This window comes from Eschscholzia californica, unplaced genomic scaffold, assembly GCF_041429995.1.
Source record: "Eschscholzia californica isolate CP2 unplaced genomic scaffold, dmEscCali1.0.p SCAF_1, whole genome shotgun sequence".
NCBI classification, from domain to species: Eukaryota; Viridiplantae; Streptophyta; class Magnoliopsida; order Ranunculales; family Papaveraceae; genus Eschscholzia; species Eschscholzia californica.
In genome coordinates, this window is record NW_028238198.1 from 13,644,386 (window position 1) to 13,714,796 (window position 70,411).

At 35.6% G+C, this 70,411-nt stretch overlaps 8 protein-coding genes and 3 non-coding genes across 16 annotated transcripts; 5 read left to right on the top strand and 6 right to left on the bottom strand.

The window, feature by feature from the left end:
* Window positions 1–4,347: 4,347 nt before the first annotated feature.
* On the top strand, window positions 4,348–5,921 carry IAA33 (indole-3-acetic acid inducible 33). The gene is made up of 2 exons (XM_086665707.1): window positions 4,348–5,116; window positions 5,678–5,921. Exons 1-2 carry the CDS (start codon window positions 4,560–4,562, stop codon window positions 5,778–5,780), a joined length of 660 nt encoding a protein of 219 aa, XP_086521833.1. The 5' UTR covers window positions 4,348–4,559; the 3' UTR covers window positions 5,781–5,921.
* A 7,335-nt stretch (window positions 5,922–13,256) lies between these two features.
* Window positions 13,257–13,329, top strand: TRNAE-CUC (transfer RNA glutamic acid (anticodon CUC)). Its single transcript has one exon. It is a non-coding gene; the product is annotated as a tRNA-Glu (tRNA).
* A 73-nt stretch (window positions 13,330–13,402) lies between these two features.
* LOC147564308 (CASP-like protein 1F1) lies at window positions 13,403–14,612 on the bottom strand. The gene is made up of 3 exons (XM_086665719.1): window positions 14,329–14,612; window positions 14,135–14,252; window positions 13,403–13,838 (listed from the first exon to the last, which is right to left on the bottom strand). Exons 1-3 carry the CDS (start codon window positions 14,529–14,531, stop codon window positions 13,596–13,598), a joined length of 564 nt encoding a protein of 187 aa, XP_086521845.1. The 5' UTR covers window positions 14,532–14,612; the 3' UTR covers window positions 13,403–13,595.
* Window positions 14,613–15,521: 909 nt separating this feature from the next.
* On the top strand, window positions 15,522–15,595 carry TRNAV-UAC (transfer RNA valine (anticodon UAC)). The gene has a single exon. It is a non-coding gene; the product is annotated as a tRNA-Val (tRNA).
* A 1,891-nt stretch (window positions 15,596–17,486) lies between these two features.
* Window positions 17,487–18,037, top strand: LOC147564310 (histone H4). The gene has a single exon (XM_086644998.1). It carries the CDS (start codon window positions 17,573–17,575, stop codon window positions 17,882–17,884), a length of 312 nt encoding a protein of 103 aa, XP_086501124.1. The 5' UTR covers window positions 17,487–17,572; the 3' UTR covers window positions 17,885–18,037.
* Window positions 18,038–19,357: 1,320 nt separating this feature from the next.
* On the bottom strand, window positions 19,358–21,846 carry LOC147564311 (F-box protein At4g22280-like). 3 transcript variants are annotated; one of them, XM_086644996.1, is made up of 5 exons: window positions 21,645–21,731; window positions 21,540–21,590; window positions 20,314–21,267; window positions 20,071–20,223; window positions 19,358–19,934 (listed from the first exon to the last, which is right to left on the bottom strand). In XM_086644996.1, the coding sequence occupies exons 3-5, from the start codon at window positions 21,244–21,246 to the stop codon at window positions 19,551–19,553; spliced, it is 1,470 nt and encodes a 489-aa protein (XP_086501122.1). In that variant the 5' UTR covers window positions 21,247–21,267; window positions 21,540–21,590; window positions 21,645–21,731; the 3' UTR covers window positions 19,358–19,550. The 3 variants fall into 3 exon arrangements, with proteins under 3 accessions (XP_086501122.1, XP_086501123.1, XP_086501121.1); XM_086644997.1 differs by having other exon boundaries at window positions 20,314–20,683; window positions 21,540–21,846; XM_086644995.1 differs by having other exon boundaries at window positions 21,540–21,833.
* A 5,242-nt stretch (window positions 21,847–27,088) lies between these two features.
* On the bottom strand, window positions 27,089–30,210 carry LOC147564312 (muniscin carboxy-terminal mu-like domain protein). Its single transcript, XM_086644999.1, has one exon. It carries the CDS (start codon window positions 29,151–29,153, stop codon window positions 27,246–27,248), a length of 1,908 nt encoding a protein of 635 aa, XP_086501125.1. The 5' UTR covers window positions 29,154–30,210; the 3' UTR covers window positions 27,089–27,245.
* A 197-nt stretch (window positions 30,211–30,407) lies between these two features.
* On the bottom strand, window positions 30,408–31,005 carry LOC147564313 (histone H4). The gene has a single exon (XM_086645000.1). The coding sequence runs from the start codon at window positions 30,921–30,923 to the stop codon at window positions 30,612–30,614; it is 312 nt and encodes a 103-aa protein (XP_086501126.1). The 5' UTR covers window positions 30,924–31,005; the 3' UTR covers window positions 30,408–30,611.
* A 2,950-nt stretch (window positions 31,006–33,955) lies between these two features.
* LOC147564314 (P-loop containing nucleoside triphosphate hydrolases superfamily protein) lies at window positions 33,956–41,697 on the top strand. 4 transcript variants are annotated; one of them, XM_086644989.1, is made up of 4 exons: window positions 33,956–34,237; window positions 35,659–36,798; window positions 39,384–39,548; window positions 40,050–41,697. In XM_086644989.1, exon 4 carries the CDS (start codon window positions 40,054–40,056, stop codon window positions 41,581–41,583), a length of 1,530 nt encoding a protein of 509 aa, XP_086501115.1. In that variant the 5' UTR covers window positions 33,956–34,237; window positions 35,659–36,798; window positions 39,384–39,548; window positions 40,050–40,053; the 3' UTR covers window positions 41,584–41,697. The 4 variants fall into 4 exon arrangements, with proteins under 4 accessions (XP_086501115.1, XP_086501117.1, XP_086501116.1 ...); XM_086644991.1 differs by lacking the exon at window positions 33,956–34,237 and having other exon boundaries at window positions 35,659–36,260; window positions 36,338–36,798; XM_086644990.1 differs by lacking the exons at window positions 33,956–34,237; window positions 35,659–36,798 and adding an exon at window positions 38,660–39,212.
* Window positions 34,033–34,106, bottom strand: TRNAT-AGU (transfer RNA threonine (anticodon AGU)). The gene has a single exon. It is a non-coding gene; the product is annotated as a tRNA-Thr (tRNA).
* Window positions 41,698–45,278: 3,581 nt separating the features above from the next.
* LOC147564316 (NADPH--cytochrome P450 reductase-like) lies at window positions 45,279–54,018 on the bottom strand. The gene is made up of 18 exons (XM_086645001.1): window positions 52,535–54,018; window positions 52,374–52,433; window positions 52,195–52,271; window positions 52,040–52,097; window positions 51,881–51,964; window positions 51,751–51,787; window positions 50,928–50,997; window positions 50,652–50,846; window positions 50,086–50,178; window positions 49,721–49,949; window positions 49,524–49,607; window positions 49,283–49,434; window positions 48,351–48,447; window positions 47,566–47,715; window positions 47,401–47,478; window positions 47,187–47,309; window positions 46,947–47,060; window positions 45,279–45,759 (listed from the first exon to the last, which is right to left on the bottom strand). Exons 1-18 carry the CDS (start codon window positions 52,865–52,867, stop codon window positions 45,679–45,681), a joined length of 2,115 nt encoding a protein of 704 aa, XP_086501127.1. The 5' UTR covers window positions 52,868–54,018; the 3' UTR covers window positions 45,279–45,678.
* Between the last annotated feature and the right edge of the window lie 16,393 nt (window positions 54,019–70,411).

The following is a 70,411-nucleotide window of genomic DNA, read 5'->3' on the forward strand; positions in this document are numbered from 1 at the left end:
AACACCATGAGAAAAAAATTATTAACACAAATATATTATATAATACTAGATATCTCTCGCGTGTTGCGGGCGCGGTCAATCCCGTCGGGCTTACGCCAGTCGTGATAAAAAACTTTCATAGTACAAGTACGGTTGGGTTAAAGCACTAGCCGAATGCACGTACTACATTGTCTACGTAAATCGTCGTCTGATGGCACACTGACCGAGCGAAAACTTAGACGCGCTAGCATTTTTTTTTGCCTATTTTAATATTATGTGGTGCTAGCACGTCTAGGTTTCCGCCCGGTCCGTATGACATCAGACGACGATTTACGTAGACAACATGGTACGTGCATCCGGCAAATGCTTGAAGTCACCGTACTTGTACTATGAAAGATTTTTACCACGATCGCGGAAGATACCTAGTTTAAAATAATAACCGAGATTGTATTGAGTTGTTTGAAGGGAGGAAAGAGAGAAAAAGTGTTAGAGAATTTTTAGGGAGTGGGTAGTTATTTTGAGCGTTAAATATCTATCTTTTCAAAGACTCTTTAAAATGAAGAGCCATGATTTACAAAAGAAAATTGGACGACCGAGATTTATAAACTAAAGTTATGACATGGCACCAAAACCTAAGTCATTTGTTATATAGATATAATTTTATGGATGTATATCAAACCCAAGGCGGAGTCAAAATTTTAAGTTAGTCATAGCTGACCATAGAATAAAATGGTGTAAAACAAATCGATTTGTATGACTAGTTTTGGATAAGACAATTTCTAGTGTGAATACAATCCTTTAACTATACATCTTGTTAGGCCAAGTGATATTAGAAAGACAAAATTCATACTAGAGAGAACAAAAGGTGCGAGTGAGGGTATTCAAAACTAAGACCTCATATGCCTCGATTAAACCAACAACTACTAAGCTACAACTCTTTTTACCACAAAGAACAGGTTTTTCTCTCTACAGTAACTGCCTCCTCTCTTCTCCTCTGTTTCTCTCTTTACCTTGATCAATTAGGAAGAGTTTTCCGGTGAAGGGTCTCCCTTCGCCGGAATTTCCTCTTTTATATGTACATATTATATTTTCAATCCTTCTTCTCTCTTCTTCCATTTCTTTAGAGAGAGAAAGTAAGAAGAAGAAGAACCTTTACTTCCTCTGTTTGTCGCTCATCTTTCATTGAAGAGCATGATCCTCTCTGCAATTTCCCCCAAAATCACTACTACCCATAACCATTATAACTACCATAATGATCTCTTTCACTCTCGCAACAAATTTATTCTTCGATCTAGTTACTTTTGTACACAGAGAACAACTATTCTACCTCTCTTGATTAAATGAAAATGAATGTAACTACTTCATTTTTCTATTATTCTTGGTTGTTGTAATTATTTTGTTGTGAGTTTCTCCTTTGTTCTAACAAAGATGTTGATTAAGAAGATGAAAACGAAGATTATGAACCATGTGAGTAGAAAAGACAAGATTATGAACCATGGTAGGCAGTGAAATCCAACTATTCGAGAGTTGATGATGGCGGTTTTTTCTATGGTGGTGACGGTTTTTCGGTGATGACGGCGGTTTTCCGGCGACAATGGCGGTTTGCCGGCGAATGTGACGGAGATTTAAATTAGTTTTTCTTTATTCTGTATTATTTTATGTTTTGTTGACCTTTAGGGTCCTTTTATTCGTGATCTTTAGGATCCTTTCATCTTTTTCTTTCTTTTTCGTCAGAGTCTAGTCCAATTTCTTTCTTACTCACGAGGTACTTTGCATTTAAAGGTATGCAACTCTCATGAAGTTGGAAGAGAGAAATAACAATTTCATCCATGTAAACAATGTGATTTTATCACTTATGAATGGAAATCGATTCCCGTGGCTTCAAAAAAAAAAAAAAAACTCTTTTTACCACAATGTAACACAAATAGGTAAAAATGTGCACATTTTTTTTCTTTTTTTAACTAATAAAAAGGAAAAATGGGGGGATTGGTCGCATCTCCTCACACCCCCTAGATCCCACCTGCCCCATAGTGTCGATGGTTAAAAACAAGGACCTCTTATGCCTCGACTAAACCCGCCTCGATGTCTGTTCCGATGAAGAGAACACTTTCCTTCGCCGGAACAATGTCTGTGTGTGTGAGAGAGAGAGATGGAGAGAGAGACAGTGAGAGATCGATCAAAAAACAATGAGATATTGAGAGAAAACAACGAGAGATCGAGAGACAGAAATAGTGAGAGCAATAGAGAAAGATAGTGAGAGAGATAGGGGGAGAGAACAAGAGAGAGATTAGGGGACAATGTTTGTGAAGGTGAGAAGAGATGAGTGAGAAATGAGAAGAGATGAGATAGAAGAGGTGGCGATAGTGGCCGGAATGGTGGTGGTGAGAAGTTGTGAAGGTGATAGAGAAGACGAAGATTAGGGGACAATGTTTGATCAAGTTAATTTTTAGGTTAAAAAATAATATGCTCTGCAGATGAAAAAAAAAAGACATAAATTTTATACAGAACTTATTCTCCGGAAATTATTTTTTATATCCCCCAAAATAGCAGCCTAATTATAATATGATTTCTAGACTTCTAGTAATTGAAATATCTTATTTTTATTGTTTAGTTCAACTAGTAATAAGAGTGGCAATTTTATCTATACTAGGGTATATCCCGTGCCCTAGGGCACGGACAATCAAATGTTACGAAATTTATTGTTATATTTTATTGAAGAGAGAGAGATTTTTATTAGTTATTTTTTTTCTTATCTCATAAATTAGTTATTATTTTATTGAAAGAGAGAGAGATTTTAATTTTTTTTTTTTAACTCTTGAAATTTATTTTGTTTCTTTTTTTCTTACATTAGTTATTTTATTTCTAAGAAGGAAACGATTATTGTTTTTTAAATAGGTAACTTTATTTCTACGAAGGATTATATCATAAATTTTGAGGACTTCTAGACAATATCCTTTATTAAAAAAAGATGTTTGTCCCAGTCATCGTTTTCCCTTCTATTTTATTATATAGATATTAGGCCATGTTTGGCGGACGGGAATGGAATGTGATTCCCGGGAATCACATTCCCATAACGCGATTCCTAGGAATTAGATCATTCAGTTTGATGTTTGGTTTGACTCGGAATAGGAATTCGATTCCCAATAGATTCCTAACTTGGTGTTTGGTTTGTGTAGGAATCGGAATATAATTTTTTGTAAAAGTCCTATTATATCCTTAAACTACATAAATAAAACGTCAATTTTATTAGTATATATACTTTAGTCAGTATTATTTATTCAAAATTGTAGATATGAAATTGTAAAAATTATGAAATCGATTGGAATGAAAAAAGAACAAGAGAAAAGGAAAAAAACTAGAGAGAGGGAGAGAGAGTTACATTTGAGCGAGAGAAAGAATTGCTATGGTGGTGGCTAACCATAAGTTTTTAATTTTTTAAGTTGTGATATTATGCGGAGAACGATTTTAATAATAGTCGTTCTAATGTTTTATTAAGGATAATTTGGTCTATAAATATTAAAACAAAGCATTCCCGGGAATTGGAATCGCAAACCCACCCCCCCTTTCTGGGTTTGCTATTACCCCATTTTGAGGGAATCCTATTCCCGACGAGCCAAACAATATCATGATTGTGATTGCCAAGAATCACATTCCATTCCCATGCGATTCTCGCGCGCCAAACATGACCTTAGTATTTAATTTAGGATTCAAAAAGAGAAAAGATTGCAAATCCAATCACCAACTCAATTTGAGTTACCGACTTACCGTATTAAGAGAGATTATGTTCCACCAAGAAATGGAACTTATGTCTTATGATATACATTGTGAGTTGTGATTTATCAACAAAAAAAAGGAAAAAATTGTGAGTTGTGACCATCAAACCCCATTATTGTAAGTGCCATATATGGCCAAAGAGAGATGAGATGGCCAAAGCCCGACCAACAAAGAGTCAACTTCCGAGCCGTTCGCCGGCTGCAGCGCGGTCGTCTCCACAGTCCACGCATATTCCAATTTTCAAGGTTTTAGGCCCCCTTCATTTTCTCCCTATCCTTGGATGAACCTCAATCCAACGGCTTAAGTAAACAACTAATGTAACATCATTTATTTCTTAAACCTAACTTTTTGTTCACGCATTTTTAATTACACATCTCAATAACAAATTACTACTATTAATTGAGTTTTTCCAGATTAAAATAACAAAATAAATAAACATATAAAAGACACCATCTTTTTGCAGTTACAAGCAAACATCCTCTTACACTCTACTCCTTGCTCATTTGTGTTTTTGGTGGTAAGTATTTCATCATTTTAGCACCTCTCCCTCTCTCTCTACTTTCTTCTATAAATTACTAGCTCCTACCACTCTTAGTACTCTAATATACTATCTCTTTGTTTCTTTCACTTACACAATTCTCTCTCTCTCTCTCTCTCCCCATAGTACTACATATTACTAGAAATCCATGGCTACCACTATTTTCCTCTAGTCTCTCTCCTTGTTCTTGTTTGTTTCACACATACCCATCTCTCTCTCTCTCTCTCTCTCTCTCCAAAAACTACCATCTAATTAGAAACTTTCAACCATGAGTAATTCCATGGAGTCTCATCATCATCAACAACAACAACATGAATCTTTGATGAACAAAAGAAACTCATTAATATTACAAATGAAACTCACAACAGCCCAAGATCATCAACTTCATAAACCCACCATTAACAATAACCAAACAGGATTTTACACAAGATTAGTAGGTTCTTCACCTCATCAACATCATCCTTCAATCTATTTAACTACACACCATCATAATCTTAATGGTAATGGTAATGGCAATGATAATGATCATAGTGTACTTATCCCACAAGTGACTGTAGTTCTCGAAGGCCGATCGATCTGCCAACGTATAAGTCTTGATAAACATTCTAGCTACCATAGCCTTGCCAAGGCCTTAAGACGAATGTTCGTTGATGCGGGTATAATCGAAGATCATCATCTGCCATTGTTAGACAGTAGTACTACTAGTAATAGTAGTATTAATGGTAAAGAACATCAACTTGATCTTTCCAATGCTATTCCTGGTCACCTTATTGCTTATGAAGATATGGAAGATGACCTTCTACTTGCTGGTGACCTTAATTGGAAGTAAGATTTCTTAGCCCTCATCTATTTTTTATGTTCATAGGGTCCAAAAATAGGCCTTTATAACAGAAACAAAATTTGTTAGAAGAAATTATAACAATTATTTTCTGTTAGGACAGATTATATTATGGACATGGTTTTTTTAAGTTTGATGAGAAATGTTATTTGGCCTGAAAATGTACCGACCACAGTCTGAAAATTGATGTACCCGGCTCGCATTAGTCATGTTGTTTCTCTCTACATGTTTGAGCAAATGAAAACTAGTCGCATCAACCTCGGACAATAGTTGACTCTCATTTACGGGTCAAATAGCATTTCTGATTAACTAAGAAGATGGTTGTCAGATCAGTTTTCACGTCAAATATGTAGCCTTTGAGGCATTTCCGTTTTCTCTAACGGTGCGTGTTCTTGTCCTTGAGACCCTAACACTTCCCAGAGTGTTCGTGCGCATAAAAGACATCTCTAATGCGTGTGTCGTTGAGTGTATACCACCTTGTGAAAGGGAAACTCTGATAATTCCAGATTGTGTTTAATTATAACATGAACTTTTGTTTGTAATTGTAGGGATTTCGTTAGAGTGACAAAGAGAATTCGAGTAATTCCAGTAAAGGCAAACTCAAGGAGAGGACAAGGTCGAGGTCGGGGTACCAAAGGAAACAGTTTTTGATGACCAGATCAAAATCCTAAAAAGATTATACTCTTGCACAATTTTTTTTGGTTTTTGGTTGGTTTCAAGCTAAATGTGGTTTAAAATGTGAACTACCTTCTTTTTTTTGTTACTATGAATAAAAATAGTTTAAAACACAAATTTTCTCTTCAGTGGACAATCATATTAATTCAAGATGGAAAAAGAGAAATGACAAAAAACAAAAAAAATCCAGACATACTCTAGACATACATCCTATGTGGCTTGCCGTGATTCGTTGTCTAGTGAATTAGATCATCAAAAACACGAATCACGGCAAGCCACATGTGATGTATCCAAATAAACAATTCTTGAAGCGTGGCGAGATTTCAAGCTCACGATGTATTACTTTTTTTTGCATTTTTGAAAACATAGCTAAACCAACCGTCCAAAAGGTCCTTGAATACCATGAAACTTAACCATTAGTTATATATACCAGTCAGTTCAAGCACAGTGCACCTCTTAGTGAGAGCAACTAGATCTAGTTATTTCTATCAAGAATAAACTCAACATCAAGAGAGAAAAACTCAATCTAGATTGATCTATATCAATTTTTTAGAGTTTCTTTGGGATTTCAGTTGTCGTCCTTTGGTGGATCTCGTCAAGACCAAGTCTGTTCTTGCATTACCTTTGTCTTCTAGCTTCGTTCAGTCGGAAGCAATGGCTAGTCATGCCTTTAAATGACTCACTTCTTTAGGGATTGTTGATTTCTTGACTTTATATAAATACTTTGATCTTATAGTCATGTTCACTTCATCTCCCTGTTCTTGGATCCCACTTTTACGATGTTCCGGCCAAGATTTCGCCGGCCAGTGTTTCTCCGGCCTAACTGAATGAACGGTGAACATTTTGGTAAACTCAAAACGTGTCAAGTCCCCTATTCCTCCTCTTGGCAGGTGTCCCCTCAAATGTAATCCTAATATTATAACATGTGTCAAGGAGTTACAAAAGGAGGGTTGGAAAAACAAATTGAAAATTTGGGACTCTGGAGCGGAGACAGTTATTTTTTTCTCCGGCACAACCAAATCTGGTGGTGCTTTCACTTTTCTTTAGTCGGTTTGGGTAGTTCAGACGGTTTCTTTACGGTTACCGACGAACAGACACAAATTTCTGCTACTAATTCTCTTAGTTCTTGTCTTACTTTGGTTGAGATTTAGTCTCTTTTCATTATTTTATCTTCTCTCTTCATCATTCTTCTTCAAATTCATCATGGATGCGACCAATTCTGACCTACTGCAACAACTTGAAGAATTAACAACGAATGAACCATCGGTACAAACAGTCGAAGGATTCGAATCATTAAGTCTGGAACAGACAATCATAAAGCATGGTGTTCTTAAATTTTGTAGCGATAAGAGAATTGACACTAACCAGGCCATGATCAGACTCTCTAGAGTCCTGTATGGGCCAAATAAGTTCACTCTTACAGAAATTAAAGAAAACCAGTTCTTAATTCGATTTGCAACAGGAACCGAATTGGAATTGGCCATTGCTCGTTCTCCTTGGGTGATTATGGATGAATTAATTGTTTTACAGGAATGCAATCCTCATGTGGCACCTATTAATCATACTTTCGATAAAGTGTGGTTTTGGGTTCAAATGCATGGAATTCCGATGAAACATCTCAATAGTACCAACGTCAACAGACTTGCTTCAACTATAGGACGATATCAACCAACAACTCCGGAAGATGTGTCCAAATGGACAGTTTTCGGGAGAGTCAGAGTGGAGATCACTATAGCCGAGCCTTTGCCTAACCGGATCAACCTTACTATATCTAATCACCAATTAATTTCTGTAGAATTACGTTTCGAGCGATTGCCTCGGTTTTGTCAATCATGTGGCCGAATAGGACACACATTTACTTTCTGCCCGATAATTCTTCTTATGGGAGACATTCTTAAGATGAATTTATCGGAGAGTCAAAGATCCAAAATTCAATCTAGTATGATTCCAAAATATTCTGACAAGTTCAAAGTGAACATGTCTAAAACTGGTACTATTAAAGAAATGGAATCTTTTGGTAGTACTAGTAACACTAATTCAAAAGGAATATTAGGATCGAGTCCTTTAGGTATCATAGAAGAAACAGAAAATGAGCGAAGGGTCTCTCTAAACGACTGTTTTGGAGACATTCTAGACAAAATCAATACTACAAAGAGATCCAGATCCATTAATCAGGCTTCCTCTTCTAACGAGTTTAATGATAACATTCTCTATGAAGTGCAGGTATTAAGTGAAAATCCATCCAATGAAAAAACGGAGGGAACCAGGCCATGTAAACGTTTGGCTAGACAGAATGCAAATAGAAACAATGGAGAACAGGTCACGGCTACCTTAAAGCCGATGGAGGAATGAGCATCTTCGCGTGGAATTGCCGGGGAATAGGGAACACCCCGACAAGGAATGCTCTTTATCAGTTCCTGAAGGCCACTAGGCCGGATATTATATTTCTTTCTGAAACTAAACTCTCTTATGCTTGTAATTTTCCTTTCTTACTTAACTTGGGTTACAATAATAATCGCCAAGTTCTATCTCAAGGCAGAAGTGGTGGTCTTTATTTAGCTTGGACCGATAATGTTAATATTAGTATTAATTCCTCTGATTTTAATCTAATACATGCCACTATACATGATAATAACTTAAATATGGATTGGGATCTATTTACTATTTATGGCCCTCCTCATATGCATAATAGGATCTCTTTTTGGACTAATTTCTTGTCAATTCTTTCATCAGTTACTAATCCTTACTGCTGCATCGGAGACATGAATGCCATCGGCCATTTATCGGAAAAAAGAGGGGGTACTCAAACTAATTATTTCATGAACCATTTTCAATCATTTATTCGACAGAGTGGACTAATTGATTTGGGATTCAACGGACCTGCATTCACGTGGTCTAATAATAGAGATCGTCATCATCTGACCCAAGAGAGACTCGACAGAGCCATGGTATCATCAGACTGGTTATTACATTTTCCGAATTCAGGAGTCTTTCACCTTCGAAGATATGCAAGTGATCATGCCCCAATCCTTCTTAAATTAAAAGTGCAAGGTAACACAATTCCCACAATCGAAAAGTTTGAAAAATATTGGACACATCACCGAGAATACAGGGATACCTTTTCATCGAATTGGGATTCGGCAACAGGAACATTTTACGACAAGGCAAAATCGGTAAAATCATCACTTTTCATCTGGAGTAAAAGATCGTTTGGGATAATGAAGGACAGACTAAAGGCACTCAGAAAACGCCTCTTAGATATTCAGGCACTACAACCATCTACTCTAACATTAGAGGTAGAAAGTCAAATACAAGAAGAAATTATTCATCTAGAGGAGATAGAAAGGACAAAATGTGAACAACGTTCAAGACTCAAATGGGCTGCCAACGGAGACAGAAACACAAGAGCCTTCCATACAGCCATGTCAATCAGAAAACAAAAAAATAAGATAAATCAATTAACAACTCGGTCCGGTAATATTATTTCAAATGAGAATGAAATAGCTAATGAATTAATTGATTTCTTTCAGAATTTGTTCACAGCCGAACAGGTCGTTCAACCGCCAATGAAAATTCTTAGTGCATATAAAGTCATACCAAATGAACAATTAAGCGCCATCTCAGGAATCCCAACTGCAGAGGAAATAAAAGATGTGGTCATGAAAATGGAGTCTAACAAGAGTCCTGGTCCGGACGGACTTCCTTGTGAATACTTTCAAGTAAACTGGGAAATCATAGGCAACGATCTTATCGGGTACATTCAAAACATTTTCCTTACGGGTAAGATAGATCCAACACTTAATCATACCACATTAGCACTAATTCCAAAGGTCAAGATTCCGAGTTGCGCATCAGAGTTCAGACCCATCTCACTTTGCACTTCCATTTACAAATTCATCATGAAGATAATAGCAAATAGATTGAAACCTTCTCTAGAAGATAACATCATGTGGACACAGAATGCATTCGTCCCAAATAGGCAGATCTTAGATAATATAGTAATCACACAAGAGGTCCTACATTCCATGAATGGTTCTCGAGCCAAAAATGGAGGGTTTTGCTTAAAAATGGACATGTCCAAAGCATATGACCGAGTTAGTTGGGAGTTCTTGGAATTGGTGCTTAAAGCTATGGGCCTCTCGGGCCCTTTTCTTAACTTAATCTTGCAATGTATCACTACACCAAAGTTTAGCATTCAGCTAAATGGTCGGTTATATGGTAATTTTAGGGGCACTAGGGGTCTTCGTCAAGGATGCCCCTTATCCCCTTACCTTTTTATCCTCACCTCTCAGGCCCTCTCTCTTCTTATTTATTACTATGAATCAAAATGTCTGTTTACAGGGTACAAAATTAATCCATCTAGTCCCTCTATCTCACATCTTCTGTTTGCAGATGATTTGATAATATTTGGTAAGGCTACTTCAGCAAATCTTAATTCAATCATAGACTTCATGAAATTATATTCCAGCTTTTCAGGACAGGCAGTGAATTATGAGAAATCATCCATCTATTTTAGCTCTGGAGTAACTCCTGATCTCAAACATCAATTTGTTAACACATTGAAAGCTCCAATCATGACAGACCAAGCAAAGTACCTTGGAGCACTAATTCTAAAGCCAGGTAATAGAATAAAGAGCTATGATTGGCTGCAGGACAAATTTAAGAAAACACTTGCAGGATGGAAACAAAAATTTGTGTCACAGGCAGGAAGGACAGTTTTAATCAAATCAGTATTAGGTCCTTTATGTGTGTATCCTTTTAGTTACCAACTATTACCACAGGGTATACTAAGCCAATTAGAAAGGGAAGAAAGGTCATTCTGGTGGGGTCATGGGTCACAAGACAGGAAAATTCATTTTATCAATTGGGACATAATAACAAGTTCAAAGAAACATGGAGGTCTAGGAACAAGATCATTAAAGGAGGTAAATGAATCCCTAATAGCAAAAATGGCCTGGAGATTCCTCACAAATAAACAAGCTATATGGGTCAAATTATTAAGTGCCAAGTACTTACAAAATGAGGACTTTTGGAAAGTAAACAGGAACTTACCTGCATCACCCTTCTGGAAATCATTGCTTCAAGTTAGAACAACATTACAAAATAACACCATTTGGATGATTGGAGATGGCACTGATACTAAAATTATGGAAGATAGATGGGTTCCTGAAATGATAGACCATATTCCAATTTTGATTCAGAGCCTACCACAAAATATAACATGGGTTGCAGATCTTATTGAATCAAATTCCAGGACTTGGAAAATAGACTTGTTACAACAATACTTCATTGCAGAATCAATTACGGCAATCACAAACATCACTATATCACCTACATGTGAAAGGGATAGACTCATGTGGAAGAACACAGAACATGGAAGATTCACAACAAAATCATTCTATTCTGCCATAAAAATCAGACCAGTTTTACCACCTGATATTGGGGATTTTCCTTGGTCAAAATTTTGGAAAAAGAAAGAGATGGATCCCAAAGTCCAGATATTCATATGGAGGCTGTTACATAATGGGATAGCAACGTTATCAAACATAAAGAATAGAATACCACAGACGAACCAAACTTGCAAGATGTGTCCGGACAATGAAATCGAATCAACCAATCATCTATTTGGGACATGCAAGACTTTTAAATCATTCATTAACTCATTGCAGGATACGGACTTCACAAGTCTAAAAGATAATCCTACTGAAAATCTCAAAGATATCCTAATTAAAGGAAAGAATTCGAATGATCAATGGTACAAATACACTTATCTGTTGTGGCAGTGGTGGAAAGCTCGGAATGCAAAACATTTCCAAAACCAAGATGTCAATTTGAATCTCATCTGACATAATATGGCTTTAGAACTCAAAAAATTTCCTTCATCATCTGTGACTTCTTCTTTTTCGAATATTTTACAGGATAGAACTTGGAAACCTCCTCCACATGGACGAATCAAGGTAAATGTTGATGGAGCTTACAGGAATGATAGAGCAGCAGCAGCAGCAGTGGCGAGAGATTGGAGAGGGGAGATAATAGATACAGAAGCACAAAGATTCCCACCGGTTTCATCACTTCACAGTGAACTACGAGGAATAGAACTAGGGTTTCGACTAGCTGAGAGATTGGGGCTGCAAAGTTTCGAAATGGAGACTGATTCTTTAGTCCTTGTAAACCTAATAATGGACGGACGTGATGCTTCCCCGTGGCGATTAATCAACGACTTGGATAGATTACGTGGGTATCTAGCAGAAAGAGACGTGGTAATAAACCATTGTATTAGAGAAGCAAACTTCGCCCCACATGAGTTGGCGAAATCCATTTTAAATCCTTAACTATGTCTATAGTTTTCGGTTTGATCCTCTAAAGGATTTGTAAGCTTGTACGATGTACATCTTTTGGATGTTATTAATGGAATTAGCTTATCTGTCAAAAAAAAAAACATGTGTCAACCCAAAGACTTCTTCAACCTGCTACTTTACATCCTTTGGGCTCAATTTTCTTTCCTACTCTTGGGCTTATATGTTCTACCTACTTGGGGCACCCTTTTAATCATGGACTTTACACGCGAGCGTGGGCTTTATTCCTGATGGGCCCAACCATTTGATCCTGGTAAATTAATTAGTTATATTACTCAAGTTATTACTAGAGCTGTGTATTCCTGTCATGGAGCGGCATACATCCTTTTAGTTACCGTTCGAAGTAGATTTGTCCTTTACTTGTTATGGAGTACAACTTTGTTAACACTCTCTCCACCCTTAGTAGCCTTGCTACATCTTTTTGCTGATTCAATCGAGTCTTTTGACTTGAAGTGGATTAGCGACCCTAACTACCAGGTATTCAATTTTTCTTCCTTTGGTATGAAGTTGGATATTATTTCTCTATCGAGAGAAGTCTGGAGGGTAATCCTGGAGTCAATCGATTCCATACTTCAGAACTTATATATCTTTTTTGAAGATGTTAAGTTCTTGTTTCATCCACCCTGGGAGTTATGCTTTGTTGTGTTTTTGGTTCAAGTATGGACGGATCTGTTTGAAAGGTACATGGAGTTGTATTGGTTTATAGGGATCCCATGCTCGAGTCTGGATTGGTTGCAGTGGACAATGCCTTTGCTACACTCTTGTTTGTTAGATTCCGTTGCCATTGTGCCACTTTTGAACGATGGTCTGACAACTGCTAGATATGAAACAGCTTGTCCGACGGCTTACGATAAAGCCATGAAGGTTACAATTAGGAGTATAAGCTTCAACTTGTATTTTTCGATTTTGAACTCCATTGTTGTAACTGTGTTTCTCTTCTGTAAACTCTGCTACTATAAATAATACAATGTTTACGGTTGTCTTAAAAAAAAAAAAAAAAAAAAAAAATACCATGATGGCTAACTAATTTACTTGCTCTACATCCAAGGGCTAGTTATACAGATTAATATCTTTAAAATAATTTTTACAACACCATTCCGTTGTAGTCTAGTTGGTCAGGATACTCGGCTCTCACCCGAGAGACCCGGGTTCAAGTCCCGGCAACGGAACTTTACTTTTTTTGTTTTCTCTTTTATGGAAAAAAAAAAGCTAATCACAGATGACCTTCATTTCCTGTTATTACTGAATAACTCCCTCCATTTATTTTATTCCTTAAAAACTCCTCCATTCTCCTTATTTATATATTGGAAACCAGAATTTGATTTAACCCTTTACACTTATTACCATTACATTTTTACATTACTGAAGAAATCAATTACTTTTACAATTTTATCACCATCACCCATTGTTCTTCTTCTTCTTCTTCTTATCCTCCTCAATACATTGGAGATGGTTGAGACTGTGCAAGTTTCATAGACTTCCATGAAGACGAAATTGTGAGAAACAGAAAAAGGAAAGAAGCCATGAAAGCTACCAGAATAGAAACCATAGTTCTATGACAGAATTTCCCAAATTGATCACATATTCCCATCCAACCTGTATGTATATCCCCATATAAACCTACATATCCGATTGAAGTTGCAGCAGCACATCCTGTTAATTCGAACGCCGTTGATATCTATAATATCATAAATAAGTTAGTTCATTAAGAGATCGATTAGTAAAATAAATGAGAAATGTTTTTTTTTTCTAGGAGTGTATGAGAACTACACCACATATGACAAAATAAATGTGATAATGTAGAATACAAGTATCTAGGGCATCTCGTGCCATATATATTGGACTTGAGTTCATTCAACCAGTGTTGTATCATCCATCTGACCACATATTTTTCAACTATTCATTCAAATTCTTCGTAAATTAGTGATTTGAAATAAGAAGTAAACCAAGTTTTAGAGAAGTAAAACCACTCACCAGATCAATTATGAAGATGATAAAATACTTCATCCGATCCTGAGATTGTTTTCTTTTCATAAGAAACAAAGAAACCAAAGAGAATACAAATGAAAACGCATTTGCAGCTACAAAATACCTGCAAAAAATTAAACATATAAGATCATTAATTTGTAAAATTTGATGGGTTGTTCTTGAATTTGCAAGAACCTTACTTGAATGCTGAAGAGTATGAATATTTAGCTTGGAATTCAATGTCAAGATATAGAATTGTTTCATTGCTTGTGACCATTATTCCAATGGAAATCAGTGTAGCTATTATTCCAATTATTCTCAAGAAAAGTTCCATCAAAACCAATTTCTTTTGGATTTTAGTGGGTGGGGTTTCTTCTATTGATTTGACCTGAAATGACTCCATTGATTGAAAATTGTTGCAGACAATAACAAGGGAGGACTCCAAAAACAAAAATGGAGGGCAAAGAAAATAGACAATGGAAGTAAGAAGGAAGGTGGAACGAATATTTATAGAAGAAAATGTACAAGTTTGCTTACTTAAAAGTTAAAAAAAAATCTTATTCATGAAAAGGTAAGTAATATAATCATCTACCACTAGTTGTGGTTTGTAAGATAATCCACATAGTGAATAAATAACATTACAACTTATCGATTTATTATCTTGTTTTTTTTTGTTGACAGATTTATTATCTTTACTGACCTACAATGTTACGACTCTTCAATTTTGAAGAAGCTTATCTGGATGAGGTCTTATCTCGGGCAAAAAAGATACCTTATATGCGTATGTTAAAGTAAATGAATAGAACTCTACAACTCTTATCGATTTTATCATATACAAAACGTTTAGAATTCAACTTACTAGGATTGAAATGGAATCCCTAAAACAACAAATAAGTTTGTTGAAGCAAAGTCTCCCTGAAATAAATGTCATCTTTTCTTATTCCTATCCTATCTTTTTGGAGGAAGAAATAATCAAAGAGGCCTCTTATTTGGAAAATATCTAATCATGAGAAATTATGTATTATGTAATTTCAAATGCATGAAATGATATTTTACAAAATCAGTTATGAATACATTGGTAGTTTCATCTTCGCGCTTATACATTGTATATAAAAGTAGAAAAATTAATTTTGAATTCGACAAAACGACCGTCTGAAATCTGGCTCGAGTCCATTCACACCAATATAATTAGAGAAAACACAAACACTAACCAAGTCTAAGCTTTGTGGAGGTTAACAGTGGAGGAACTAGAATCATCTATATATCAATATAATCTTCACAACCAAAAACCACTAAAACTTTGGGTCAAGGGAATAGGTTCTGTGCTTAAAACACCAAAACACAATCTAAACCATTGTTCAAATGTAATAAGTTCCGTGTACCAAATGCAAAAGGTGCTGTGGTGTAGTCGGTTATCACGTCAGTCTTACACACTGAAGGTCCCCAGTTCGAGCCTGGGCAGCACCAATTTTCGTATTAATTTTTTTTTCATTCTTGAGCTAATATTGATAATACTTGTGCTTAAGGAATGAATACATAATGCTCAATGAATTGTTGAGGAGTTTAGAGGCATAACTTCAACTATTTCAGTGATGAATGGTAGGTGATATCTTCATGGCTCGTGCACGCAACACTGGCAATGCTACATTGTTGAGGTATTTTCGTTTATCACCCAAACGTTGTGGTTTTATGAGGGGTGCCCGTGGTGTTATTCAGTTTGAGAGGATAACTCAGAGCATCTCCAATGCAAAACTCAAAAAAATCTCTATTCATCCTACATGTCAAGTTCCAACTGAGATTCTCACTCGTAAGTGGCGTTAATAGAGATTCTTAATTTTTTTATGTCTCCAATGCAAAACTCTAAATTTATCTTATTTACTTATGTGGCATAGTAGTTTTTGTAAATAAATAATTAGTTATTTTAGAAAATATAGAAGACTCAATTTCTATTGGTTGAAAATCAAATATTGATGAGTTGGACAATTAGAGATATCTCGAGAGGACACTCTAGAAATAGAGTGTCCTATTTCTAGAGTGTCCTCTTGAGATATCTCTAGTCCACCCTCGACACGTCATCTTAGAGATCCAAATAGAGTGTTGCATTGGAGAGAATTTTTAATCAAAAGCTCAAAAAATCCTAGGTGGCACTCGGAGTTTCTAAGATTGAGTGTTGCATTGGAGATGCTCTTAGTTCGGTCCTTTACATTTTCTTTTTAACAAACATAAACTGAAAAAAAAAACTAAGAGCAACAACAGTGTGGGGCGGGCTGAGGCCAAAAATTCAAAATTTTGGCCCAAGCTCGTTGTCCCGAGCACAATCGCCCCTAACATTAGGGGCGACTAAAAGGTCCCCAACATGACCGTTGGGGACTCCCAGCGGTCATGTTTAGACGATCTTGGCCGTTGGATTATCCAACTGCAAGATCTCCCTTTTTTTCTTTGTAAATTAAAAATATTAATAATAACTTAAAAATTAATAATTAAAAAAACTTAAATATTAATAATTAAAATACATCCCACCAAAATGTCGGTCCCTGATTAATTTTTCCAACCTTGAAAAAAAATTATTATTTCAAAAATAGTTCAAACACGTGTTTTGTATATACACAAAATCCCACACGTTTTCCACACACCAACAAAAAGACCGCACACGCGTTTCCCACATGAACAAATTTTCGGTCTCAAAAGAGGCTGGAGTTGGAGCTGCATTTTTGAGGCTAAGCTGAGGCTGAAATTTTCGGGTGAAAAAAGTGATTTTTTCGACCTAAGACAGACTGAGACTAAATTTGCTCTAAACATGGTTGGTCTGTTAGACACGTCGAGAAGACTGTAGTCAACATGTTGAATAACTAGCTATAACCGATGTGTCAAGAGGGAGAAATGAGAGATAAAGTGCAAAATATTACTAGCTGGAGAGAGAAAAAGATGGATATTTGAACAAAAAAAAAAAAAGAAAAAGAGAGAAAGAGATGGTACTCTGAGTAGTGACCAGAGAAGAGTAAGCGAGTCGCATAGACATAATTCCAAGCTACTAACATTTAACTTTACATTAGTTATAGGACCAAATACACTATTGATCAACAGGTAGGGATTAAATAAACGAGTTGGTCATAGTATGGGGCAAATCGGGAATCAACTTGTCAAACCAATGAGACAAAACGAAGAGTTCGCAGACCCAATCCATGTGAATGAATACCAACCAATAGGAAACCAATATTCTTAATCCTGCGATCAAAATTCTTCGGAAAAGAAGCACTCGGATCGACTATGAATCCAACGGTGTATAACCCAATCTCCTTATAAAGAGTTACACCTATATATATATTCAAGCCCTCATTCCTCTCAAATTACGAAACACATTTGGCTGAATAGAGAGAGAGAGAGAAAGAGAGAGTCTTCTTCTACATTTTTAGAGAGAGAAAGTAAGAAGAGAGAAGAGGGAAAATGTCAGGAAGAGGGAAAGGAGGAAAGGGTTTGGGAAAGGGAGGAGCGAAGAGGCACAGGAAGGTGTTGAGGGATAACATCCAAGGTATCACCAAACCTGCTATTCGTCGTCTTGCTCGTAGAGGTGGTGTCAAACGTATTAGTGGTCTCATCTATGAAGAAACCAGAGGTGTTCTTAAGATCTTCCTAGAGAATGTCATCAGAGATGCTGTCACTTACACCGAACATGCTCGCCGGAAAACTGTTACTGCCATGGATGTAGTTTACGCTCTCAAAAGACAGGGAAGAACCCTTTATGGATTTGGGGGTTAGGGTTTTTTTATTTTGTCAATGGTGTCGATTAGGGTTTTATTTTTCTACTTGTAAAAACAAAAAACAAGTCTATTAGGGTTGGTGGTATGGATACTCTGTTATATCATGGTGTTTGATGCTTAAATGAATGACAAGTTAAAAAAGTTGAAGCAATTCATTTTTTCGGGGTTTGAATGTGAAATATATATAATACATTTCACTGTGTCGATTTAAGTTAATGGCCATTACCAAATCGATTTTAAAGTTCTTCTCCAATTGGTTATTATGAAGAGAAATTCTAACTTTCTTGCATACTATAGCCTGTGTTAGTATTGCGCCAGATTTGACTTAGCATTGCACCTACTTGAGTTGGAATTCACTTCTTCTGCATACAAATCCTTTTCGGCACGCTTCTATGGCCTTAGCAACCATTCCTTTTCGGCATGCTTCTATGGCCTTAGCAACCATTCCTTTTCGGCACGCTTCTATGGCCTTAGCAACCATTCCTTTTCTGCACGCTTCTTTGGCCTGAGCGGCCATTCCTTTATGGCACGCTTATATGACATGAGCAACCATTCCTTTTCGGCACCCAAATATGGTCTGGCCTGAGTGAGCATTCCGTTCGCGCAAGCTACTATGGCCCGAATCAGCAATCTATTGTTGTGCACCTACTATGGCCTCAGAACAATTCTGTTGGGTAAACTACTATGGCCCAATCGCCCTGAGTAAGCAGCATTCCTTTCTTGCACACAGGTTATGGCATCAAGTGGTTTAGGACTCCCACTATATCACTCCGGCACGTATAAGACATGAATATTACTAACTCTAAGCCACCTAGTCTGTTTGTACCTATAAGATCATATATGTGAAACTAAGTTCCTCTATCTTCACATATCCATAAAAACAAACCAAGAGAACAGAACAGCCAAATATCAGAACTAGGTTGCCTGAACTCAATTACCTCCTTTCCTGCTCTCACACAAATATCAGACCAAGACAGAACTACTCATACTCACCAACTGGAATGACTCCAAGAGAATGAAAAAAATATTCGAAATAGCCAGATTCCTAACTTAAACGGAAGTAATTGACACAAATCTAATCAAGGACTTCAAAACTTGTGCAAGTTCATGCTGATAATCCAGAGTTTTTATGACCATGGGAGCGTTTTTTTTTTCTTTTTCCTGAGAACAATAGAAACAGAAGATGCACACGACACCAACATATATCTTTACATGAAGACTGAAAAATCCCTCACACACACACTATATGTCTTGGAAAAGAAGAGAGAAGAAGAATAGAAGAAGAACATGAACATACTTGTTTGCTCGAAGAAGACTAAACTTGTTTATAATCTAATCCCTAATTTTGAATGAAAATGGAACTTGGCACATACAACTAAAAGAGATTTTTTGAGCTTTGCATTGGAGATGTTGTAAGGTTTGATGCTCTTTGAAAACTATTACCTTTCAACATCAACTAATGAGAATTGTAATTAAAACAGAGTTTTTTTTTAAGTTCAAATCAAATTCAACAACTTAACCAGTTTTTGTGTATTCCTTTCCATTAGTCTCCCAAACAGTTAAACCTCATAAAATTTCCAAATGAAAACACAGATTCCAGTGAAACCAGTCTGTCTAATTACCCAAAACTATGATTTCAGAAAATTAACAACTCCAAAGAGCTTCTACTTAAACCTAATTACACAACTTGATGAAGATCTTGGAAACTCAAGTATTTCCGACATTACCTTCATTTTCTTCTCCATTAGTTCATATTGGTTATCCACAATTTCTAGTCCATATTTGTATTCCTTTGCCGCTGAGAGGTAATGTCTGAAAAAATCTGATGAGAAGATCACTTGTTCAATAGTCATAGTCTGCAGTAGTATAGCATTTTTGAGGATATAATTTACCAAACGTATTTCCCTTCCAGATCCTTCAAAAAAACGAAATCTAACGGATTTTAGGTTTGGCACCAAAGACTGCGACGTTGCATCTAATACTGAATCTCCATCATCATCGCCAGATATTTCTATTAGTAAAGCTTCATCTTCAGTGTAAGATGAGACCTAAATAAGAACATTATTCAACCTATAAAGTTATGACCACTATAAATGCAACTATAAATCTACGGCAATTATAAGTGATGAAAAATGAAAAACAAAATTGATTGATAGAGAAAAAAATATATGACTAGAGACTTGCCTTATGAATCATAAGTGATTCTAGCTTCGGCAAATTTTGGAGCAAGTTGATTACTGCTTTATCTGTAGGACAGACAAAATCTAAATGGAATTCCAAATGGGTCAAATTTGAAAATGTCGGTAGATTAATTGAATCATCTGGAAGGCAAAACTCCTACAAAATGGAATAGATATACTTGTAAGGAATCAGGTGAAACATATAGATGCTTAAAAGCTAATAGTTAGATAAGTTTAGAAGTCATACCGAACCCGCGCCAGAGGTGAAAACAGATAGATGCTTTACATTATAGAGCTGTCTAAGAAGCTTAATTGCACCGACTTTTGCACCAGCCACTTCTTCTTCATTAGTACAATTACATATCTCAATGTCTATTCTTGCTTCAACAAGTGAAGAAAAGGTATGAACCACATCATAATATTCAACAGGACCCTGGTGCGATAGGAAGACTAGATTTGGGGCCCAAATCTTAATAAACGGGAAGGGCGCAGCATAACAGGTAAAATGTTTTAGGGAAGGAGATGAGATGTTTATCATGTATTCATTGTTCCAACGACAGGCTTCTATAGATAACTCTTCTAGGACCGGGCAAGCGTTAGAAAAGAGTTGGTCGTTGCTATTGACAAAAGAGACACGGTTAAGCTTAAGAATCTTTAGCCTCGGAAGATAAATGAATTTCGGAAGATTGACACATTTGACATTGATTACCTCTAACCTAGTTAGTGATTCACAAGTAAAAAGACAAGAGGGAAATACATCTTCTCCTGCACCTCGAATAACGAGTTCTTCGACTTTGTGGCTTAACAAAATAGAGATCCAAGACTTTATCGAAGAGAAATCACTAAGCATCTTACAATTAAGATTGAACTTCTTAATATTTGATGTATCGTGATGATGTAGCGTTTTTTCCACAAAATCTATGAATCTAGCAATGTATAAAGAATGTTCTTGGTCTTTCAGAGTAGAAAGATGATCAGACCAAGAACCAAAATCAAGAATGGGGATAGAAGTCCACAATTTCATCCATCTTTTAGATAAAATGCAAGTAGAAGCAGCTGTTTTAGTTGGAAGAAAAGATAGAATGTGATGAAGAATTGGTTCTGGTAAATTACTAATTCTATCATTACCAATTAGGGTTTTAATCTCTCCATTGACTAGCTTCTGATTTTTCAAAACCATCGTTTCAGAAATGTCTTCTTCCTAACACAAAAGAAAAAGTAAAAAGTATTGAGATACGTGTGTAAACACCTGATATAAGAGACGGATCAAGATCAAGACTATTCCAAGATATATTGAAGATTCAGAATGTTTAGTTAGGAGAAACTAGGAAACCCTAAACCCTAACTTCTCTATCAATTAGAGTAAGGTCTTAGAGTTTAATTATCGTTCATTATTGAAGAAATTGATGAATTCGAAATCGTGTAAACGATGAGAAAAAATCAATTCAAACTGTGACAGAAAAAGGTTGTTACCTGAGAGAAAATCGGCGGTGGTGGTGGTGGTGGTGCTCGTGAGTGTAAACCCTAATTGTTTAGGGTTTTGAAAATTGTGCAGAGGGTTTTGGTGATCATAAAAACCCTAATTGTTTAGGGTTTGCAAATTGGACGAAGGACTTTGGTGATTGATTATATCAGCAAGTTGCAACTATCAGACGCGGGAAAGGCTTTTGATATCCGGAGCAAGTTGCATGTATAAGGGGTTACTCCGTATTCTCAATTTCTCATGGATTAATGCTCATGTACACTTTGACGTATTCTCAATTTCTCATTGACTTCATGCCTCAATATTTTTTTTTAGCACAATGCTTAAAGCAATTTTGAACATATCAACCCTTGGTTGCCCCCAAAGTCCCTGGAGGTCCCGATTTCGATCTAAAAAAAAAGTAGAATTTTTGGGTTATTGAATTTGAGATTATCAAGCTATAAAAGATGTAGTTGTGCTTATCAATTTAACTATTCACAAAAATATTCAATTGCACATTTGAAAAGAAAAATTGCATAGTTATAATGGTGTACATACTTTGAAATGTTTGGGCGAACTATTTCATTAACTTTTATATCACAGAAAAAATAACATACCAGAACTAGGGGTGAAGTCGGTTCTGATGGACCAGTTTTTTTTAACAAATTTGAACGGGTACCTATTATAATGGTCTGGCTTTTATATGTAAAAAAATCTGACTAAAAGTCCGTAAAGAACAAAATATACTACCCATCTGAAAATCGGTCTTTCGCTCCAATTTTCGATTTAAACTTTATTTAACAAAATATTAACAACGATGAGGTGGCGAGAATATGAGGTGGCGAGAATATGAGGTGCCAGAGAGAGATGATGAGATGGAGGAGAGATATTAATGACTGGTTAACGGTGTTATAAAGGTAACTCAAATAGGGGGCCATCTAGATATTTTTGACAAAGTAGGGGGCTAGGCAGGAAACCAGTCACGAAATTGGGAGCTATTTGGGAAATAACCCTCAGTAATAATACCTTCTCTGACAAGGGAACTTCCAACTTTATAATAAATTTTCTTTATTTTATTTCACTCACAAGAGCTTGGTCCCACATCTTTAATATATGACACTTACTCCGGTCTGGTTCGGCCTTCACAAACTTGTCAGAAAAAGACCAAACCGGACTTAAAGACCGATTCAACAAAAAAAAGATAGACCATTTTAAATCGTGGTTTTTTGTTCTGGTTTTTTTTGTCCGATCTGGTTCGGGTTTTCACTGGTATTTCAGTCTTCGCAGTTTTTAGTTTCACCCCTAACTAGAACAAGAAAAAACCAACACATTTTCTTAACAAAAGCGCATATTTCCGGCAAATAACATTATTGTTGATTCTACAACAACAAATGTTCGATTAATATTTGTCTTCCAGTACAAATCAAAACACAAGCATCTCTGAATTTACTTCAAGAGATGTCTGGCTCACTGAACAAACTTCATGTCCTCTTTCTTCGTCTTCTTTCTCGATGAACATTTTCCCAAGCTCAGGAAAAACAAACAGCAAATGCATGCGGCATTATTTGGTTGCTCCTCACCATATATTAGTTACTCCGCGTAAACGTGGAAATGCAATATGCAATGTATGTATCGTAAACTAAAAATTATAAAGGTGACCAATACATGGGCAACCGAAATTTTTATATGGACAACTGATATTGGATGTACAACCAAAATTCTTACGTGGACAACCATCATACTTCCTCTCTCTAAAACTATTTTCAAATTGGAGAGACGAGCTGAAGATGATGGTGGTTCATGTAGTGTTGACGACAATAGATTTCCTATTTTCAAATTATGGCATAAAATGATTCTCCGACCAAATTGGATTTCTGAGCTCGAACCGTGAGCAGTAAAACTGAATTTTTCTGATGAAGTTGAATATTCAAACCTCTATAAATCGGCAAAAACCGAGTGCACGAAAGATTAGAATCCGGTGACAGAGTAGTTGATGCAGAGAGAGTTGATCGAATGCTAAAAGATCGAGGAATTATTACTCAATCGAGTATGGTAGTCATTGATGATGCCCTAGATTAGCTAATCTAGGGTTTTAGGTGAGTTGGATAGATTTAGAGAGAGAAAGTACTTTAGGTTGTGAGATCTGAAAGGGATGAAGAATTAGATAGAGAACAAAAATGAAACTATGTAGAGATACTAGGCATGACCCGTGCCTCCGGCACGAACTATCTTTATGCATAGGATTGCAGAAGAAGATAATAATTTAAGATTTCTTAAAGTGATTTGGTATTTGTTAGTCTATTTTTAATTCTAAGGAGATTCCTAACCTTGGTAATTCTTTGTTTGCATGGTGAATGTTGAACCACCTTAATAGTTTATGCCAAACGTATTCAGGTTCTTATTTTTTAGAAAATAGAAAGAATTAATCAAAAATCAAAAAATGCATCCGATTATATTTTTGTAACAAAGGAATTTGAATTCTTTCTAAACTACTTTCGATTATTTCAAAGTATTATCATTATTTTTTCAATATTATATATGTCAACTATTATCTAACTAAAATTTTACAATTCTTCCAGATTTTTGTATCACCACTAACCAAATTATAAGGAAAAAATATCGTATAAACTTTACATTTTTTCATTGATATATAAACATTCATGCAAATCAACATTTTATGCACGAACCAATTTGATTTTCCGTCGTAGTTTGATTTCTGGGAGATACAACGATTATAGTGCTTGAAAACTGAATTTCTAAATTTGTAGTGTTTAATAAAATGTTTGACTGGTTTTATTTCTATTGGCGGAGTGCTATCATGTCTACTTGTTGTTTTATACTGGTGCCATATTATGTTTTAACCTGCAAGACAAAATGATAAACATTGGAGAAACTTTAGCATTTGGGGCCGCACATTTGAAATAATTTTACAACATAGGAAATGAAATATCAATTACATATGTTGGCAAATCATAATGAAGATTCAAAGAGTGATGTTGTCTTTATTTTGATCCGGTGGTTGTTGAGATTGCTAATTCATGCACCAGTCGATTTTTAAAGGAACTTTTACAAGAAACACATCGGAATGCCACTCAATTTTTTAAAAAGTATTTTACACGAAAACCATTTCCACGCAAAGAACGACATAATTCACAATTATAAGCTTCTAAATTACATATGTAATGACATATTAATAGAGTTGATTTCAAAATTCTATGCATCATAACCATGAAGATTAAGTTAGTACTTTTAAATTACCATCACGATCCTGCAAGCATCCAAGGCATGAAAGAAAAAAATTTCATCGAAGTCCTTGCTCCTCTTTGTTACAATTAAACTATTAGTTGTGTTTCGCTCCAACTTTTTAAGAAGTTCAGTATTTCTTAATTCATCATCAATCTGCAAAAACTTTTTTCATAAAATGCTAAACCCAAATAGAAAAATGAGACTATACCAAGAACTCAATCTCCATAACCCATAAGAAAATGAATTCGAAACTGAAAAACAAATTAGAAACAATTTTATACCTTCTTCACTTTTCTTCCTGACAAATTGAGCTTCTGCTTCGTACCAGGATCATGTTGTGTATCAACCTGATATTGACAACTATTATAGAAACTATACCAGTACTTTCTATTATTCGCAAAAAAACACAGCTACTATAGATATGGAAATTTAAATAACACGGATCACCTATTTTGAATGAGGTTGATGCAAAAAAAATCTCACCTAGCTATTGTTCAACAACTCTTTCATACAATGTATCAAACACTGCATGTGTTGTAGTTGAGATCGAATAAAGATTTTATAGAGAAGTATAGCAACCAAAAGTCTAAAACAATCCATTGATATATGAACATTAAGGAGGATGGAGAAAAAAAAAAGGTAGGAGAGGGAGGTTATCGGGGATAGTTGTTGCATGAACTTTTTGATTCATTGAATTAGATGAATTGAACTATTGGAGGAGTAGAGGAGGTTTAAAAACCATTAGAATTCACTTATGGGGGTTTACGGAGAAGTGGTTGGAATTCCATTATCTTAAATGGGCTATGGAATGCCATTAGTTGGGATGGTTACTGAGCACCATTATGTCTAAGCACCTATGGATGGTTAAATACAATGTAAAGTTTGAAGGGAAATTACAAGGTGTCATCTTTCAATCTAGTTGGCAATTTTTCTCTTTTTTTGATCCTAGTCAGCTTGTCCTAGTCACAACTTTTGTGTTTTGTTATATAGATTAGTGGAAATCGAAACCAAAACTTTATTGATTCTGAAATCTAAATTGATAAAAAAAATTTAAAGAACATGAAAATATTAGAGCATCTCCCATGCAACACTCAATCTTAGAAACTTTAAGTGCCGCATATACTTTTTAGTCTTTTTTTTCTTAAAAACTATCTCCAATGCAACACTCTCTTTGGATCTCCAAGATGACGTGTCGAGAGTGGAATAGAGATATCTCAAGATCCAACTCATCAATATTAGATTTTCAACCAATAGAAATCAAGTCTTCTATATTTTCTAAATAACTAATTATTTATTTAAAAAAATAACATGACGCAAGTAACTAAGATAAATTTAAAATTTTGTATTGGAGACGCAAAAAAATTAAGGTCCTCTATTTTCACCACATAGGAGTGAGAATCTCAATTGAAATTTGACACATAGGATGAATAGAGATTTTTTAGATTTTGCATTGGAGATACTCTTAGGCAACCTATATACCGAAAAAGGTATAGATGATGAAGGAGAGAATGATTTTTACACCCAACATGGCTGTCCCCATTAGACTTTTGTTTGTTCATATATTTATTGGTTGCCTTTTTTTTAACCTAAGGAAGCTGTTTTTTTTTCTGAGAACAATGGAAACAGAAGATGCACACCACACCAACAAATATCTTTACCTGAATACCCTAATTCAAGTTTACGCAGTACTCTCTGTTAAAATTATAAGTTCAATTCAGCATCAAAATCTGACTACTTCCCTTTCCAAAACTCAAAGCTTTTAAAGGACCACACACGGATCGTTAAGGAGACTGAACTAGATTAACATGGTGACCAACAGTTCTATGAAATAACAAGACCTTCCTAAGAGGTTCTATTCAGATCAACAACTCCGAGCAAAGAAGAAATTCTTCTCGAGAAATTATTTTCTACTGCTAAAAGTTCAGTCAGCAAAATCTATATTAAAAAATTGTTAGATAATAATGTATAATCAAGAAACAAGCACATTTAGACCGACGAACACGAGGCCAAAGAAAAATGAATACATGACTACGCTAACTTTTTTGCTTCATAAATGATGAGTTTATTTGGGTGATTGGTTCCGAAGCAAGATCAGTTGTTTTGCGCTTCCCCCCTGTAATGCACTTGGATCATAGGCCCAATCATTTGACATTCGGATACTCAGCCCTAAAATGATCCCTAAATAATACACATAAACCCTTGCTAAAAGTTACTCAGCCCTAAAATAGATCACAGTTATCCAAATGCTCAAGAAAATTGAAGAAAAAGAACAAACGATACGATTTCTAAAGTGATAGATAATGACATCAACAAGGAACAAAAAGCTCTCACATAGAACAAATGAATCGAGTTATGATCCTACCACTAAGAACAGTACAAACACTTTCAAACCACTCCCAACATGAGAAAAAAGAGGATTAGGAAAAAAAAACACAAATCATGCTACAAGAAAACGTAAAAATTTATCAATATCAATTGCACATGTAAGTACCACTTGCAAACCTGTGATTAACCTCGTAAAAGTCTGTATTCCCCTCAGTCGCTGGCCGTAGTGAAATACCAGATAGTGTTCTTGTTCCCTGCACAGAAAATTTCACATAACCAACAACCTCGATTTCTTCATTTGAATCTTGTTCATTTAAATCAACAGGCATCCGAGCTCGTAGCCTACCAGGAGGTCCTTTGAGAGGCACTTCCTGTACGTGCCAAACCAATTCCTTCTCTTCTCTGTTCAAACCAGCTTTAGGGGATACCTTCAACAAAGATGGATCGACCGGTAATTTCAAAACAAAAGTAACATCATTTAAAGGCGCTGGTAAATCTGGGTTAGATACATATTGGATCATTACAGAAAGTAGAGTCCCACTGTGACGTGCAACTAAACGAACCCTCAATGGCAATGGGGTAGAACGAGGTAGAAGACTATATTTCAAAACTGGTATGGGCTCCTCAGAAGGATTCGTTCTTAAATGAAACAACCCGTCTCCAAGACTACTAACAACCGAGTTTTGCATAATCACTCTTTTAACCCCTGAAGTACCGTCAAGTCGGAAGGAGAATTCTGTTTCTTTGTCATCAGATTTTTGTGGTGGTAATGTTCTCAAATAAACAATACCCATTAAACCCACTCTAGCAAGGAGGGACTCTCTAAATTCAACACTGATCTCTTCAGAAATATACATCTCAGGCCCTTTCATTTCAGTTTTCTTCACCACAAGGTTTTCAAGAGTTCCACCAGTTCCAGCTGAAGCAGCAGCAGTTGCTGGAATATCACTCTGCCCAGATTGTAAAGCTTCCAACCCTCCCAAGCCTTCTAACTTTTTAACTTTTGTCGGTCCAACAAATTCAGAAGCATCCAATCCTCCTCCAAAAGCATCATCAAACCCTTCAAAAGCTTCTCGTAAAGTTGCCTCTTCATTACTGAATTCAACACCACCATAATCCCCTTCAAATCCTTCAACACCAATAAACGTAGATTGGGTAGCTTCAGCCGGTGGAAGAGTAGTAATTTCTAGTCCTGAAAGAGCAGCAGTAAGATCATTAGCTGCCGGATCCTTATTCTTCTTAAAACCACCAACCAATTCCTCCGGCTTATTAATCGCATCACTAGCGGCAAAAGGATCTTTCTCCCCCTCAGCTTCCTCTGGTTTTTTCTCCTGCTGTAATTCTTCCTTCTCAGTTTGTGACGAAGAAGTCATCAAACTTGCAGCTACTTCATCACCAGCAGCCAAAGTTTCAGGTGGCAATTCAAACATGGCATTCGAAAATAACTCCACATTCGCTTGATGTTCGATAGAATGATACTCGATACTACTCCAATTATCAGCCCCTCTTATTCGATTCTCGGTATCAATAGCCGAATGAACCATTTTAGCAATACTATCACCGTGCATCGATGCCAACATTGCAGCAAGTCTAATACTACTAACACCCTTTAAAACAATATCTAATGCCATATAAATCTCTGCGTATTTTCGATTAAGTTTTTCAGGAGTAACATCAACACCTCGACAAGCAGCAACAATTACACTAACAGCTTGATTAACAATTCCAATACATTCAAATACATTATTCACACAATCATCTTGATCAACAGTAGTAATTCCAAGTACATAAATTCCATTAACAAGTCGATAAACAACTCGATATTTACTTTCAACACCAACAATTAATTGTCCACTAGATGCAGCTAATGGATCATCACCTAATGAAGAATCACCATCTTCTGTTATGATTTGTTTACCAGTTGCTAAAGCTAAACGGGTTTGCCGGAAAGAAGAAAGAGCAACTAGAGCTCTTGCAGGAGGAAACCATTCACGAGTTTGAAGAAGGATATCAGATCCATTTGCAGGTTGTAAAGATAAAGCTAAACACGCCATTGATGATTAACTAGAATTCCAGATCTTCGAAATTGAAGAATTAGGTTTTTGGATATTCAATTGATTGAAATTGTTGTTCAGATCTATATTTCTAGGGTTTGGATTTGTAAAGATTCATTGAAGAGAGAGAAAATTCGAAAAGGAGATAGAGAAATACTTACAGAATTGGATCCGGCGAGCGATCTCTGGAGAGAGATTTCCGTTCAGGCGAGAACGAAGAGAGATCGCCGATGTTTGAGTTTTGTTCCTTGTACTGAAATGTTGCAAATAAAAAACTAAGAAGGGCCGTAAGTAAATTTGAAGTAATTTTAGAAACCATCCTTATTATTTATGATTATTTTGTGAATACTCCCATATTTGTAGTTACTTCACATATTAACCCCTGATGTCAAGGATGTGGAAAAGGAAGCCGATCAGTTTCCAGTGAGTGGATATTCTGAGATAGAAAGAGACAAATTGATTTGTATATTCAGTAAACTTATAAGAGTTTTGAACAATTAGAAAATTACAAAAACGAAACCATTAAGTTTGAACAACAAAAAGCGGTTAACCAAGTCCGAGAATGGGTTTTCCAACAAGCTCTGAATAAATTTACACACCATCGATGTAAGTCCATAGACCAAAAATTAGAAACCAAGGTGCTAAGGTAAGCAAAGCTAGTTGAAGTCTGTCCATATTACATTCTTGAAATTGGGATTGAAAACTTATGTATGTGAATCAATTTATTGTTGATCGAATGTAGCGAATGTTAACTTGGGTACTCAATAAGAATATTATTAAAAGGATTGTTAGCCGCGTAAACTACTGAAAGTGCATCTCATTCAATTATATAGTGAGAGAATTGCACTCTCATTCAATTATGGAGTGAGTGAATTGCACATTGGGTTCTTCTTCCGCTATAGTACGAGATAGAAAGACAATAGAAATTGCTCCCAAGTCCCAAGTATAAATGTAAATGGTTCTGAGGTGCTGCTGCACTTGAGCTCCGAATGCACTATATGGGCAGCAACTAGAGCTCTCACCTTACAATCAAATAAGGCAATTTAGCTCTTAATAAAAGATCACTCAAATCAGGTTCTTTGTTTTTTTTTTTTTGTTGAAGAAGCAAATTCGTATGGATCAATCCGGATGCCCTGGTATAAAGAGATCTACCAATTGTTTCACTACACAATCTCCATGAGTAGGGGGGTTTGGGTCCATGATTTAGTGATTTTTTTAATTTCAAATGTGCAAACAAAACTCATGACAAGAAAATTGGGCATTAAAAATTTTCATTGATTTTTAAAGAACCCTAATTGATTGAGTAGTTCTGGAACACACAATTGAGAAAAACAAGCACTGAAACGATAAAATCAGACTCAAGTTGATTCATAGAAAACCCTAACCATACTAAATCCAGTACAGATTATCTTACAAGTAGAAAAATAAAACCTAATTGACAACCACACAATAAAAACCCTAACCCCCAAACCCGTAGAGGGTTCTTCCCTGTCTTTTGAGAGCATAAACTACATCCATGGCAGTGACAGTTTTCCGGCGAGCATGTTCGGTGTAAGTGACAGCATCTCTGATGACATTTTCAAGGAAGATCTTAAGAACACCTCTGGTTTCTTCATAGATGAGACCACTAATACGTTTGACACCACCTCTACGAGCAAGACGACGAATAGCAGGTTTGGTGATACCTTGGATGTTATCCCTCAATACCTTCCTATGCCTCTTCGCTCCTCCCTTTCCCAAACCCTTTCCTCCTTTCCCTCTTCCTGACATTTTCCTTCTTCTCTCTTCTTACTTTCTCTCTCTAAAAATGTGAAGAAGACTCTCTTTCTCTCTCTCTATTCAGCCAAATGTGTTTCGTGATTGGAGAGGAATGAGGGCTTGAATATATATATAGGTGTAACTCTTTATAAAGAGATTGGGTTATACACCGTTGGATTGATAGTCGATCCGAGTGCTTCTTTTCCTAAGAATTTTGATCGCAGGATTAAGAATATTGGTTTCCTATTGGTTGGTATTCATTCACATGGATTGGGTCTGCGAACTCTTCGTTTTGTCTCATTGGTTTGACAAGTTGATTCCCGATTTGCCCCATACTATGACCAACTCGTTTATTTAACCCCTGTATTTGGTCGACGGTCTAGTATTTTGTCCTATAACTAATGGTTGGTAAAGTTAGATGTTAGTCACTTGGAATTTTGTCTCTCCAACTCGTTTACTCTACTCTAGTACCATCTTTTTCTCTCATTTCTCCCTCTTGACACGTCGACTACAACTACTCGACATGTTTATCAGAGTTCTTTCGACGTGTGTGAAAGACCCATCATGTTGGCCTCTTTTTGTCCGTTTATGTTCAATAAAAAATGTAAAAGATTAAATAACAGCATTGACGCCTCAACAATGCAATAGTATTTAATGAACGAAAAGACCTCAAATGCAATAGTATTTATTTAGACTTATTCACAACTTATGACTTGTTGGTGATGCGTGCCGGAGCCATGACTTCTGGACATTTTCCCCTCTTACTTTCTCTCTCTAAAAATGCAGAAGACTTTTTCTCTCTCTATTCGACGAAATGATTGTGAAATCTGAATGTGGGATAAGACGAAGGGGAGGTTGGTTGTGTTTATAGGATTTAAGGAGATAATTTCATTTTGTTTTTCATTTAGAAAACGATTTAGGTTTATTTGTGTATGGCCCTCCAAATGTGACTAACTCATTCATTTCGCCCCTAGTATCATCAGTTTTAACATTGTCTTCAACAGAGTTTTGTTACACAATTTATACTATTTTTGCATGCTTACCCTTAGTACTTTTCTAATTTCACTTCTTTTTTTTTTCTCTTACGTAGTTCTCGTCCATTAAGAATTACATCGGTGGCGATCCTCGAGAGGAGAAAATACATAAAATTATGGCATGTCAGCACATTATCATTAGTTCTCGTGGTTCTCATAATTTTTAGATTTGTGCAACACATTGATTGTCTTGTGGTATCTGTACCCAATTCATTTTTTTGAGAATACGGTCCGCGTTAGTCGTTTCAAGAGCATTGATGCATCATTTAGATGTGATAAGTACGTTAACCACCTAAGTTAAACCAATAATGAAAGAGGCCTGAAGTCTGACAATAAAGAGCCTAAGGTATCGTTTGGCAACCAAAAGTATAAGTACTTTTGCTTCAAAAATGTAAAAAATTATCAAAAGTATATTTGGCTAAAATGTTACTTATAAGTAAAAAGTCAAAAAGTTAGTTTGGAAATGTAATTTACTTTTCTATTTTTTTTTTCTCATAAACCTAATTTTGGGTAAAACAATAGCATTACGTTCATTACTCTATCATTCTTCTGCAAAAAATAAGTAAAAGAACCAAACATTAAATATGTAAATACAAAATTGACTGAGAAATTAAAGCTATTTTAAGAGTAAAATCATTAGGTCATTATTTTTTTTTTTAAGTATTAGGTCATTATTAAATCATAGTATTTAAGCCCAAAAAAGTATGGGACAATTTCTTAGAACCAGATTAATAACCATAAATACATTAAGAATAACAACAAAGAAGAAAAATGAGAATAATAACCATAAATACATTAAGAAAAACAACAAAGAAGAATAATGAGAAGGACAATACATGTAACATTAAAATAGGATACACCACGGTGGAGCTACACTAATATAGGCTACCCATGAAATTAGAAATTTGAAAAGCTACCATGTAGAATAACACGACACTTGATTGATAAAGCGAATAAAAGGAGAGAAAATAGGGGGAGGAATGAGGTGGTTGAGTGAAACCTAAATATAACTAATACAATATCTATGACTTTACTATAGGAATGCTGGATATGAATAAATAAAATCCACAATCAAAGTATCAACCTCGAGCAACATAAATCAAAACTAATTAATTTTATTAATCATTAATCATATGAAGGATTATGTGTACCTACTGTCAAAGAGGCGAAGTGTAGGGTTTTAATTGATTTTATTCGGAATTTTCATGATTACTCTTTTAGAAGATGTGGCGGCAATATTTGTGGTAGTTGTGGTGATGGAAGCGTGGCGGTGGTTGTGATGTGATCGAGATGTGGTAGTGGTGGAGTTCGGTGGCGGAAGTATGGTGGCGGTGGTGGTTTAGGTATGGTGGTGGTGGTCTGGTGGAGGTGTTGTGGTGATGGATGTATGGTGGTGGTGAAGGTACGGCGATGGTCGATATATGGTGGTGGTGGTGGTTGAGCTACAGTGGTGGTGGTTGAGATGCGGTGATGGTGGTGGTTGAGGTGGTGGTGGAGGTGTATGGTGGTACTTTTTGTTGTGGTGATGGAGCGGAGATGAACAAAGAAAAAAAATTTGGGAAAGTAAAATTTATGCATGTGTTTGAACAAAAGTTACTTTACTTTGAAGTCAAAAACTAAAAATCTGAACTACAAAAGAAAGTCAAATTTTAACTTAAGTGAAGTCGGAAATTTTCACGTTAACAAACTAACTTTTTTACTTTTCTACTTAATTAAGCAAAAAAGTAACTTATTTTAGTGCCCAACGACACCTAAAGTCCAACAACATGGGATAAATCTTGGTGATAAACAGCTTCCACCGAAACTCGATCGCAAGACCTCACGAGCTTAAAAGGAATGTCCTACCATTACACCAAATGGTGATACACGTACCCAATTCCATCTGACTAGTGCTGGCTATGGGGGAGCCAAGTATCGACACGCCCAGTTGGCTGGCAATACAGGGTGTTAATACTAAATATTGGTAGCAAAGTTTTTTTTTTTTTTTTTTAAAGAGTAACAAAGTTATTTGACGTTAACCATTATTACTCTGAGGGGTAACTAACTACTAAAAGTTCCAAAAGAAAAAAAAAAAAAAAAGAGTAAAATGCTTTCAATGAGAGTTGAACTCATGACCTCCCGCTTACTAAACGGGTGCTCTAACCAACTGAGCTATGAAAGCTTCACGTCTCTGAAATCTATAATGTCTTTATTCATCCGATTATATAAAGGAGGGATCACGATGACTTCCAACTTTAAAGAGTTTTATTCGAGACTCTATATTTTTTTTCCATCGACGTTTAACAGTTTCAGGTACTTTTCTCAATTTTAGATTCCTTCAAGTTCATGTATATGTCTAATTTTGGTGGTTTTCAGTTGCAGACTATACATAAATTTGTTTTCTTTTTTTCTCTGCAACTTCTGTGTATATACGTTTTCACTGAATAACTCGTATAGATTTCTAAGTAGCATATCATATGTTCGACAAAATTCCTAAACGAAAACATTTTATTTATATAATGAAGATTTGGGTTTATTTTAGTTTCTTCTTGGGTGGAGAACAATACATTGTATACAATGATTCATTTGTTCTAAATGGTAAACGAACTAGTTACACAGGGAGATAGATTTACAAGGAAAGAGTACATAGATACCGATTCGCAAGTCATAAAAAGAACAACCATACAAAGACATGACACACATTATAGGTATACGAGGGTATAACCCGTGCCCGGTGGTGGGTACAAACAGTTTATAGTCTGAATCTTTGGAGATAAATTTGGGAGGTGTAATCAATGTTACCTGGAGTGCAAGTAGCTCCGACACGCGGTATATGTACTAGTATGCAATACACTACCGTATATTTTTTAACTTTAGGGTCTAACATGTTTGGACTTGTTTCCATAATAAACCCTCCAAAATAGAGTATGGGGAATCCGGTACGCAAGGGGCAGTAGAGTATTTGGTAACATCGGCATGTACAAATATATAAAGATGTACAGATTACTTGTTATATCACTGTCATGATCGTTCGTGGCACGCAAGAGTCTTTAACCATTATTTGAATGACTATCTTCTAACCTACATGTGTTGTAAAGTTTCCTATTGCAAGAACCTTTTAATGGAACATAAACCTTAGAATCTCGTAAATCTATTTTCTCAAAAGTAGTATTGATGGGGTAGAGGAATTTAGAAAACCTTTAGGGAAGCTTCTAGATCAAAGAGAAGAAAAACCGCTGCCTAGTCGGGCCTAGGTGCTATTTATGCGTTAGGAGCGACTATGACGACTGGACTAGTGGGCAAGGGATGACTCGCTTTGGAGAAGAAATAAATCGGGGACAGTATACCGTATCTTCTATCTAAGAAAAGTAGTACTTCTCCATGTTCTGACTACTATATCTAAATAAGTTCTATAAGTTTTATTTATTTATTTTCTTGGACACAACCCCATTTCCTCACATTGTTGAGATATCATATATACACTTCCTGGCACTTGTTGCTCACTAGGTACTTGAACTAAGTTTCTGATATACCATAGGATTTAAGTGTGTCTTATGTAATGGTTTTTATGAAATTTTACTTGATATGCTGTTTCGGGTACCAGGATAGAAGGTAGCGTGATTTTCAACTAAATGACAAATTTCAGTTAGTTTTCACTTTAAATCATTAAATGTGAGGAAATGTGATCTAAAACTCTAATAACTTCTAATTGTCTTTTTTCTTCTTTTTGATAGATAACAGAGCGGAACCCAAAGGAAGCCGTAAAACGGTGAGATTGAAGAAACATTGCAGATTGTGGGTTGACATAGTTCATTCAAATGAAGGAAGAAGAAGAAGTCAAGAGGTGCCAAATTCAAGGGGGTATCCAAATTTCATATCTGTTTCAATGAAAACCCAAGTCACGAGCTTCCAGAACAGTTTATCCAATATCTTTCAGGAGTTCATGAACTGTTTCTGCTACCAAAATCCATCTCTGACAAAGATGCCTTACCTCGTAGAATCCACAATCCTGAAGAAGCTGAAGATTTCCAAGTTCAAGAAGGTTCTGACGACGAATCCAAACAACCTCCCCCACCACCTTGTTAACCCAAATTGGTTGTTAAAAAATCAACTAAAACCTCTGGTGGAGCTGTCTTCCCTAAGCAAAATTGGAGTTCTTTGGAGGACTCTCCTTGGATAAATACGTCTGCGACCTTGAGATGCACTAGATTCTGTGAGATTGCACTCTTGTTACGATCCTCCGCAACTTCAGTTCATGACCTTTTCCATGCTTTTGATTCTGCTCTGATAAGACTTCCTCAAGACCGCCTAAGTTCTTCTCGGCTCTCATAAAATGGTATCCACCTCTTCACCCATAAATGGAATTTCGTTGCATTGTTCGAAAAAAGGTCCTGATTGGAATCTCATAAACAGAGGTTACTGGAATCTATCCCATTCTTCTCGATAGGAAAGACGATCTAGAAATTTCAATTCAGGAATATTTTTAGGAGTATGTGCATACGCTTTCGATATTTATGTTACTAAGGATGGGCGTGTTAAGATTATCGTTTAATCCTTGGGGTGCTTTTACATTGCCGCTCTTATTCACTTGGGAAGAGTTGGATACAGGTTTGGAAGAAAAACGAGATTATGTTCATTTTAGGATTATAGAGTCACAATGTGTTGTTAGACCGGGTATGAAAACTGCAGTTCCATATGATTTATCGGATACTAGCTCGGGTAGTGGTTTGGATCAATTCTTGAGGAATGCCAATGAAGAACTAAGGAGGCAGGCTAAGTCTCTAGAAGCTGCTGCTTGAGAATTTGCAAAGTAGAATTTATGTAAATTAATCTGCAGAAGCTTCTATGGAGGTTACTTCAATTTCGCTAAGACTGTAAGTACTACTTTCCTCCCTTTTACTTTACAATGTTATAAAAAATTGGGCGTGCCTTAGCATTCTAATTTAAGAATTCCGGTTGGGGTTCATGTGGACTTCTGTAGGTTGTAGAAAATGTCAAAAACTGGACTTGGTGAAGACGTAAAACATTGATTCTTCCCTAACACTGAACTATGTCACTGCATAATATCCAGTTCAAAATCAAACAACATAGGAATTCTGTTGTTGTGTTGTATATATGTCAAAACAACTAACCCACTCTGTCTTTTCATGTTTAATCACTCATTTACTCTTTCTTACTATATGACTTAGATGATTCTTTCATTTTTCTTTCTCCCTTTTCTAATATGTAGCTTTAGATTGTCCATGATGTTCAATGGCCATGAAATCTTGGATTATAGAATTTGGATTTAATAAGTTTATGATTGACATGAAGTCATGGGAGTTGCTACTACTACCTTTACTTTGTTCAATATTTGCAAGTTAAGTAGGACAACTCTATATCTTGGGCCTCCACATTGTCCTTTCATATTTGGTGTCAATGATGTGTTACATTTGTAGAAAATGAGTTTACGTTGTGCACACGAGTAACACGTAAGAACATTCTCGTAAGGAAAACTCCAATACCACCCTAATTTTTGCTAGTGGCACAGTCCTTGTGACTTGGTTAAGTGACATGGACAAAGGCTTGTCTATAGATAAACCCCGTATTGACTTTTTTTTCCACCCATGTCCGAAGAAATAGAAGAGGATGAGAGAGTGTGAGAATGAAGTAAAAAGGAGCTGAAAGAGTACGAGGAAGAATAAGAAATGAAAAAGAAGAATGAAGAAGCAAATAAAACAAATTAGACCATGAAGTTTAGAGAGATAAGATGCTTATAAACATAAGAAGATGTTTATCAGAATGAAAAAACATTAGCAGTTTAGAGGGAAGTATAGAATGTGAATTGGGTCTATATTTTGGCCCAACATAATATTAAAAGCCACAACAAGACTTACACCTAGAAAAGAATTTAATTTCTCCCGCTCTGTGGACGAGTAAAATCTGAACCAGCACTAGAAAAATGGAACATGTGTCTCTCTTTAAATCATGTTCGTCTTAAGATTTTTGCCGTATACAAATGGGGTAGAAGAATAAAATAGTGTTGAAACTTGGTTAAATTATATTTAGAAAACCTTGTCACCACCACTAGAAAAATTTGTAGGATTTGTCAATAGAAGTCATTGATTTCAAGTTTTCAACTATACTTGAGAAATTTCAGTCTGTAAATATAGACTTACATCTCTGTCTGTCTTCTCACTCTCAGACTCTATTGATGAGATTTACCTAACATTAACTTATTAGAAATCAAATTGACATCACAAATTCAAGATTTGAAATAGACCCAATATTGATTCAGATTCTAGAGCTTTTCTCTTTTCCCTTTTCCCTTTTCCCTTTTCTTTTCCTCCTTTATTGATGTTTGTGTGGACTTGTGGTGGGGTTTAGCTAGTACAGTCCTGTAGAGAGAGGGAGAGAGGGAGAGAGAGAAAATAGACCCTGTCTCTCTCTCTCTCTCTCTCTCTCTCTAATTATCTACTGTCTCTGTTGTATATGGGTTTCTTGCTGGTTGAGCTTTCTACTTGCATGGGATTTGCATGAAGACAATGATGAGAGTCAGAGAGAGAAACCCAATAAGGATTTCTGTGTATAAAGCAATCTAATAAATAAAAAGCTCTGGACAATGAACCAGATTTTCACTCAACCAGCTCATTAAAAACCTTTTGGAGAGAGAAAGTGGGAGCTTTTCATGCTTTCTTACTTGTAATTAAGTACATCTCCTCCCTATATAAACCTTTACTTTTTTGAAAAGTAGGTATACCCATTAATTAACTTTATGGCTTATTAGGTACTAGTACTAGTATAAAGATATTACTTAAGAGAGAGAAAGTTTAAGAAAATTAAAAAGGGTTGTTAGTAGTTAAGGTATTGAAGAATTAAAATTAAAACTAATTAAAAATAAGAACTTTTTGTGCTGCACAATACCCAAGTTTTATAATAGCATCAAAAGAAGGACAAAATAAAACTAGAGAGAAGGAAAAAGTTTTGAACTGCTAAAAGGATTGATGAGAGAGAAAGAATCAAACAATTCATTGTGTTTGACAGAGGATTTTAAACCTCTGAAAGAGAAGATTTTCTCTCCTATATCAAGGTAGTATTACCAAGGAGATAAACTAGTATATTTCTTGATCTTTGTAGAAATATAATATAGTATTTGAGATCTCATGGGTATATATATGCATATATAGATCTTGTTTGCAGAAAGAATTGAGAGTTAAAACTTAAAACAGAGTGAGAAAAAGAAAGAAAGTAAATTAGAGAGAGAGAAACAAAGATGAAATAGTGAAAGGGTCCCAAGATAATCATAATAGTAAGCCAACTTGTATGATTTGGTTTTTAGTTTGTTTTATTTCTATGATTTTATATGCTTATCTTATTTGGTTTTAAAGATTCATTCTATATCATAGTTGAAGAAGATATTATTAGGAGGAAGGATACAAGCAAGCTTTCTAATTTAAGTTAACTTTGGTGACTTGTACAGGACTATAATCAGACTCATACCCCACTCACTTACTCAATCACTGTCACTGTCCAAGATCTTGATTTGTTTCTCTCTCTAAAACTGAGTTCTACTTCCTCACGGCAAGCTTCCTCAGAACCTCTTCCATTGAAGAACAGGAATCCAAAAAAACAGAGTGTAAAGGAGGTAAATGATACTAACTCTTTTTTGTTTTCTAGTTTTTCTTCACTTAGTTTTTATCCAAAAAGTAACTCTTTTACCCTATTTATCTCTCTCTCTATTCACTACAAAACAATAAGCTTCCAGGTTTTACAAAAATCCAAAATATGTTGAAAGAGATGGAAGAGAGAACAGAAACACAGTTTCACTTAACTCCAAAAAAAAAAGTCTGAACTTTTTCCTCTATAAACAAGATGCAAACCTCAAGAATCTCTAACCCACCCACCCACCAGAAATCACCTATGAAGTTTCTCCTCTTGTTAGGTTAGAGAAAGAAAGAAGAGAGAAGATTAAACACCCAACGCAAACACATCTCACAACCCATACTAGATCCCAATTTCTTTCATTAAAGATCAAAGTATTAGTAGAAAACCCAAAACCCATTTCTCAAACCTCCATAATTTGCAGAACCCACCTGCCAAAATCTCATCTTTCTTATTCTCTAACTCAATACTTCAATATTTGCAGAAAAATGAAGGAGTTTTGGACATCATTGGCTTCTGTAATGGGTGTTTTTGCATTCTGTCAGACATTATTGCATACAGTATTTCCTCCAGAGCTTCGTTTTGCATCAATCAAACTCTTCAACAAATTGAGTAATTGGTTCTCCTCTTACTGTTACTTTGATATCACAGAGATTGATGGGGTAAACACAAATGAACTCTATAATGCTGTTCAACTTTATTTAAGCAGCTCTGTTTCCATCACTGGTACTCGTTTGTCCCTCACTAGAGCCTTAAATTCAAGTTCTTTCACATTTGGATTATCAAACAATGACTGCATTATCGACAATTTCAATGGTGTTACTGCTTGGTGGGAACATTTTGTAACTCAAAGACAAGCTCAAACATTTTCATGGAGACCATTACCTGATGAAAAAAGAGGGTTTACCCTTAAAATTGAGAAGAAGAACAAGTCCTTGATCTTACATTCATATCTTGATTTCATCATGGATAAGGCTAATGAGATCAGGAGAAAGAATCAAGATCGTCTGTTATATACAAATTCTCGAGGTGGATGTGGGTCTTTAGATTCTCGTGGTCATCCATGGGAATCTGTTCCTTTCAAACACCCAAGTACTTTTGATACATTAGCTATGGATCCTGTGAAGAAATCTGAAGTAATGGCGGATTTAAAAGATTTTGCAGATGCTAAAATGTTTTATCAGAAAACAGGTAGAGCTTGGAAAAGAGGGTATCTTCTATATGGTCCACCAGGAACAGGTAAATCAAGTATGATAGCAGCCATGGCTAATTATCTTGGTTATGATATTTATGATCTTGAGTTGACTGAAGTTAATACTAATTCAGAGTTAAGGAAGTTGCTTATGAAGACAACTTCGAAATCGATAATTGTGATCGAAGATATTGATTGTTCGATTAATTTGACTAATAGGAAGAAATCTAACAGAACCCATTATGATTCACCTGAGACGAATCTGAGAAATGGGTCTGGTTCAATTGGTGAAGAAGGTGGGAATTCAATTACCCTTTCAGGATTATTGAATTTTACAGATGGGTTATGGTCTTGTTGTGGTAGTGAGAGAATTTTTGTTTTTACAACTAATCATATTGAGAAACTTGATCCAGCATTATTAAGATGTGGAAGAATGGATATGCATATTTTCATGAGTTATTGTTCTTATCAATCATTGAAGATTCTCTTGAAGAATTACTTGGGATTAGAAGAAAATGATTTGGAAGAAGGGTTATTGAAGGAACTTGAAGAAGTGATTGATAAAGCAGAGATGACTCCAGCTGATATTAGTGAAGTTTTGATCAAGAACAGGAGAGAGAAACAAAATGCAGTTTTAGAGTTGTTGGAAGCTTTGAAGAAAAGAGCAGAGAAGAATCAAACAGTGGGGTTGAGAGTGAAAAATTATTTGAATGTTGAAGAGGAAGAACAGGAAAAGAGGGCTTTGGAAACTATTAAAACAGAGGAAGGTTGTGACTTGTTAGAGAAATGCAGTAAAACAGGAGGAGATGAAGAGAAGACAAATTAATGGAAGATTCTCTTAATTTACATGTGTAGAGAGAGAGAGAGATGGTTTGTCATTTTGAGCCTTTGGGTATGAAAAGCTTTAAATTTGGAAGGTTAATTGTAGTGATTGATAAAATTCTGCCTTGCTTGTTTGGTTAAAATTACTTTTTATTTACTTATGATTTTGAGTACTCTAGGTTTCCAGTACATCCCAAAAGCAGCTCCACTACATTCAATTTTTTTTTTTGTTGAGGATCAATGCATTCAACTTGAGTAGTAAGACACCGTAGCATCATTTAATTCTAAAATGTCTAAACGAAATTCAGTGAACGAATTTTAATCGAGTCTTAACGCATAAGAGAATTTGATTTTTTAAGTTAAGCATACGACTCTCAATGTAGTCTTTGCACATCTCCCGGATGGGAAGTATGCGATATTTCAAATGTTTTTGTTTTCTCAGTTCCGTCGTCTAAGCTATAAATTGCAATTATTTTGTTGTTATATACTGTACGATTTTGACAAGTTCATGTAATTTTTTGTTATCTCCGACATAAAGTAACAATATTGTTGCACTTGTAACAAAATTATTGTACATGCAACAATATCCGTTGCACAATGGTGAATTTTTAAGAATATTTATCGTTACTGCTTGACGTATGGGAATGATTAAATTTATTTCTAACTTAAATTATGTATGGATGAAAACGAGTTCTAAAGAGTTTAGTGTTTGAACTTGAGACTGATTCCACTAAAAATCAGTTATTAGTGTATCATACATTATTCTTCTTTGTGGATAAGAAGGGAACAAGTGATGACAATGATAAATTGGATTAGTAGCTTATTAAGTTTAGGGTTATTTTCCTAATGGCCCCCAACTTTGTGACCAGCTTCCTGCCTGGCCCCCTACTTTACAAGAAATATCCATATGGCTCCCTTCCGTTATAACACCGTTACTCTCTCTCTTCCATTTCTTTTCTCTCTCCTCCAGCATGTTTTCTCTCTCTGCCACCTCGTTAAACCAGCCACATCATCGTCTTCACCGGCAGGGTCGCCGGCCGGCCAAATTTCCGGCCGGCGACCTTCAAACTTTTTTTTTTTGTCTCTCTTCTCTCTCTCTCTCTAAAAAAAAACTTTTTTTTTAAAAATCCTCTCACCTCTCTCTCTCTAAACTCCGGCGAAGGGAAACCTTCGCCGGAGCTAGGTCTGTTCATCACGAACAGTCCCTGATCTGGTCTGTTCGTGATGAACAGACCGGACCTTCGCCGGAGTTTAGAGAGAGAGGTGAGGGAATTTTTTTAAAACTTTTTTTTTTTTTTAGAGAGAGAAAAAAAAAAAAGTTTGAAGGTCGCCGGCCGGAAATTTGGCCGGCCGGCGACCCTTGCCGGTGAAGACGATGGTGTGGCTGGTTTAACGAGGTGGCAGAGAGAGAAAAGAAATGGAAGAGAGAGAGTAACGGTGTTCTAACGGAAGGGGGCCATATGGGTATTTCTTGTAAAGTAGGGGGCCAGGCAGGAAGCTGGTCACAAAGTGGGGGGCCATTAGGGAAATAACCCTTAAGTTTATACATTTTACTAATATAACTAAGAAAAAGTTGTAAAGCTTGTTAGGTTTGGATTTTAATGAGTTGTAAAGTTCAAATTAGAAATCTAGATCTTGGTTTATGTGAACAATTATGTTTAAAATATTGAGAGTTGGGAGAGAAGGATGGAAAAAAGTAACACATGCATGTTTCTCTCTTGTGCATGAAAGTTCAACATTTTTCTTCATCAAAAGGGGGCTATTCATTTGTTGTTTTGAGATTTAACTTTGCCTAGAAAATAAGAAGACAAATAGAAATTTGAATTCTTTGAAGATATTTATACACAACGAAGGACTATGAGTATGAATGTCTTGATGAAAATGATCTCTCGAGCCTAAAAACTAGTTGCTCTATTATAAAAGATTTTAAAATATTTTAATCAGTGTACGTAATTTATATTGTATACTCTAATATAAATTGCCAATGTAATTAGAGTGTGTGTGACGTGAACCACAAAATTTGAACTCTTGTATCTCCCACCAATATTATAGGCTGCAATCAAGTTGTTCATTGCTTACACAAATTATTCAAAAGTGGGAAGAGCGCCCACAGGACTTGTAAAAAATCTATCATATTATGGTTAATTGACACATTTATTGATTTGGTTCCTTGAATGAACCCAATTCTCATTTAGTTTAGACAAATGCTAGCCAAAACCACAACCATAGAATCCCAAGTTTAGTTCTCAAATCAAGTACACAATTGACATTTGACAACCCTAATTCAATGTACAAGGCAGTGAGCACAGTAAATAATGATAACAGATTGAAGAGAGAGACTGAAAGGAAGTTAAAAGAGAGAGAGAAGGTAGCTTTTCTGCAAAGCCAGCCAGCCATCCAGGGAAAAAAGTGATCATCATATATTGACAGAAATGAACAAGTAAAGAAGCCCCACAAAGGCCACCACCACAAAGAAGACAAATCAGTCCTCATAGATTACAATCACTCACATCCTCACAACTATTTACTCTCTCTCTCCCTCTCTCTCTAAATACTTTATCTCTCTAAACGATTTTGGAAGTTTTGAAAGAGATATGAGAAAGTGGACTGAATTATTTAGATAACAAATTGCTTGACAGAGTCCCAGCTAAGCTGAGGTGATGAAGGTCTCCTCAAGTAGGTGGATAGCTAGCTAGGTTAGTAACCCCCCTCCCCTCAAGGCCCCAACCCCACTTTCTAGATGTCTTAAGTAGTCAATTTTGAGATATATAGGAACAAGACCACAAAGTACATCTAATTAGGGAATATTAATCATTTATTTCTCCTACTCTTTCAATGAATACTTTTTTCATTGTTTCATGCATTAATGGTATTTGTCATCCAAAATACCTAGACAACTACTACACTAGAAACAACAACAAGGGGGTCATGTTTGTAAGGTTTTTATATTTCTCCTCACAATTCTAGTAGTGGGTTTGGTTTAAAAAACAATAATTCAAAAGATACAATAATACGAGACTACTTAACCAAAAATACAAATTAGGAACGACACTATTAAGCGTACTTTTAGTTCTTCTTGTATTTTCTCCAAACTTCTTTGCAAGGTTCTCCTGGACTTCTGTTTATCTCACTCCGCTAGACTCAATTATTTCCTCCCAAAGTGTTATTACCAACTTCTTTAAGAATGAGCAGAGTGCAAACTTTTTAAAAGAGGAGATTTCCTTAATAGACAACCACGGACGGTTGAAATTACTCAACCAAAACCAAGTATCCTAAAAGCCAAAGAGAAATGTCTTTGGCAACCCATGTTTATGAAAAGCTATTAAGTGGTTGAGCAAAAACAGAAGGGAGGTAGGTCTAAAGTAGATTTCCATTTTACAAGATTGAAAATCAGGCAATTGCAAATGGTTAAAGAAAACAAGATAGAGATTTCACTCTATCAAAAAAATATAATTTTTAGGGGAATTGTCTTTAGAGACCTTTGTTAGCAAGCTAATTTCTTTCACTATCGAAAAACTTACAGAAGTATCTTCTGATATACGACCGATAGGAACTTTTTTTTGCGAATAACTATTTAGATTATTTTTACCTCCCGTTGTTAATTCTCATACTCATCAAACTCTATAGGAATCATATAACATAGAATAGGATGAGGGGGAGAGAGAGAGAACGAATGACAAATGACAATAATCTAGATCATTTTTGGAACCAATCAAATTGGATATAACATTTATTTTTCGATAAACACAACAAATATACTACACTAGAATAATGTCAAATACAAATATTAATGTTTGCTTCTTCCTCCAAACAGAAGTTCTTTTGTTTCATATGTCATATATAACGGACAAACTCGTTAATATATTTGTCTAACGAATGCCATAGACCAAAGAATATAACTTAATTGATTGCGAGCAAACACAAACAGCAATCCCTTTTTTTACAGGATTAACAGTTTAGAGAGAGAGAAAAGGATTAATGTCCGCTACCTCAAGTATATAAAGCATTTCTTCTGAAATCAACATCTCTGCAACTAAAATTTATGCTTCTCAAGCGCGTTCTTTGATGAAGCTAGATTGTAACCGTGCTGAAAAATCAATCACCACACATCACGTAGATACCTTCCATCCATCTGTAGATTCTTCACCAAGCTTTCGGTCTTCGAGTTGTCCAAAGATCCCTGGAAAAACCATAGTTCCGGGTGATATATCGTTAAACAGTTTCCAGTTTTTTTTTGGAGGTTTGTCTTGTAACATAGAATTAAAAAACTGTAACCATTTTATAGGGGTGGTCAACATAACAAACAAAGTGCAAAGTTGTGTGAACCGGAAGGTTCATCTGTGTTCTGTCTACAACCATTTGCTCAGGATGACCTCAGATAGCACCTTCTCTTACATAATGGCTAGGTATTTTGGGCAAACTTGGCGCTTGAACTAGTCAGACGGAGAAGCCTAGGATGAGCTTTCACCAAAAGTAGCCAGGTGGAGAGGTCAAGTGAAAAACTAGGATGGTCCGGCTACGCCTACGCTAAAAAAAGGTTGAAACTGAGCTAAGTGGCCTCGAGTGGTGCCTAAATCAGGGAAGATCTATCTGGTACTTATCTATATGGTTTCAGAGTCAAATCTCTCTTTAAGCGGTAGTGGATGATGTGATCCAGAAAGCTCAGGTGCATTATCCCACGTTGCTTATGTGGATCTCCCACGCCTACGTTGCAAGGTACTCATACATTTGTTTGACCTTTTCTGGTAAGCTTGGGGTGGTTGGCACATAGGCTAGTTAGGTAGGTAGAGAAATCCGCTTAGGTCAATGCCAAGAAAAAACATGTATCGTGTGAAGGGGTACAGATGGTGCAATGAAGGACAATGTGGAAACTGAGGGTTACGTCATGATTCTTGGAGACCTACTTAACCAAAATGAAGGGGTCTAGATGGTGCCTAGATCAAGGACAATGTGGCTGCTATTGAGACACAAGTTTCATCATGATGTTTCAAGGTGTTACTTAAATAAAATATATTAGCGAGAATCACCATATCTCGCAGTAGAAACTTTGTCGGAAAACACAGAAAAGTTAAATATGCATTTCCTTTAGTTAACCCGACAATATTTGCAACTTGGCTACAAATATGAAATTGCGACTGGCATAACTGGTTTGCGTTTATAAGTTTAAGGTCCCTTCTGCTTGATAATTGATTTATAACTCAGACTAGGATATTAGTGAAGTTAAACTGGGAAATCATTCAAGTCAGATTTATGGGCATGCTAAAATGAAAAAATAGCTTGATCTGGACACTCTAGAAACGCTTCGAGCACGCTGATTCATGCTAAATTCGAGTATTTGAAAATACAACTTAGGAGATCTGATCATACCTGTTCCTGGGCAATGGTGTGGAGAGTTCGATGTACGTCTCTAGCCATGCCCTTGGCATCACCACATACATAAAGATAAGCACCTTGAGAGATCATTTCCCAGATGTAGGAAGCCTGGTTGACATACCAACAATATTTGATTAAAATCTCAAACATTTAAATATCTATTATACACAACCACTTGATACCATAATAAGATGAGAATCAATTGTGATGGTTTTGTTCAACTTGGTCTGTTACCTTCTCCGCCATTTTATGTTGTACGTATTCCTTGGTAGCTCCCTCACGTGAGAAAGCAACAACAACTTCGGAGATAGCTCCCTCTTTCACAAAGTTGTTTAGCTCCTCTTCATATATGTAATCCTGTGTACAATCCATAAATTCAATTTGGCAATCAAGGAGGAGGTGATTTAACATCAATTAGAGTAAAAAACAGAAGGATATGTGCAGTTACCATCTGTCTGTTTCTGCATCCAAAGAAGAGGATAGCGGGTCCCAATTCTACACCAGAATTCTTCAGAGCTAATCGCTCCTGATATACAAAATAAAGATTACTTCAGTTGGTGGATTATGACAGAGTATTGATGTAAAAGATGTTCAGATGATAAGAGTTACAAACCTGCATGAATCCCCTAAAGGGAGCTAATCCAGTCCCAGGACCAATCATTATAATTGGTACTGTAGAATCAGCAGGAAGTTTGAAGTTGGATTGCCTGACAAAGATTGGTGCCCAGCTGCAATCATGGTTTTCTTCCAAAGACACAGAATTCTGCAAAAACAAATTGAAGTGATGGTGTAAAACACGGTTAATTACAAACCTTTGTATTAAAAGGCCATCTTTGTGCTAAAAGTTTTCATACCATCCTTGGGAAAAATAACCAAAATGGAAAATTCAGAAACAATAAAAGAAAACTCAACCACATATCAGCACACTAAGACCTGGACAATTGTGAAATGCACGGTAGATGTTTGTAGATTAACAATTGTGAAAAGAAAAAGAACATAATTGTATAAGTACACAGTTCAATTAACTGACCACCTCAAGAAATGCACGAGGTCACTATATATCCGCTATATTGTCGGAAAGATGAAATCAGATTTGAAATTTAGCTATCTCGGATGCTAATGGCAATTCGAGGGTTACTTGTTCTTCTGAGAAAAAAAAACATTAAAGAAAAGATGGAGGATTTTATAAGTCGCGTAGAACCCAAGGGATATTTATAGGCACCTCAAGCATACTAGGCTTACTATTTACTAGCACAGTTTCACCAGGAGACTTCAAGGGGAATCCCTATGACCCTCAATAGTAAAAGGTAATTGGGTCCTTAAATAGGCCATCATTATAAATCATCAAATGCAGTTTAAAAAGATAAAGTGAACATAAAGAACAAGCAAAATATGTACCTTCATCCAGGTTGAACACACTCCTTTGTGAACCCGACCTGCCGGTGTTTTTTCATGCACCAATGCACATGTGACATGAATCCTAGATGGTACCATCCTGCAACCATATAAAATTTGAGATCTTAAGTTCATCACTACAGGAAAACGGAGATAGTGATATAGAGTAGAACGAGACAGAGAGGTCCCATTCAGTGACTCAAAACAACAAAACAGAGGGAATTTCACAGACCAGGGCTTCTAAACTTCCAACGTTTCTGGCAGATTGTTCCCAAGGATTAAGTGAGGCTGCTTTAGTTCTTTTTATGTTTTAAACTTTTGATACTTGTTGCTTTTCTAGCTATTTTCATCACCTTATAGAGTATCTAGTTTCATTTAGCCTCTTAACATAAGTTTCTTTACACCCGCTAGGCTTTTTCCAAGAAAAGATTTCATTTGTTTACTGACAATCCTAATATATTTTTTAAAAAGTGAACAAGTATACTAGGAAAAATGTAAATGATATAATGCGAGAAACCCTCAGAAAGAAGAAATGTCTTGGAGATACGTAAAGATGAAAAACAGAAACGACCAAAAGGGCCCCCTTTTAGCAACTCAGAATAAAATACGCCATAATTTTGCTGCAAAAGCTTCCAAACTAATTATATAGTTAAAAGAGAAAATCCGAGTACTGCCCTTGCCTCTAATGATAAAAAGTGAGTTGGACGAAATATTTGACTAAGTCCAGACCCAACCTTTTCTTCTACTAACAGTCCTAATAAATGTGATAAAAGTTAAAGTCCTGTGATTTTCAGCAGTCAAATGAATTTCTTAGGTTGGGCGCTAAGACTGGTAAGACTGGTCTCTCTCTGTTTCTGTAACTCACAACCACAAGCATATGACACAGGCTCTCCTTGTAAGTACAACTGAAGGAATTCAAAAAAAATCATATTGACCTATTGGAAGATGAAATAGAATAGTATCTTGGCAGCAAGCGAGGAGCTACTGCTGCAAAGAAAACCCCAATTGGAGCCTTTGCTGATGGGAATTCAGCCATGACCTCTAGCAGACTTCTCTGACTAGCTACTATCCACTGGGCGTATTCGTCCTGCAGGATAGAAGATGGCATCACTTGTATAAGTAAGCAGAATTAAGCAAAGAAGTAGTTGGATTGCAAGGTTCAGAAATATAGCTAACCTTCCCAGCAGGAGACGCAAGATACCTTAGTCGCTCCGCTTCCTTTGGATCGGATGCATAAGCAGCCAAAGCATGCAGAGCAGCCTGAAAAACAAGTTGTTCATTTGGGTTAACAAATCTAAATTAATCTAAACAAATTTCACGAAACCTAGAAGTGATCAGAGAGCATAAACTAAATGATTGACACCAACAACTACCTTCTTGGGAGAATTCAACAGATCAGCGTATCGTGTTAGTGCTGTTCTTAGAGTGCAGGGAGTTGGAAAAGGAGGAGCTAGAGCGCTTCCACTAATGGGTGAGCCGTCCTCTTTATCGACATGGATTGAAAAAACGGTGTCTGATGAGTAACCCAATAGCCTCTCTGCTTCCTCGACAACTTCAACACAATTCTCAGAGTAAACACCGACATGGTCTCCTGTTTCATACCTGAAAAGAGAGGGAAAACACCAATTGAGAACCCTTCATAGAAGGATTACAGAAATTATGCAAGAGCTAAGAAACCTGCAAGGAAATGTACATAACTACATATTACCATCTCAGAACTTTCTTTTAAGGAACTTACGTGAGCCCAGTGCCAGAAATGTCAAATTCCAGATGAATACAAGAACGATCAGATACTGGAGTGTGAAGCTCCTTCTTTACAACGACATTGGCTCTTCATAAGGGAACAAAATAGATGTCAGTTCACAGAATGAATAAATAAATCAGAAAGTGAAATTCAAATAAAACTTTAGCAAGTAAAAACTATCAGTAGTGCACTTGAAAGATATCCTTGACTAAATTTTTGTCCTAGATATTCAAGCTGTCCAGGAAAACACGTGACACAGAAGGTGCATGAAATAGACAACCTCCACTGTTAAGTTGTTAACATTAAAGAGCCATCCAAATGTCAAACAGCCATCTAAAGGTATTAAGAGAGCAAGTTGAACTTTGAAGAGCTGAGCAACTTGAAAGAGTGATGTATTCTACAGTTTTACCCTACGTACCCTTGGTAGGAAACCAGAAGGCACCAGCTTCTCCAAATGGTTTTCTTAGCTCTGCTCTAGTACTCGTTTGAAATATCCCTTCTTACCAAAGATTACCTTCTTAAAATAAGAACTTAGAAAAATACAAAAGATATCCAAGTACCTGCATGGGTGTTGAACGTCGTAAACAGTGTAGCCATTTGCATTGCTCCAGTTTTTGTCTTGTAGTGATGCATCAGTAGCATCATGGAATACTACCCTGTATTCTGGTACGATGGCAGTGTAAGGAGTAGAAACAGATGTTTTATCACTTTCATCAAGGAGCAACTGATCCAATTCAGGCCATACCAACTCCCGCCTGGAACAAGATAAAACATGAGAGATTTAGAACTAAAGAATGAACGAACTTGAAACATCAAAGAGGTAGAGTTCTTCATACCACGCAGTGAAATCATCTTCTATGCATTGATCATCATCTCCTAGACCCACGGGAACAATACGCTTCCCACCTATCAAAGTTAAAAAAATAGCACTCTTAAGTATTTCACCCAAGAAAAAAGGTAAGAAGCAGAGCAAAAGCCACAAGTTCATGCACAGAGGACAAGATGGTTGTTCCCAGTGTTGGTCTCCCAGATTCACACTAGAACAAAAATGAAGGTACAATCTAAAGGGTCTGACCCAATGTTCATCAAATAGTAACGAAGGATAATACATGAAGTAATGGACCACGTAACCTAGTTGCATTTCTTCTAAAAGAACTCATGCAACATCTCAGAGAAGGAAACCTGCATTTTCTGAACCATATACAAATACCTAACATTGTACCATTTAACTTTAGTTGGAAGCCGATCGATTAACTACTAACTAAACTAGGATCCACGTGGTGTTACATCTAAGTCATTAGAGCTTGGTAAACTGAATGCAAGCAGTTCTAGTCAATTTCCAGTGATTGGTAAGTGTTGGTTTATAGATGTTCGGTAAAATTGGTCAAATAATAGTTAAGTGAGTTTCTCCATTAAAATGTATATAGGTACATTTGAATACAAAAGTGTGACTGTTGTATGGGGCTGTAAGTTCCTTACTTTACCAATAACATTGTTTTATTAGGAGTTAAAGCTGGTTTTTCCATAACTTACATTATTGCGAACCTACAGCAATATAAGGAGTACCGGGACAAAATTATCCACCCATTACCCGATCATTAAGTTCACAGTAATCATCAAACTATTAAGATCAAACATCGAAATCGTCGCGGAACCTACCCTGTTCAGTGAGTATCTCGTCCACCTCCTTTGCCACCTGTTATTAGAACAATATTAGAACCCAAATATTAATAAACTAAAGTTTTTAAAATCACGCAAGTAAGTAATTGAAATGGTGATCGAAAGGGACCTTATTGAAATGCTCATACTGTCTATTGCCTAGACCGAAGACACCAAATTGAAGATTCTGGAGCCACATTTCCCTCTCTTTACCCTGAAATATTACCATATAATCAGAATTTATCCTTGAAACTTTTCAACAAAAACTGAAAATTCTCAAAACCCTTACCTCTGTGAACCATTTATAAAATCTTGCAGCATTATCTGTAGGTTCACCATCTCCATAGCTAAAAAATCAGAAGTAATCAAATATTTAGGAACTTTTCCTCTAAGAAAAATCAAAATCTAATCAATAGAATCATAAAAAACCAAATTGTAACTTACGTAGCCAAAAAGAAAAGAGCTATAGTTTCCTTTTTCAATTTCTCTTCGAATTCATCATCATCTGCTCCGTAATCATCCTAAAACATAACAAGTCCATGAAGATTGTTAACTTTACCTATCTTAAACAACCGATTACACAATTAAAATTTTCAATTTTTCAACTAGAAATGTAAAATTACCAGATCAATCACTTTAAAGATTGCTTTTTCATATCTTGCTTTTGCTTCTTCAGCAAGTGCCTAAATCACATCAAAAACAAATTCTCAAATCAATCAATCTTAACAATTAAAAAAGTAGTTCAACTTTTTGATAAAGTGAAATCAGGTTTTAGAAATGTTACCTTTGCGAATCCTTCAGCTGTACCAGTTTGAGTACCAAAGAAGATAGTAACCTTCTTCTTTCCATCATCAACTTCAGGTTCTGGTTCCTTTTCAACGATCAATTTCTGAGTTTCAACAATTTTACTCGACTTATTTGAAGATCTTCTCCAAACGTAGAGAAAACCACAACCGATAAAAACAGCAATAGCAGTTGTTAAGATCATTAAAATCTCACGATTTTCAATCAAAATAGCAGCACTTGAATCTGAAGAAAAGTTCGACGGATCCAACTTTCCATTAAGTATCGAAGAAAATAGATCAAACAAAGAGACTTTAACCGCAGTTTGTTCCATAGTTTTTCAAAAGGTCAAACAAAGACGATAAGTTTCAAGGATGATGATGAGCTTCAGTGTTTCTGATGATTCTTCTTCCTGAAGTTGAAGATGATTGAATTTTCTCGAATGCGATTGGAAGAAGAAGATGATGACTTTTTAGAGAGAGAAAGAGTGTTTTGTTTTTATTTCTCTCTCTCTCTCTAGTTCTTTCTGTGGTTATGAGAGTCAGAGTCGTGGAGGAAAATCTCTGATGAAAGAGCGTTGGAGGAAAGGAAGGTGTTTTTATTTGTTCCAGCAACCCCAACCAACGCTCTCCAAACTAGACTGGTTTAATTCACCTACCACACTAACTATGGTTTTACTTCTTCTAGTTAAGTTTTGCTTCCATGAGTTTAGGGTTATTTCTTGTTTGGTCCCCAAAAGTATGACTAGTTTTCCACGTGACCCTCTCAACAAAGAGAAATACCAGAATGATTCTCTTTTAGCTTTTGAAATTTTACGTCTGTTCGGACGTTAGGTCAGAGTTAGACGTAATTGACTTTTATTATTACAGTAATAAAAAAAATTAGTTCTCTCACTCCTTTCTCTTAATAATTTTAATCTTTTGTTTTTTATTCTTCGTCTCACCCACCACTATTACCACAACCAACACTTCATTTCATCACGACTTCCACAGATACCATCGCGACCCTCATTATCATCATCGTCATCCATTCTCCTGTCTCTTTCTGAAATCTCATGGGGGTTTTGCTCGAACAAATGAAATAAATAGATTTGTTCGAGAAAACAAAGAGATGTCAGTTCAGATATACTAAAATAAACACCATTAGGTTTCAATTCAGATTTATTCGACCTGAAACCCTAGGGGATATCTTCAAACAAAAACCTCAAAGGGTTTTTTCAGACAAAACCGCACAGAGTTTGAGTTCAAACATATCGGAAAAAACCCAATGACTTGATGAGGTTTACGTTTGAACAGATCAAAGAAATTCCATGGGGATAGTGATTTGTTCGAACAAATACCCCATGAGATTTCAAAAAAAGATAAATGATGGTAGTGGTGGCGGTGAGATGAAGTGGTGGTTACAATGGTGGAGGTTCTGGTGGAGATGGTGGTGGGTGAGAAGATTAAGAATGAGATGAAACTGAAGAACAAACGACAGATAAACTGCTAATAGAAATGAGAGAGATAAAAAAATTAAAAGATAGGACTAAATGTCAAATACAACCAACTCCCACCAAAAAGTCAAACGGGCGGAAAAAAAAAACAGAAAGGGGTCATGAAACGGATACATTAACAAAAGTAATGCTTATCAAAAACACAAAATTTCTAGAGAAGCAAAAAACTCTAAAAACTAATCTGATCGTTTCGGTCATGATCAGTGGAAGATATAACATAAAGACCAAACTCGTTTTAGATGAAGATAAATGAAGAAAAATAAAGAATATGAACAATTACTATTCTCTCTGTTTGTTTGTAGTTGTATAGAGTAATATGGGGGAATATATTAATTATATTTGGACCTTTTACTCATTACAAAAAATATTTTGAAAAATTTAGACTAAAGAAAATTTGTGAACTAATTGACTTCAAAAATGTCAGCAATGGCTATTAGCCTATTAAAATCCCTTGAATGAATTTTAGAACTACTTTCTCCTCGTTGAACTTATCTTTCTGTTTATTTTAACCTGAATTCATCTTGTGAAGGATAGAAAATTTTGACCAATTCAAAATTTGACCCAGAAGAATGAAAGGGACAAATTATTTCTGTTTTCTGGCAAAAATTAATAAAATAATAATCTTGTTTTCTTACTCGAAGTGTAAGTCATTATATAAACTTTTCAACAAAAAAAAAAAGTCATTATATAAACCAACATGTTTGCATCACTGTTGAAATTTAGGAGAATAAATTTAAAGGTTAATTCTGTTTTCGTCTTCAATTTGTGACCAAATCACCGTTTTGGCTTTCAGAAGTGTCTAACATTTCAATTTGGCCTTCGAGGCTAAAATTTTTTCGACTTTTTCGGGAACTACTCTTCGGGGTCAAAATGAAATTAACTCGAATTTTTTTTTTAACAAAATAAACTTCGCCTCATTATCTTCTTCCTTAAGGTGGTCGGTCGACCAAAATTTTTGACGACCGGCTAGTGACTGTATGGGCAAATATCCGCCCAACGAAGTGCTTATAGAATAAGAGAACAACCGCTTCGTAAGGATAAAATCCGCGAGGCTCGATAACAAGACTTGATAATGGCCTAAGTCGCTGCTATGGCCGTCGAATCCATACCCGCTTGGCACTAAAACATATCTGACACGTGTCACGCGGTAGCCACCTGCCAGTATTAAGTTGTCTTACGGCCAGAGGGTTATTGCCCAATCCGTAACCACACTGGTGGTAAATATTCTGTATCTACCACTTAAAGACGGACGTTACCGGCCAGTAGGTTATCGTACACGCGGTAACATCCTGACCGTCTCTCAAGAAATTGAAACACTCATCTGATGGTCGATACATCATATTCCCTATCCCTTAACGTACCTCCCAGTAGTCTGATCCATCTTCTCTCTAACATTCTCTCCGATAAGCTTCTCAAAGAGCTTCTCACTCTCTCAAAGTCTCTGACTTATTGTCTTAGAAGTTGGGAAATAAGAGCTTGATAGTTTCTCGTTCGACAGTAACTAGCTAGTCGTATCAACACATCCTCATACGACCACCACATTATCGCATCATATAACCCCCCGGGTCCAACCCTTCTCTCACCCAACAATACCGAGTTCGCCATATCAACACCATTCTTATACGACCACCATCTTACCGCGTGATCTACTTACGACCAGCAGCTTACCGCAAACCCACTTACAATCAGCAGGTTATCGTCACGATACCGTTACCATTACCCTCTTCATTACAGTAAGTATAACATTACCGTGGAGATCTGTTCCGACAACTCTACGAGCCGCAACACCTAAGTACTCCGACGACGGTTACCCTTCTATCGCCCACTTTAACTTTTTTATTTATATTTGACCGAGTATCTGACTTGACCGTCGGAGCCCCCTAAGGCCGGCACCATCCCGGTGTCCTAGAGGCTTCACGATTTCTTCTCTATTTTTGTGTGCAGGTTCTTTTCGACGCGTAGCCGGTTCCCGAAGCATCCGATCCGACTCGACAAGACTTCTGACCGTCAATCCGTTGACTGTTGGACTTTCTGACCCGTAGACATTTTATCGTCTACAACGACCTTCAAACTCAAAAAAAAATCTTCTTCTTTTATCTCTCTTCTCTAGAGTTTGGGAAACCCAAACCCTAAATCTGGTTTAGGCAAAACCGAAACCAGATCTGAAGCTTCAACAACCCTAGTTTGGGTTTTCCCCAAACCAGATCTAGGGTTTGGGAATCCAAAACCCTAGAGGAGAGAGAGAGAACACTAAAGAAGAGAAAGAAGAAAAATTATTATTTTTTTAAGTATGAAGGTCGCTGGTCGACCCCGAAAAATTTTGATCGGTGGACGACCTTATGAGAGAAGATGATGAGGTGGCGAGAGGGATGAAGTGGAGGAAAGAGGTGACGAAATGGAGGAGAGAGGGAGGGATGGGGTGGAGTTTATGTTTTTATTTTATTTTTTGGATTAATTCTATTTTGGCCTCCGAGAGTAGTTTCAGAAAAAGTAGAACTTTTTTTAGACCAAATCGAACTTGTCAGAGCTAAAACGATGACTTGCTCAAAAATTGCAGGCAAAAACGAAATCAACCCAAAATTTAAGGTATGCATGGTGTACTTGTCATATCTTATTAGACATAGTTAACATCTTCTTTATAGTCTTTTTTACATGAAATTACAAGATTGTTTACATTTTATTACATGATATAGAGACATCATAAATGTATAATATGAAAATGTATTATAAATTATTGCGACAAAAAAAAATATATTATGAATTTAATAGACACTTTCAACAAAGAAAAAATTAATAGACGCCATAAGTGTCATCATAAAATTAATCTTGAGCCCAGGAGGCCAGATAAAATTCTTAGAGTCATCTTTTATTCATATTTTTATTTATTGATATTTTTAACACAAGTCAATAAATGATGAATTTTCACCTCAAGTAATCAAATTTGTGGCCAATAAAATTTTAGAGTATATGAACAACCAACAGAGCAACCAATTGTTTACTGTTTTTTTTTTTTTTTTTTTTTTACTTGACTAAACATTGGTTAATTTGCGATTGGTAAAAGTTAGAGGAGTCAAAGTTGCAAGCAATTTTATGTTTTAAGAAATACTATATTTTCTAAAGTTATTTTGCGATTGGGCCACAGATAATACTCGTTATTAGATTATGACACTCATTTTAATTCTAAATATTTCAATGCTTGTTGTCAAATTTTAAGTTATAGTTTACAATTAATTCTAAATTCAATTTTGCTTAGTTAAAAACTCAAACATTTATAGTTGGTCCAACTTGGATTCCAAATGAATGAGTTATAAACAAATTATTGTGATATTCGAAGAGGCGAGGAGCGGTTGAATCCTTTAATTTTTTTAAGATCAGAGATCCAATATGGCGATTGAGATGTGAGGAGGGGATCAAAGTGATCCGAGGATCATGATGTTGGGTGTCTCCAAGGACAGATACGTTGAGGACCTAATGGTGGGTATTCGGGGTGTTGGATCAAGAGAGATCCGTTAAGATCTAATAGTTCGGATCGCACCAGAAAACTTGACTGTTGGAAGCATCCTTACTTCTATACGCACTCATCCGAAGTGTTGCCAATACCAAAAACAATGAGAATCTAGCAAACAAGATGCCAAAGTTTTTCATTTAAGATTCATATTTATAGAAGCATTTAGGATGCTATGATACCAACACGTTAGTTGTTCGTACTACTTGTTCGAAGTTCATACGCATTCATAAATTCGAAGAGTTTTTAATCGTCAAATTTAAAGGTACAACTACTATGTCTTGAAAGACAAACACCAGAGTGAGTTTAGTATTAATACCATCACGTTCATTGTCTTAAGTAAAGAGACAATTCGACTGAACTTTCTCCGATTCATCTTTAAATTTTAGTTTTACTGTTTTTTTTTAATTGGAAAAAAAAATTATAAGTTAATCTGTAAATTTATCCAGAAAGACGCATTGAAGTATATCCCTCTTTTCACATATTCTTGTTTTCAGCGTATCATAAGAACAAGTTAAATACTCCATGTCAATTTGTATTTAACTAGTTAGCGATGTCCGTGACTTATTTTAAAATAAAAAATCACACCTTAGATCAAATAAATAAATAACTTATTTGTGATTTTGTGGCAAAATAACTGTTTTGTCTGAATCAATAAGGTCATGTGAGAACTACTATGTCTTTATATATTGATGTCACAGTTCAATCACAAATAAAACTTCCTAATCTTCAAATTGATATTCTATCATCTTCATCAAAAAAAAAAAATTGATATTCTATCAACTGAAAGTCATTTAGGTCCCAAAAGATCTATCTACCCTGTGCTAAATTGGTTTGTGTGCATATAGTTTTAGCCCACGTTTATTGGCATTTCAGCTTTAGACGTGCGTCCACATGAGGTTGATTGGCCAAAAAGCTTCTATTCCGGGATTATTGATACACACGTGAAGCACGTGTGTCATGGAACATGGGAGCCCATTCTAACTCTTGACTTATCACATGTTTATGACATCTTGTTTATTTATTTTCTTTTTTGAGAAATTGTTTATTTTATTTTTTAACATTCATGCTCTCAATATATAATAAGGTTGAAGTTGGCTCACGTTCAAACAAATAATTTGTCTGATTCCAGCGTTTTCATTTAAAACGTCTTGCATGAAACCTTATACTCTCTCTGTCCCATTTTATTTGGTTGTTATTCTTTTTATGGATGTCCTACAATATTTCTTCACTTTTTTTTTGTTACTTTCATTTAATTCTTAACATGATGAAACTTTCAAAACTACCTTTCAGTCAAAACTCAAAATGCAATTAAAAGGTTGTAACTGGTTCTACACTACTACCAATATTGTGTTTAATGAAATACTCTATATTAAATTAGGGTAATTTAAAAAAAGTCTTTATATTTGTTAACATTAAATAACATATCCTCATAAGTTGAGTTCTCCAAAACTAGAAACAAAATGAGACGGATGGAGTACATTGTTTCATTTGTGGGATTTAATAAAATATTATTTTTATTTTTGTACAATGGGATTTGAGGAAAGTTATATAGGCGCACTCGTAAGTATTTTAGCCGCCTCCTTTCTTCATAAGCTCCTCTTTAAATTTGTCTTGGAAAGGGTATGGGGCGTCTGTAAAAAATTTCAAAATTTGGTTCATATTTCTCCTGTAAAAAGATATAAGAATGTATTAGATGTAACTTGTATCTGTAGGGCATGGACAGTTATATCGAATATATCATTTGAAGTTGTGTGTTGATTGTTTTTAATTTTTATATCATCTCTGTAAGTGAAAAGATAACCAGAAAGTGGACGGTAGGTATGGCGTAGCCGGTAGGTAAGGTTTACCAATAATTTGATATTTTGTGTAAGTCAGTTATTCAAATCTACGTGATTGTATTAGTAATGTTTTCTTACTTTTTAATACTCCACGTTTTAAACTTTCTTATTGAGAAATCAACATCAACACTTCAAACTAATTGACATTATTTTTTAATTTAATTTAATTTTTTGAAATTTAACTTTGACGTACGATAGTCGTTACAATGGCGTAAATACATCAAAGATGTGATAAGCACGGGAACTGCCAGATTAAACAAGAACATGCCTAAAGCCCAACTAAATTATGGCCTAAAGCCCAACTAACTATGGCCTAAAGTCCATCTACATTATTTATGCCCTAATAATCCTAAAATCGATAATCCAGAGATTCCACCTCCTCCGGATATCGAATCCAGGACCTCTAGGGACCTTTGGAGTATATGTCAATACTTTAACCACTTGGGCAACTAAGTGTTGACAACTAATTAGCATTATAAATATATAAAAGAGTGTTGGATACTAAAATTAGACAAAGACCAATAGTACAAGACAATACACATTCTAATTTAAGAGTATGCATTCATAATTAAAATTATCGTTTTAAATAGAGGTCTCTGCCTCTCTGGCTAATTTATTTTTTGTAAAAACTACTGATCAAGCAGTTTGCTTGAGTAAAAGAAAGACAATACTTGTTCTAATTTAAGAGTACACGATCGTAATTAGATTTATTATGTCATTGTTAATTATGGAGTAGGTCTCACCACTCGAGCCTCATAATTTTTAGTGTGTGACTTTAAATTCTTTAGAGTTAATTTTTATTTGGCCCCTACTTTGTGACCAACTTCAAATATGGCCCTCAAATTTCTGTAAATTCAAATATGACCCCCTATCTTCATACAAATGTCATAACTACCCCTCCTATTAATGTATTTTCAAAATAAAATAAAAAAAACTTAAATTCCATCTCACTTCCCTCTCCACCACTCATCTCTCTCCATGTCACCTCTCTCTCTCTCCAACTCACCTCTCTCTCTCTCTCCACCTCACCAGTCTCTTCTCCGATGAAGGTCGCCGGTTGGAAAATTTCTTTCAAACTAATTTTTTTTTCTCTCATCTCTCTCTCTCTAAAAACTCCGGCGAAGGGGGTTTCCCTTCGCCGGAGTTTTTAGAGAGAAAGATGAGAGAATTTTTTTTTTTTAGTTTGACGGTCGCCAACCGGAAAATTTCTCGGTCGGCGACCTTCATCGGAGAAGAGACTGGTGAGGTGGAGAGAGAGAGAGAGAAAGGTGACGCTGAGATAGATGAGTGGTGGAGAGGGAAGTGAGGTGGAATTTAGGTTTTCTTTTATATTTTATTTTGATAATACATTAATGGGAGGGGTAGTTATGCCATTTGTATGAAAATAGGAGGTCATATTTGAATTTACAGAAATTTGAGGGTCATATTTGAAGCTGGTCACAAAGTAGGGGGCCAAATAGGAATTAACTCAATTCTTCACGTGGTTTGAGATTTAAAATTTCTTTTATTTGCATGGGTGCCAGTATCTATGAGAGTTGAGATTTAAAATTTCACTTTAAACTCCCTAATTTGTCTAATTTCGAGATCAGACATCAAATTTAACAAACTTCAGGTTTGAACCTCTATTTGTTGTCTCATTATTTCACTGTCAATAATTATTTTTCTGAAATGCATGTGCCAACATTACACACGTCTTTATGTTTAATGTTTTTGGCTTTGAAGTTATAATTTGGGGCACAATATAACTATGTTTAATTATTATGGCTTTTAAAGCAATATTGTGTTTTCACTCTTCCTTCCTTCTTGTTATTTCTTTTCTATTTATTTCGGCCGAATTAGAAAGAGAGAAGGATAAAGAAACCTATGAGGAAAAATGAAGGGTTCAAGGTTGAAGAATAAATGGTTGGCATGGCACTTGATTAATGCTCATCCATATTGATTGCTAGGGGTTCTTGCCGCATTTACCTAATCTAGCAAGATAGATTGTAATATTTCGTATTAGATACATAGAGAGAGAAACAGGAAGAGAGAATTGAGGAGAAAGAGTGATTTCCATTAAGCAATTATGAGCTAAGACACTCACTTATATACACAGTTATAGAGAGAGAAAGTCGGTTGTATAACAACCCAACAACCTAACCAACTCACCAAAACTATATAAGCACTACCTCACACTTTCTCTTTAGTTTTATTCATACACTTGATATACACTCTCTTACACTCCCCCTCAAGCTGATGAATCCGTGAGAAATCAGATTGAAGAAGATTCAAAAACCATCAAGGACTTCAGAAGAGAGATAAACAAAGGATTGGACAATCCCTTTGTAAACACATCAGCCAGCTGCATAGAAGATGAGACATATTCAAGTTTAAGAACCCCAGAAGCTACCAACTCTCTTACAAAATGGTAGTCAATCTCCACATGCTTCGTACGAGCATGAAAAACAGGATTCAAAGCAAGATGTTTAGCTCCTATATTATCACAGAAGAGCTCAAAAGAACCAGAGAGAGAAACACCCAAATCATGAAGAACATATGAAATCCAAAGAAGTTCAGAGGAAGCAAATGCCAAAGCCTTGTATTCTGCCTCTGTACTCGACCTGGCCACTGTAGGCTGCTTCTTAGAAGACCAAGCTATTAAAGTAGAGCCAAGGAATACACAATATCCTGAAGTTGATCTCCTGGTGTCTGGACACCCAGCCCAATCTGAATCACTATAAGCTTTGAGTGATGAAATATCTCCTGCACAAATTGGAACTCCAGAACCCAAAGTGCCTTTGAGATACCTCAAAATCCTCTTAACTAATTGTAAGTGAGCATCAGTTGGAGAATGCATAAACTGAGCCACATAGTTAACACCAAATGATATATCAGGCCTAGTCATAGTGAGATATTGTAATCCACCCACTAAACTTCTATAAAGAGTAGGATCAGACAGCAAGACTCCATCATGAGATGATAATCTTTTTCCAAATGGAATGGGTGTACTAATAGGCTTGGAATCTAAAAGATCAGCCTTTTGAAGTAATTCTAGAGTATACTTCTGCTGGGTTAATAAAAGATCAGAGTTAGGAAGAGAATTCACCTCAATTCCTAAGAAGTAATGAAGAGAACCTAGGTCCTTCATGGCAAATTCAATGCTCAAGGTGTCAATAAGAGCTTGAATAGCAGATGAAGAAGAACCAGTTAATATGATGTCATCAACATATAGCAGAAGAACAAGGATATCTTCTCCCATGGTGTACACAAACATGGAGTGATCTGTTGAACTCCTACTAAACCCATAATGTTGAAGGAAATCAGAGAATCTTGTGTACCAAGCTCTAGGAGCTTGTTTTAAGCCATAAAGGGACTTGTGAAGATGACAAACCAAAGAGGAATTCTCAGAATCAATAAACCCAGGTGGCTGCATCATGAACACATCCTCATCAAGTACTCCATGAAGAAAAGCATTGGATACATCCAACTGCTTAATCAGCCATTTGTTTGTAACAGCCAATGTTAGAACCACTCTAATAGTAGAAGACTTAACCACTGGACTAAAAATCTCAGAATAATCTAAGCCATCAAGTTGATGAAACCCCTTAGCCACTAATCTTGCTTTGTACCTATCTATACTCCCATCTGATTTCAATTTGGTCTTATAGACCCATTTACAGCCCAAAATATTCATTGATGGAGTAGAAGGAACTAAAGACCATGTTCCATTCTTTTGAAGAGCATCATACTCCTCTTGCATAGCCTGACACCAAGCTGGATCTTTAGAAGCTTGTTTATAGGTAGTAGGGTCAGAGGGTATGTCTAGGAGACTTACAAATGCTTGAGGTAATGGGTGACACACAGTGAAATGAGAAACAAAGTCTGGCAAGTACTTTGGTCTGTGCACTCCCACTTTGGATCGAGTGGTCATATTATGTGTAGGCTGAATAGCTTGTCCAAGAGTAGAGTTAGAACTACTCTCTGGAGCATCAAAATGACTTGAGTTATGTGAATCATTTGAAAAATTACCTTGAGATGAGACTGCTGGAATTGAAGCAGGAACAGAAGCAACACTATTTCTTTGAGAGATTTGTGGAGAAATAGAAGGACCAGATGATGCTAATTCTGGATTTTGAGATGTAGTAGCTGTGGTTATGATAGGAAGTACCACTTGAGTAGAAGTTTCATGTGATGTGGTTAAGTTGTGCTCAATAGCAAATGGAAACAAATCCTCATTAAAGACCACATGTCTTGAGAAATATACCCTGCCTGTAGTCATATCCAAACACTTATAGCCCTTATAAATGGAGCTATATCCCAAAAATACACACTTAACAGACTTTGGGCTCAATTTGTCTGTTCTAATAGCTCCTAAGTGTGGATAACAAGCACATCCAAACACTTTGAGCATAGAGAAATCAGAAGTATGACCAAATAGAACTTCATAAGGGGATTTGCCATCTAAGACTTTTGTTGGTAATCTGTTGATAATGTATGAAGCTGTATCAAAAGACTCAAACCAATATTCTTTAGGCACATGAGATTGAAAGGCCAAAGTATTACCCATCTCAGTGATCTGCCTGTTCTTTCTCTCAGCTCTCCCATTCTGCTGAGGTGTATAGGGACAAGAACACCTCAAGGAGATTCCATTAGCATCCAAAAACTTCTTAAAATCTCCTTTAGAGAGCTCAGGAGCCCCATCTGTTTGAAATACTTTAATAGTAGCAGAGAGAAGCTTCTCAAAAGTCAATTTGAATTGCTTAAAGCAATGTAGACTGTCAGACTTGAGTTTCATAGGATAAATCCAAAAATATCTGCTATAATCATCCACAAACAGTATATAATATCTTGCTCCTGAGATGGATGTAACAGGAGAAGGTCCCCAAATGTCACAGTGAATCATATGAAGTGGAGAAGGTGTGATACTTGAAGAGAGCTCAAAGGGTTGAGATTTACTCTTACCCAATTGACATGGTTCACACACTCCTAATGACTCAGAAGAATCAAGACTAATAAGAGCTGACTTATTAAGGGATTCAAGAACACTTTTTGAAGTATGTCCAAGCCTCTTATGCCATAGACTTAGAGAACCATTGACATTTGACACATAAGCCTCTTCATGAGAGATAATAGTGTCAAATTCTATAGGATATAGGTCATTTAGCATAGGACCAGCAGTTAAGATTGTCTGAGTAGCTAGGTCCTTGACATCATATCCCCATGGAAAGAACTCCACTGAACATTGATTATCTCTAGTGAACTTAGAGACAGATAAAAGGTTCTTTCTCAATTCTGGTACTACTAAAGTGTTTTTCAGCCAGAACTCATGAGAGTTGGTCTGAATCTGTACATCTCCTGAACTAGAAATAGGAATAGATCGACCACTACCTACTAGAACAGATTTAGAACCTAAATAAGGTTGAGATGAAGCTAGTACCTTAACATCATTGGTCATATGGCTAGAAGCTCCTGAATCAGCCAACCAAGTGCCTTCTGATGTATAATCATTCTTAATAGAAGCAGTAAAACATTCTTCAACAATAGCTAGATTACACTCTTCTTGCTTATTGTCATCAAACTTAGTATCTTCTGAAATGTGCAAGCCAGCAAATGCTTGAGGATGAGCATATTTATCAGTTTCATATCGAAATCTACACTTATAAGCCTGATGACCCCATTTTCGACAGATTCCACATGGAATACTTGAAAAATCAAAATTAACTGCCTTCTGATTATGTAAATTCTGATTTGGATTTGTGTTAGAATATGAATTTGTGCTTGAATTTCGATTTGTGTTTGAATATACATTTGTATTAGAATTTGAAGTTGTGTTTGAATTTGGATTAGAATTTGATCCTGAATTTTGTGTTTTGATATGAGAATCATTTGATTTTGAAGTATTTGTGTTTGAATATTGTCTTGGAGACTGATTATGACTGAATTTCGATCCAGATGGACCAGATCTATATGAATTTGTGTTTGAATATGAATTAGGTTTCTTACCTTGAGAAGTTCTGACATAATATGCAAGTTGATCATCTTGATCTTGACTCAAAAACCATTGTTCATGATGAAGAAGCTTAGATCTAAGCTCAGGAAGTGTAATATTATCTGTTCTATTATTAATTGTGATTATAAACTGATTGAATTCTTTGCCTAAGCCAGATAATATGATTCGAATCATTTCTTTATCAGAAACTCTATCTCTAACAGCAGTTAATGAATCAGCAAGAGATTTGAGTTTACGAAGATATTCACTTACAGATGCAGATCCTCTCTTTGTATTTTGAAGTTGTCGACGAAGAAGATCTTGCTTAGCTTCAAATTCTTCAGTATAAACTGTTTCTAAGTAGCTCCAAATTTCTCGAGATGTTTGAAGACCTAAGACATCTGCTGAAATTGATTTCGAAAAGGTTGCTTTCAAGCAAGATTTAACGAAATTATCTTGTTTTCTCCAATTGATATAATCCGGATTAGGTAAACTTCTTCCTTCTGAATCAGTGATCGAAATCTCTGGTTTATTCATAGATCCATCAACATAACAATATAGATCATTACTAATAAGTATTGCTTCAAATTGATCTTTCCAGACTAAGAAATTCGATTCATCAAGCTTATCTGAGATATAATTTGTGATATTTAGAGTTGGAGAATGAGATTTCGAAATTGAAGAAGATGAATTCGATCGATCTGAGCTATCTGACTCCATTGATGAAGCTCGAATTTGAAAATCTTTCTTAACCTAGAAGCTCTGATACCATGTAATATTTCGTATTAGATACATAGAGAGAGAAACAGGAAGAGAGAATTGAGGAGAAAGAGTGATTTCCATTAAGCAATTATGAGCTAAGACACTCACTTATATACACAGTTATAGAGAGAGAAAGTCGGTTGTATAACAACCCAACAACCTAACCAACTCACCAAAACTATATAAGCACTACCTCACACTTTCTCTTTAGTTTTATTCATACACTTGATATACACTCTCTTACATAGATGACAATAAGTTGTCGTATTTTGATTGACAATCGGGCTTTAATCCCCATAGTATCATTTCTAAATCCCCTAAAGCGATTCTACCATATGCTTTTGAACCAAAATTAACGGCTTCATACCTAAAAATATAAGAACCCCAAGACTATATGTAGGCTAATTCTATTGATACAATTAACTTATAGCAAGTATACAAATTATTTCAAAATTTATTTGAATCCTATTTATTAAAAAAAATTCAGAGTGTTAAAAATAATTTTTTGGGTTCCTAGTCCAAAAATCTAAACTCAAACACACATTTAGTCCACCCTAACATTAATATAGGATTTTAAGCCAAACTAATAATTATAATGGATATTTAGTCCAAATTGACCTATCTCTATAGAAAAAACAGAAATCTATCATTTCTATTTAATCATAATACCTATTATAACCTTTTATATAAGAAAAAAACTCACTTTTGAAAATCAATCTCCAAAATTCTTTTTCTTTTTTTCTTAGATTTTTTCGATTGATTTCAAACTTACTATCTATTTCGCAATATACACGTTATTTAGTATCAATTACGTATATTTCTACAACAAAACACATTAAGTATAGTTAAAGTATGTCTAGATGTCAAAGTTATAGTGTTTTTCTGTTTATTGATTCTGTTTTGTTTCATAATAACATGTTATTTATTGTTAAAGTTTTATACTTAATTTCATTTTTTTTATACGTGTCATACATAACACATTATGTATCTACAATGTTTCTTCCAAAAGAGAAAAAGACTAAAATCTTATTTTCTGAAAATATTGGACCTTAATACATTTTCGAATTTTATTTTGAACCTAAAACTCATGAACCCTTTTAAAAACACAACAATAAAAATAAGTTAAAAAATCTATACCCAAATACCAAATTTTTTACTGTACCATTGCTTTGATTTGATGTTTCTATGAGTACGTTTTTGATATATGTGATCTATCTAATCAGAATTATATGGGCCTGGTACTAAAACTGGTCCCTGAACTCATTCTAGCAAATGATTTCTACTAACTAGTTTTAGCAAAGATTAACTAAGGGGGTAGTGGAGCAAGACTTTCGCGGACTCTTGAGAGTCCGCGAAAGTCTGAGGCATTCAAATCCAGACATTTGAGAGTCCACGAAAGTCTGAGGCATTCAAATCCAGACATTTGAGAGTCCACGAAAGTCTGAGGCATTCAAATCCAGACATTTGAGAGTCTATGAAAGTCCGAGGCATTCGATTGTAGACAAAATATGTCCCAGACTTTGGTGGACTTCATAGTTTGATGAATTTGTGAAGGATTTGGGACAAATTTGGAAGCCAAAATGTCTTTCAAAAAACAAGAGACATTTGAAGTCCATCATGTGATAAAAAAACAATAATAATATTAAAATAATAAATGTCTACCAAATGTTCATCAATGTCCACAAATATTCACAGATGTTTACGAAAGTCGAAAAATATATTTTTGAAATGTTAGTATAAATATATTATTTCATGTGATTAAACAATAATAATAATATTAAAATAATAAATGTCTACCAAATGTCCATCAATGTCCACAAATATTCACAGATATCTACGAAAGTCGAAAAATATATTTTTGAAATGTTAGTATAAACATATTATTTCATGTGATTAAACAATAATAATAATATTAAAATAGTAAATGTCTACCAAATGTCCATCAATGTCCACAATATTTACAGATGTCTACGAAAGTCGAAAAATATATTTTTGAAATGTTAGTATAAATATATTATTTCATGTAATTAAAAAATAATAATAATATTAAAATAATAAATATCTACCAAATGTCCATCAATGTCCACAAATATTCACAGATGTTTACGAAAGTCGAAAAATATATTTTTGAAATGTTAGTATTAATATATTATTTCATGTGATTAAATAATAATAATAATATTAAAATAATAAATGTCTACCAAATGTCCATCAATGTCCACAAATATTCACAGATGTCTACAAAAGTCGAAAAATATATTTTTGATTAGCACAAATATAATATGCATTACATATTTTGTCAATGGACTCAAGATCTTAAAATGTCCCCAGGACATTTTGTCTATGGATCAAATGTCTTGAAATGTCTATAAAGACATTTTGTCTACAAACTCTCAATGTCTTGAAAATGTCTATGAACACATGTTGTCTATAATAACTCATCCGAAATGTCTTGAAATGTCTTGAAATGTCTACGGGACATTTTGTCTATGAAAGTCTGTGAAAGTCCCGCTCCACTACCCCCCCTAAAGTTGATGAATTGAAGGAGAATGACCAAGGCTCAATAAACAGTAGGTCCACAACTAAATGAGCAAAAAACTAAAGTGTTCTTAGTGTGCAAATGATTAAAGTACTCTGCATATTTCTAATATTTACAACATGTGACCAATTTTATATTTATAATTGACTCGGCATGTCTTCGGTTAATCAATCGAAAACAAATTGTAGCAATTTAGGAAAACGATATTCAAATCTAAGTTTAAGTAGACTGCACAAGTATAACCAATTGAATCTAATACACCTATATGTGGCTCGCAAAGACCATGTTAGATTGGGGGTCCTCCAGTTAATCTTCATGAAAGGGCCATTGTGAAAACTAAATCTGCCATAATTAATAAGAAGAAAAAAAAAGTTGGAAGATTTAACAAGAAGAAAAAAAAAAGTTAGAAGATTTGTTGTTTGGACCCCTTTCTTATAATTGACTTGCTGTTTGGACTCCCTTATACCAGAGTTGCACTTTGGACTCCCTTATTCAAGAATTGCACTTTAGACTCCATTTTTCAAAAAAAAATGTTAAATATAAAATATCCAAAACACATGACAGGGTAAAATACTATTTTACCCTCTCCTTGACCTAACCAACCTAACTAGTTAACTCCACTAATTAAATAAACCCACGAGCAAATCTCCCAATTTTTTTTAATAAACATAACTAGGTTGAAAGAGATTCATTGAGACATTTCATGGACACAAATAATGTCGGATAAACCAAACCAGAGAAAACATTAAACGGTAATTGGAAAATTATGAATTCTGGTTGCAGAGTAACATCGAGTAATAATGTTATCTCAGATTTCAAAATTTTCACTATTTGATTTCATTTCCCTCCATCTATTTACAAAACAATATCAATCTTTCTCTTCTTTCACTCAAAATCCAGAAGACTAACCAAGAAAGAATGCCTACTCCATTTACAAAACTGCAAAACCATGAAACAATTTAAACAAATCCAATCCCAGATTTTCAAAATATATAGGTCTCAATCACACTGAATACCATCTCTGTTCAGGTACAACTTAATGATCAAAGGGTAGTTTGAAAAGAACTGTAATTCTTTTTAATCAATTAAGAGAAAAAGATAACATTCCCCTGATAATTGTTGGGTGGTTTTGGGCACCTCTCACCCCAAAAGCTAGCTCAAGAGGTAAGGCTTCTCCCACACTTATTAACGCACCCCCTGCCCCTTCCACAGCCAATGTGGGATTAACCTAACAATTTCCCCCTCTCTCAACTTCAATAGTTATTGGGCCAAGACTTGTTATACCTGGGCTCTGATACCAGTGTTAGGTGATTTTGGGCCTCTCACCCCAAAAGCTAGCTCAAGAGGTAAGACTTCTCCCACACTTATTAACGCACCCTCTGCCCCTTCCACAACTAATGTGGGATTAACCTAACAATAATTACACCTATGCTTTTGTTCCCAAATCAGTTTGACTATTAAAGATGGGTTTAAAGGGAAGAAAGATTCATGAATCCATTGTTAAAACCGGGTATAGTTTGATCATTTTGTGAGGAATTCACTTGTGGAAATGTATGCTCCAATTGGTTATTTTGAGATATTACGTTTGATGAAATGTGTGAAGGAGATTTCATTTGTGTTTGATCTTTTTGTGAGCAATTACCTACTTGGCTTAAATAAATCAGGGAGTCTAAACTGTAATATTGATTATGTAAGGGTAAAATGAAAATTTTATAAAATATAACTTTAGAAACGGAATATTCTCAGAATATTCCTTTAAAAGGAAGTC

Bases quoted from the DNA above. Each gene is read 5' to 3' on its own strand.
- IAA33 (XM_086665707.1), top strand. From the start codon at position 4,560: ATGAGTAATTCCATGGAGTCTCATCATCATCAACAACAACAACATGAA. The intron at 5,117-5,677 runs GTAAGATTTCTT...TTGTAATTGTAG, and splicing joins GCTGGTGACCTTAATTGGAA to GGATTTCGTTAGAGTGACAA.
- LOC147564308 (XM_086665719.1), bottom strand. From the start codon at position 14,531: ATGGAGTCATTTCAGGTCAAATCAATAGAAGAAACCCCACCCACTAAA. The intron at 14,253-14,328 runs GTAAGGTTCTTG...AATTTTTTGCAG, and splicing joins TCATACTCTTCAGCATTCAA to GTATTTTGTAGCTGCAAATG. The intron at 13,839-14,134 runs GTGAGTGGTTTT...ATGATATTATAG, and splicing joins TCATCTTCATAATTGATCTG to ATATCAACGGCGTTCGAATT.
- LOC147564310 (XM_086644998.1), top strand. From the start codon at position 17,573: ATGTCAGGAAGAGGGAAAGGAGGAAAGGGTTTGGGAAAGGGAGGAGCG.
- LOC147564311 (XM_086644995.1), bottom strand. From the start codon at position 21,246: ATGGTTTTGAAAAATCAGAAGCTAGTCAATGGAGAGATTAAAACCCTA. The intron at 20,224-20,313 runs GTATGACTTCTA...TCCATTTTGTAG, and splicing joins TCACCTCTGGCGCGGGTTCG to GAGTTTTGCCTTCCAGATGA. The intron at 19,935-20,070 runs GCAAGTCTCTAG...GTTCTTATTTAG, and splicing joins AATCACTTATGATTCATAAG to GTCTCATCTTACACTGAAGA.
- LOC147564312 (XM_086644999.1), bottom strand. From the start codon at position 29,153: ATGGCGTGTTTAGCTTTATCTTTACAACCTGCAAATGGATCTGATATC.
- LOC147564313 (XM_086645000.1), bottom strand. From the start codon at position 30,923: ATGTCAGGAAGAGGGAAAGGAGGAAAGGGTTTGGGAAAGGGAGGAGCG.
- LOC147564314 (XM_086644989.1), top strand. From the start codon at position 40,054: ATGAAGGAGTTTTGGACATCATTGGCTTCTGTAATGGGTGTTTTTGCA.
- LOC147564316 (XM_086645001.1), bottom strand. From the start codon at position 52,867: ATGGAACAAACTGCGGTTAAAGTCTCTTTGTTTGATCTATTTTCTTCG. The intron at 52,434-52,534 runs GTAACATTTCTA...GATGTGATTTAG, and splicing joins CAGCTGAAGGATTCGCAAAG to GCACTTGCTGAAGAAGCAAA. The intron at 47,061-47,186 runs GTAACAGACCAA...TATGTCAACCAG, and splicing joins AACATAAAATGGCGGAGAAG to GCTTCCTACATCTGGGAAAT.